The sequence below is a fragment of the Urtica dioica genome, chromosome 3 (genome assembly GCF_054948205.1).
Source record: "Urtica dioica subsp. dioica isolate 48M chromosome 3, U.dioica_male_clone48M_v1_H2, whole genome shotgun sequence".
Lineage (NCBI taxonomy): Eukaryota > Viridiplantae > Streptophyta > Magnoliopsida > Rosales > Urticaceae > Urtica > Urtica dioica.
The window spans coordinates 4685735-4757336 of NC_142758.1; the positions used below are offsets into that span (position 1 = coordinate 4685735).

General features: G+C 41.2%; 5 protein-coding genes across 5 annotated transcripts in view; 3 read left to right on the plus strand and 2 right to left on the minus strand.

Annotated features, from left to right (window-relative positions):
• The window catches only part of LOC149402170 (D-3-phosphoglycerate dehydrogenase 2, chloroplastic-like), a 7891-nt gene extending 3517 nt beyond the window's left edge, over positions 1 to 4374 (minus strand). Inside the window, exon 1 of the mRNA XM_089609016.1 lies at positions 3654 to 4374. Within this exon, the coding sequence (XP_089465142.1) occupies positions 3654 to 4284 (631 nt within the window). The 5' untranslated portion in view covers positions 4285 to 4374. The remainder of the gene's footprint in view (positions 1 to 3653) is intronic.
• Positions 4375 to 16077: 11703 nt separating this feature from the next.
• Positions 16078 to 17195, plus strand: LOC149402171 (uncharacterized). The gene is made up of 2 exons (XM_089608254.1): positions 16078 to 16790; positions 16988 to 17195. Exons 1-2 carry the CDS (start codon positions 16078 to 16080, stop codon positions 17193 to 17195), a joined length of 921 nt encoding a protein of 306 aa, XP_089464380.1.
• Positions 17196 to 17230: 35 nt separating this feature from the next.
• On the plus strand, positions 17231 to 29617 carry LOC149402172 (uncharacterized). Its single transcript, XM_089608255.1, has 3 exons — positions 17231 to 17758; positions 25709 to 26466; positions 28810 to 29617. The coding sequence occupies exons 1-3, from the start codon at positions 17231 to 17233 to the stop codon at positions 29615 to 29617; spliced, it is 2094 nt and encodes a 697-aa protein (XP_089464381.1).
• A 9891-nt stretch (positions 29618 to 39508) lies between these two features.
• LOC149402173 (RNA-binding (RRM/RBD/RNP motifs) family protein) lies at positions 39509 to 43441 on the minus strand. The gene is made up of 9 exons (XM_089609886.1): positions 43128 to 43441; positions 42849 to 43028; positions 42647 to 42722; positions 42029 to 42155; positions 41743 to 41857; positions 40840 to 40931; positions 40672 to 40741; positions 40477 to 40563; positions 39509 to 40112 (listed from the first exon to the last, which is right to left on the minus strand). The coding sequence occupies exons 1-9, from the start codon at positions 43260 to 43262 to the stop codon at positions 40017 to 40019; spliced, it is 978 nt and encodes a 325-aa protein (XP_089466012.1). The 5' UTR covers positions 43263 to 43441; the 3' UTR covers positions 39509 to 40016.
• Positions 43442 to 68585: 25144 nt separating this feature from the next.
• The window catches only part of LOC149402174 (glutamine synthetase nodule isozyme-like), a 5983-nt gene continuing 2966 nt past the window's right edge, over positions 68586 to 71602 (plus strand). Inside the window, exons 1-5 of the mRNA XM_089609303.1 lie at positions 68586 to 68795; positions 68901 to 68940; positions 69050 to 69153; positions 69290 to 69338; positions 70323 to 70429. Coding sequence (XP_089465429.1) covers positions 68722 to 68795; positions 68901 to 68940; positions 69050 to 69153; positions 69290 to 69338; positions 70323 to 70429 — 374 coding nt within the window. The 5' untranslated portion in view covers positions 68586 to 68721. The remainder of the gene's footprint in view (positions 68796 to 68900; positions 68941 to 69049; positions 69154 to 69289; positions 69339 to 70322; positions 70430 to 71602) is intronic.

Below are 71602 nucleotides of genomic sequence, written 5' to 3' on the forward strand. Positions count from 1 at the left end.
GAAAAATGAGGTTATTTATTTGTAGTTTACTAAAACATACAAATAGCCGAACAAAAAATATGCTAAATAATTTTTTTAAGTAATCGATAATTATTTTTAAGGAGATTATTTATTATGATATTCCTTAATTATTAAAATAATATGTTTACTACTGTGTAAACATATAACTAGTTGCTAATAATTTAATACATAAAATAAGTACGGATTTCTTAGTGTAACTCCTCTGACATATAAAACTTCTAAATGTTATTTGTTGCAACAATTGTTCAAAAATTATTGATGTAATAAATTTGACTGAGAAAGACGCAATAACCACTTGGATCCCAACTCCTAAGAAATGACATAACTTGACCAATAGTTGGACAAAGATTGACAACAATCTGCAACAGGCCAGAATTTTAACATTTGGTACCAATCCAAAGTACAAACCTCTATTTAGTGGCACTCGCATTATATGTTATGGCGTCATTTAGCAGTCATAACTTTGTTGACGAAAGAAACAAATGTCACTCATAAATTGAGAATGACCTACAGAAAACGATAATTTAAGTTTGTTTAACAAACATAACATAATTATTATTATTCCCTCTTTCCGCCACACATGTGCCACCCAAAAAAATAAATAGAATAACCCCTCAATTATTTTCGTTCATTAGTTTCTAGTTTTTGCCAAAAACACGTTTGCCTTAGTAGATTCAGATTTCAGATTCATTCTCTCTCCAATAATACAAGCGAGAAGCCTCTGGTGAAAAGAAAACAGGATCCACAAAGTGGCCCTCCCTCACCCAACCCAAGTTTGAATGTCATTATTAGAGCCTATAGATTTTCAAAAGCCTAACTAATGTTGCAATAAAGATCAAGCTAATAGCTAATTTGGTTTCGTGATAATCTCAATTGAGAAGCCTTGAGGTCTAATATAACGAGTTGCAAAAATGCATGTTTTATTATGATTTATCCTAAATTGTATAATCTTATATCAATAATATCACATGTGTTTACACTGCTAATATATCATATAATTTTGACCAATAATGTCACTTTTAAAAAAAATAGATTAAAGTCTCAAGTATGATACGTATATAGTTCGATCTAAATTCAACATAAATAGAGGAGTTGCTTAAGATTACATTCAATTGATTCTACCAAATTATTATAAAGAATAATTATTTTCTTATCTTTTCACGTTAATTTAAATTAATTTGGTCCATATTTTATTGTGGAATTTGCTGTTGAAGTCACAACAACAGCACATTATTTCGTTTGTATCACAAATAAGTCTAAATTGCATTCGTATCTTTTTTGTTTTTTTGCATATTTGTCACCTATACAATGTCTTAATTACCCTTATATTTTATATCCAACAAGAATTCATATCCACACTCAAACTCTAATCTCTCATCAAATCCCTCCCAAACCCTAATCTCTCTAGCTTAAGCTCCAACTACCGCGTCGATCGCCGCTCCGACGAGGCCACCGCCGCCGTAACCCTCGCCGGAGCTCTCGCCGGAATCACAGATTCGATCGGCCTTCTAGTCTACTATTGTTTTGTAAATACTTAACTGTGGTTCTACTTTCTTCTTCTAGTCTACTTTTGTTTTGTAAATATTTAACTATTGTTCTACTTTAAGGGTATTTTGGTATAATAATAAATAAGAGTGACTTACTTGCAACACGTTTTTTGGTGATGACGTAGATGCAATTTTGTTCATAAGAACTGACTTTGGTGCAAATCTCTCTATTTTATTTTCCTAATCAGGTCGGGCCCAACCTTAAAAGGAGATATATCCTTTTGCTTTAAGCATCATTCTAAAGAAATGCTCATTCTTTACAATATTTATATATATAATAAAATATTAAAAATTGCATGAAAACATCCCTCTATTTAAGCTAGAAGCTCAGCACACCAACCAAACCCATATGTCCCCTACCCCTTTATATTATAAACAAGCAGTATGCCATGCGCGTTGCTACAGAATAATTAATATATTTTAGGTTGGAAAAAAATAAAATATATATATATATATATAGAGAGAGAGAGAGAGAGAGAGAGAGAGAGACATGTTCATAAATATTTAGGTTTGAAAAAAATGTATTTAAAGTTTTTTTGGAGATATTTTTATCTTTCCGATAAAAAATCGATATGAATGAACACTACTTGTGTTTAGAGTCCAATCTCTTATTTTTTCTTAAATATATAAATTAATAAAATATTATTCATTGAACAATGTTATGTAAGTAGAAGCCATTCTTATACTATACTGTTTCTTCAATTCCCTTTATTTTAAGGCATCAACACCCTAAATAACATTTCCATTTTTTTTTTTACTGTAAATTGGCGTTAGTAAATGTGCTCATATTTAAATAATAAAAAATTAGCAAAATAGCCAACTTAAACGTTTGGGTTTAGCAAAATAGCCAACGTTTCGTAAATTTTAGGTAAATAACCACTACATTTTATTTACAAGTGAATTTTTACAAAAATACCCATGAATAAGTTCAATTTTTTTTTTTATTTGTGGGTATTTTTATAAATATACACTTGTAAATAAACGTAAATAAGTAGTGATTATTTACCTAAGATTTACGAAACATTGACTATTTTAAAAAAATAAACGTTTAAATTGGTTATATAACTAATGGACCATATTTAAATTAATGTCAAATATGTTGGGGCTAGGCTTTTCGGTCTACCTAATCCCAAAGATCTCGCATCCCACGGCTTATCAGTTTGAATCAAAACTAACAATTTTTTCTCTTCTTGATATTCAGCCTTAGTTGGATTGGCTTGATTGTTTCGTTAAACACCTCCGCAATCATAGAATTAAGGCTAAACTGATTAACGAGAGCCGTCCCTCGGTGCCCAAGCCCCATAAAAGGTAGTGGGAGCTTAGTCGTTGAAATACTAGCCTGATGGTAGTGCTTAAGTTAATTTTACAAATTGGGTTGTATTGACGAAATTTTTTCCAACCATTGCACTATGAAAATGACAATTCAAATACTTAAATGATCATACCTACTAATAAAGCAGAAAACTCTACTTCAGGAAGGCCTCCACATATACGAACGACCCCACAGGCAATGTAAAGAGCGCATTCTACAAATATTGATTACTTGTATACCATATATTTGACAAAACACATTATTTACCCCTCTTTTTTTAAAAATCTTTAGCAATAATTGTGTTCTGCCATGCCAAGAAGACCACGTTCTGATGCTGGATTTTAGCTAAATCAAATACTAGATTCAGTTTAAGGAAAATTAGTTTTTATTTCCCATGTTTTTTTTTTAATTTATTTATGAAAGAAAAACTCAATGCTTCTATTTAATGAAAGACAAATTTCGTTGCATAAAATTAGTATCGTACGCGCTGACGTCTTCTGAAATCTTTCTATCCAGCGGATCACTAGTTAAGTAAAGTAAATAAATAATAAAAACGTGCTCAGAGTGTAGTAAATAGTAATAATAAGAATTATAATGCTTTTTCCCTCTCTAATTTCTATTACTATTCTCATCGCGTTCTTAACCATCCAAAATGAGATAATTTATAATCTGTTGTCTTCATGTGATAATTTAAGAATTAGTCTTTTTTTTTATTTTTTTCAATTTTAATGCTTTACTTAATCAAGCATGAGATTACGGTTCATCACACTGACCGGCTTTGACGGAGGCGTGGGCCTGAGCGACGTTCCTGGCCATGGCGGCCATGAGCGCGACGGCGTGCTCGGCGGCGGCGACGGTGTTGGCGGTGGGAGCGTTGACGACGAGGCAGCCGTGCTCGGTGGCGGCGGCGAGATCCACGTTGTCGATCCCGACTCCGGCGCGGCCCACCACCCTCAGCCTGCCGTGCGAGGCCTCGAACACGGCCCGGCCCACCGTCGTCCCGCTGCGCACGATCAGGGCGTCGCTCTCCGCCGCCCTCGCGACCAGATCGCCCTCCGACAGCCCGTACGCCAACTCCACCTCCCCGAACGCCCTCAGCACCGCCACCCCGCTCTCCCCCAGCTTCTCCGCCACCAGGATCCTCGCCCGCCGCGCCTCCGACGCCGACGTGCCTCCTCGCGGCGTTTCCTCCTCCCTTTTCGTCGTCGTTTCCACGGCGGTTTTCGCCGGACGGTTTCCTGGTGATGATGAGACGGACAGCCCTTTGAATGATGGGATTTTGGGGTTTGGTGCGTTCCTGGGGAAAGATAGGGAAGAGGCTTTGCTGTTTGATGGTTTGGGATGTGGGCGTGGATGGATCGGAGCGGAGGAGGAGATCTTGGCTCTGCTTGCAACGGAAGCCATGGGAAACGGTAATAATGATTCAGAGGTGTTATTCCGTTATTAGCCAATCAGATTATGGTGTATGTGCGTGTGTGTAATTTGATATGTACATATATATATATATATATATATATATATATATATATATATATATATATATATATATATATATATATATATATATATATATATATATATATATATATATATAGAGAGAGAGAGAGAGAGAGAGAGCGACATAGACACCAATATTAGTAAGTGATAATTGGATGCCATTTATCAATAATCAACATAAAATGAAAAATTGACGGATTTATTATCAAAATGAGGCGACATAATTTTTTTCTTACAAAATTACCCTTAACAACAAATCTTTTTTCTTTTTCGTTTTTTGCTCTGTTCCATTTTCTTTTTCCTCCCTCAGTTCTCATTCCCGATTTTTGAGGGCCTCAAAATTCCAATTGCCAAGCTCGCCCAAAGAACCCTAGAAGCCCGCCAGAATCTCACCACTCAACACCACTGTCTCTTTCTCCTAAAGCACCTTATACATCCGCCACCGCTACTTCTGCGCATTGAGCCTCGTCAGACTCGATTTCCCGATTTATGTCGATCGTGAGCACGTCAATGTTGTGATGATCCTCCGATGAGGGACGTTGTTTCGCTTAGCACACGTTTATTGCTGGAGAGCTTGCGTTATTCTGGGATAACGCCGTGACGAGGACGCGCTCGGCATAGAGCATTTGCGTTCCTCCGGGTTAACGTCTGCGTTCGGCGGAGGCACCGTAGATGATTTGGTTGAGAGCGCCGATAAGCTTGAGCGGCTTGTTAATGCCTGAAAATGGATCAACACTAAAACCGGTCCGCGGTTCGCTCTAGGGCCGGACCCTATGACCGCGCGGTGGACGAACGGAGAAGTTGTCCCAACACTTGTACCTCCGTCGTGCCGGAAAAAGATTTCCGACGACTCGTCACCTGAAAAAAGAGAGAAGAATGAGCTAAAGGACCGCGGAGGGGTTTACTCCGGCAAGCACTCCGACGCTCAACATTAGTCTAGGTGTCGTGGTTCAAGTTCTAGAGAGAGAAGCTCTGATGAGAGGGAAGCAGAGGTTTTGTAAGTGTGAGCCAACTTACCTCCAAATGAGAAAATTGGAGGTATTTATAGATGTGATAATGAGTCGGGGTAAAACCTTCATTTGCTCGGGCTCCCCCTTCAGACATGGGGTAGAGGTCGCTCCTGGTCACCATGAGGGTGGAGGTCGACTTTGACATCCGAGGCTGACGAGGTTAGAGGTCGAGCCTGACTGCTATGGGGGTGGAGGTCGACCCTGACCTCCGAGGCTGACGAGGGTAGAGGTCGAGCCTGACTAGAGGTTGAGCCTGACTAAAGGTCGACCCTGACCTCCGAGGCTGACGAAGTTAGAGGTCGAGCCTGACTGTTATGAGGGTGGAGGTCGACCCTGACCTCCGAGGCTGACGAGGGTAGAGGTCGAGCCTGACTGGAGGTCGACCCTGACCTCCGAGGCTGACGAGGGTAGAGGTCGAGCCTGACTGGAGGTCGAGCCTGACTGGAGGTCGACCCTGACCTCCGAGGCTGGCGAGGTTAGGGGTCGAGCCTGACTGCTATGAGGGTGGAGGTCGACCCTGACCTCCGAGGCTGACGAGGGTAGAGGTCGAGCCTGACTGGAGGTCGACCCTGACCTCCGAGGCTGACGAGGGTAGATGTCGAGCCTGACTGGAGGTCGACCCTGACCTCCGAAGCTGGCGTTCTCAGGTGACGAGTCGTCGGAAATCCTTTTCCGGCACGGCGGAGGTACAGGTGTTGGGACAACTTCTCCGTTCGACCACCGCGCGGTCATAGGGTCCGGCCCTAGACCGAACCGCGGACCGGTTTTCGTGTTGATCCATTTTTAGGCATTAACACGGCTCATGCTCGCTAGGCTCAATTTCGTCAAATCACATGCCTTTGAGTTTCAATGTTGTCGCTTCAGATAATTTATACTCTTAAATATATTCACTGCGGTTTTTGTTGTTGAAAATTTGCTCATTTTTTCAAATCAAAATCTGCTCATTGTGTGCACTCGCTTTTTGAATGATTTTTTCTTTGTTTATTTTATGTGTGTTTATTTTGGGAATTTGTTGTTGCTACAGCTTTTCGTGATGATTTTTGTATGTATGTTTCGTGTTAAGTTTTTTTCTTCTTTTATACGTTGTGTTCTTAGAGAGAATAAAACTGCCATGAACACTAGTATTGATACAAATATTCATTAAAATGTAAGGTTTGATTTTAAATTTGATGTTTTTAGTATTTTCAATATAGAAATCGCAAGTTATAGGACTCTAGAGGCTGGTTCTATTTTATAGATTTTTTTTAGTGGTCGATCTCTATATAATTTAAACCGTTTAGGTTGGTTCTATTTCGAAGATGGAGATACTGACCTAAGAGAGCAAAGTACAAGATTTCAGTCAAAGACTGTGGTCTAATTAAAGTGAATTCAGAGTTATTCCTTTTTTGTTTGTAGTGTAGGTCATAACACAACCATTCTATTCCACTCCAATCGTCAAGCTGGCCAGAATCTCGCCAGGACCTTGTCGGCCTCCAACCATGGACGCCAAGCTCGAGTCATTCCAGACCGGTATAGCTTCGCGGAGAAGCGCAACCACCCTCCGTCGATGGGCAGAGGCTCATCGCGCCTCGTCCCGGTGGAAGAGTACGATGAGGAGTCACAGACTCGCTGAGGATCCGATCTTGATTCCAGGAAGATCGTTGCCCATCTTCACCGTTATCGTTGCAGTGGCGATCATCCAGATCGGGTGGTGGTACTAATGCTTGACCACAGATAGGATGTGCTCTTCATCAGCGGCGATTTCGTCTTCGGCGTTGGAGCTTCGCGTTCAAGTGCTGAGGCCGAGGCAGAAGAAGAGCTACCGATCTCTCTGATTGAGAAACGAAGGAGGAGAAATCCATGGGTGCACAACTGGGAAGAGCTTTTGAACTGATTTTTTTTTTAATTGCTTTGGTGATGATTTGATCTAATTTTTATAGTTTATGCTGTGGAACAGTTGGTGGAAGTTTTTACCTACGGACTTGGTTATTTAAAAGATTTTGTTGCCATATTGTCATTGTTGAACAAATATGAGAACACCACTTGTTCTCTTCTATGCATGAAACATGTCTTCTATTTTTTTGAAAATTCGTGACAGATCGGTCTCGAAATTGGTTATTTAAAAGATTTTGTTGCCATATTGTCATTGTTGAAAATATGAGAACACCACTTGTTCTCTTCTATGCATGAAACGTGTCTTTTATTTTTTTTGAAAATTCGTGACAGATCGGTCTCGAAATTGGTGTCAATATCCTATATATATATATATATATATATATATATATATATATATATATATATATATATATATATATTTGTAAAATATGTCATATCGATAATTTCTTTTAGAAAAACAAAAAGAAAAAGCAATTATCTAATTTGTTATTGATTTGAAATTTTTTGAGTTAAGGTTTTCAGATTTTTATGGATATTTTGGCCGGAAATTTGGAAGGGAAAATTGGGGGTTTTCATGTTGTGATGTTTGAATAAGTTAATTGATTATTGGGTCTCAGTAATTCAGTGATTAATTGGATAGTTACTTGTTTAATTTCAAGATTCCTTGCTTGATTGGAATTATTGACAAATTTGGTCTTGATTTTGGGGGTTTCAGATTTGTGGAGATTTGCTTGACTTTGAAGTGGGTTGAATGGATTTTTGTTCTGTTTGTGGTAGCGTAGGATCAGATTTGAATTTGTGGTGTTTTTAGACGAGTCGGAGACTCATTAAGATGTGAATAACGTAGGTTTTTTTTTTTTTTTTTTTTTTTTTTTTTATAGAAAATTTACTTGTTTTGAACTTGTCTCTGGTTGTTGTTTGTTATTGTTGCTGAGTGTGGGACGGGTTAGGATCGGGTAGTGCTCGATTTCCAAATGCCTTGTTCGGGAATTGATTTCGAATCGAGAAACTTGGGTATTCTCGGTTCAATTTTTAATCTAACCGTGCTTTCTTCTTGGTGCTGCGTGTCTCTCCGAGCTCGTACCGCAGGTACGAGGATGCAGCGAGGACGGTTCCAGCAAGTCGCGGACGAGCAGCGAGGGCTGTTCGGGTTCGGCGACGAGACAAAGAGGGGCTGTTCATTCCAGCGACAAGTCAACGGCTCGGCGAGTTGTTTTGAGGCTGCGAGAGTGCGCAGCGATGGCACAAATGCCAGCTGCGAAGCATCGGCGAGTCTAGGCGGAGTTACGCAGCGACGGCGGCGACGACGAGTCGAAAATGCACCGACTCCCGACTCTAATTATTAAGTGAATCGTTTCACTTTTAAAATCCTAACTATATGTGCAATATTATTTGTAAAATAATTATGTAAGTTATGATACTAATCACGTGAGTTAGTGAGTTGTTTCGGGATTCAAATCGAGTGCTTCGGTGAGCTTTGGTTCGTGGGTTCGAGACAAACCGAGATTGTCGTTTTTCGTGAGTTAAGAGTACCGAACGTGTGTGATTGAATCCGAAACGTTTCCGTATCGTAATGCTTTTCAAAAGTAATTTTATAACCTATAAACTTATGATCAAGCTTAAATTATTTTGGAAAAATGATATGAAATAGTCGATTCAAACTATGACTTTTGCAAAATAGTCATAGTTTCATTAGGTATAGCAAAATAGCCAATTGAGAGTACTACGACTTTTAATCCTGCCTCGATTAATTTTAATCCAGCCTTCATAAAGCTTACATTCTGTCTTTATAGTTCGTTGGGATTAAATTTAATTCAGCCTAGATTAATCTTACTTTGGCTAGTTTGCTTATAGTTGGTAAACTATGGCTATTTTGCAAAAGCTTAAGTTCTATTTGACTATATAGCCGTTTGACCCAATTATTTTTTGTTACAGCTTATAATTAAGCTAAACCATATTTTATGTATCTTATTATAAGTAATAAGTTTTGAAAAATAATTAAGGAAGTGATTTAAAAATAAAGGTTTGTATAGCCTTACTAATTAGTATTATTTCTTAATTATTATTTAAACTAAGTATTTTAATTATTTTTAATTAATTATTTTACTTATTATAATATACTTCCTTTATTAAGATTAGTATTATTTTTCAAAACCTATATCTATAGTTTTTAAACGGGTTACTTTACTAACTACGCTTATAGTCTAACCGACTGGTTATTCTAATTTCTACGATCTTAGAGGTAAGACTTTCTTTACAGTTTAAGAGTAGTGATCCTAATTTCTTGTGGATCGTAGTGGAAAGAAACAAGTCTTTCTCCCTCTCGGGTTCTTAACGTTGAGCTTCGGTTCTAGATTTTTGGCTCGGCTAAAGGGGTTTGGGTTAGTAAATGCTTTCTTAGCATAGCTAATCTCGAGTTTCATGTTTAGTCGCTACTTTTAGGACTTGTTCTCTCTCATGATCACTGTTTCATGTGGAAATCGTGTTCTTGTTTTCTCTACTTCTCTTAAGTGAGAACATGTGTTTTGCGTGTGACAGATATGAGTTCCGAGCGCTTTATTCAGTTTCTCTGTGATGAGAATTTGTATATTAGTATTTCTGCGAGTGCATAACTAATGGTGTTCAACGCTCCATTTCATTCCTTAGATATTTTCAGCTATCGCCGTAACGATTAGGCGTTAGAGAGGGAAGGAGCTAGCGAATCAGGAGTTCAGGTAAGTGGGAATTAAGTCAACTACTTACCAAGGGAATCACATGTTTATGTGCATTTTACTGTGTTAGTAAGCAAGAGTAGTTGAAAGCCCATGAATTTGACAAACTAATCAAGATTAAGGCTTCGGCTACTATTATTGAAAATGTAGCTTCGGGTTTGTCCCGTTAAGTTCAAGCATAACCCGCTAACAACCCAAGTCGTTTCTTATTTGATTAGTTAATTTTCCCTTGACTTACTAATTTTAGATTCACCCGATAAACGGGTTTACGGGAAAAGCAGGGATAGACTTTTCTCAGATTCCAGCTGAGATATCTGTTCTAGGGACTGCAAGGGTCACACCTTGATTTCTCTTTTAAAATACTATGATGAGCATATTAAACAATACTTAATCGAGTTCTACTCGAAACGATGCTCTTTCCATTGTAGTTTAGGGTTGTACTCTGATTCCATCGGGTACCAAACATTTAAAAAGAACAGATGTCGGTGGTACCAGCAAGTCTGAAGACTTGTGTTTTTGTCAGGAAAACCTGAAGGGCGCAGTGCTGTAATTGATAACTAGCCAGTGTGTCGGGCATGTCTGAGCTTTCAGGGAGCTCCTGAGCGCCCCTATGATTGAAGATGGTACCATTAGAGGTTCCTAGACGAAGTTTAATACTTGGAGTCACCCTCATGATTAAATTGCTCGGGTCTGAGGGTTGGCTACTTGTCATTCTGAGGGTTGTTGCAGTGAGTGGTTGGATGACCTGAAGATCAGAATTACAAGTTCACATATAGTAAGTGTGCACACGCTTGCATGTCATATGATAGAAATCATATGACTTTCATGCATATTTTATGTGTTATGTGCACGTCACATGTCATCTAGTCACTTTTATTACTAGATAGACTCTCACTTGCTGAGTCTTTCGACTCATAGTTTATGAACCTTGGTAATATAGGCAAAGGAAAGGCTTTACTCGGGTAGAAGGAGGAGATCTAGTCCAAGCTTGCGTCACTCGACGTGTGGCAATGAGAGTTTTTGTTTTAAATGGGGAAAAATGGTGTTCTGTTATGTAACTAGTAAACTTGTATTCTAGTTACTCGTTTTGTGTCCGTGTTTGTAAATACGTTATATGTAAGATATGCTAGAAACAAACGAGTGTGTTTTGAGCTGTATATAGTCACTATAAGACTGTGTGAAAGAAAAACGAAAAAAAAATTTCCCGAAAATTCGGTTACTTATTATATATGTCTTATAGCTATTCAATTTATTTCCGCTTACTATATACAAATGCTATGTTTATTTAAGTATTATGAAGGAAAGATATGTGAGTACGATGGCTCGCGTGCGAGCTAAAGATCGCGGGTCGTGACGGATGGGTGCCATGGACGGGATCTTCCTCGGGTTATGTTTCTTGTCTAGGAGAGTCCTCTCCTCCTCGGCCTTTGTGAAGTTTGAGGTGCGATGGATCGCGTCTTCGATGGTAGGTGGCCTGTTTATGGTCATTTCCTCCCAAAACCTGGACTCGTGCCAGAGTCCATTTTTTAGGGAGTTAGGGGCAGATTCCCCTTCGACACAGGGAATTTTTGACATAACGGTCTTAAACCGCGTCATGAAGTTCTTTAGGGTTTCGTCCTGAGTTTGTTGGGTGTTCCACAGATCCGCCAGGGTTGCTTCCTCCTTAACCAACATTGAATAGAGCTTAATGAACGCGGCTGACAGTTGCTGGAAAGAACTTATCGAGCCTTCCTCGAGACGTAAAAACCAGTCAATGGCGTTCCCTGAAAGGTTTTCGGCAAACAATTGACAATACCCAGCCTCTAGTTCATTATCTCTCAGACATGCTCGAGCCATCGCAATACGGAAGGCCGTTACATAAGTCTTCGGGTTTGAATTCCCGGAGTACTTTGGGAGTCTGAACTTCCCAGCATCCCCGATTCTAACCCTGGTTATGTTTTGGGCGAAAGGAGTTCGCCGAGTATCTGCCACCAGTCGGTTGATCTCGGGGGCCGAGCTCGTGGCATAATGCATCCTGGAATCCACAGCTCGGAATTTCGCTTCCACCACTTGGCGAAAAGCATTGACGGCGGGGTGATTGTCCCCTAGGGGCTCTATTCCGAGTTATTCTGTCCCAGCTCGGTTTTGTCCTCCCTAAGGATTATTCTCTTCCTGTCGAACTGCGGGTCCAAAATAGTTTGGCTCCTCCTGATTTTCTTCCTCCTGGGGGAGGTTGACAACCCGAGGAACATATCCAGGAGGGGGACCTCCTGGAGGAGGGGCGGCAGGTCGCCTTGGTTCGGTCGAGCTCACCAATCGTTGGCCTCGACCTGTTCGTCAAACTGTCTTGTCCCGGCCGTGTTACTAGGACCGGCGGTATTGGGGGACATCTGAATCCCGGAGGAGCTCAGTCGCCTTCCGGGCGTGGTGGCCCTGCGCCCGTTTGCGGTGACAGGCCCGACCGAGCTCAGCAAGGTAGCTCGCTAGACGTCGAGCTGCTCCTGAAGCGAAGACTGCCCAACCATCAAGCTATCGAGCAGAGATCGGGACGACCTCTGGAATTCGGAGGTAGTTTCAAAGAGTTTCAGCAACAGAGCTCGCATCTCTGGATCGACTCCAGAGATCGGATCTCGTGTTCGTTGTTGAATGACATTTTTCAGATCGGATGATCTTTATTCTTCGGTGTTAGGTTTCTGATGGTGTTTCCCACAGATGGCGCCAAATTTTTGAACCGATTTACCGTTACAACAATCTATACGAAGATTATCTAGACGGAGATTTGTATATTTATTTTTGAGAGGGAAGGGTCTCAGAATCCGATTATGAAGACTAGATCGGGATCCGAAGGAAACTAATAAACGATATAAGATATTAAAAATATATGCGAAAGAAGATTTCTTTATTGATATTCGAATGTAGGAAATACAAAATAAAAGGGAATGAGCAGAAGATCGAAACAATATTAGCAAAGCGAAATACAATTATATGCTTTTTTAAGCGAAAAATCAGTAGTCGTAAAATGAAGGTGGAGCAGACTTTTATAGCTAGGTCATCGATCTTCCTCCCTCTTTAGATCGTCTCACGTGTACGAGCAGGACCGCTCTTCAGTCCGCCAATCTCGGATTCGTCCTTATCTCTAGGCGATTTGACCGTTTCCTCGAGAAGGTGGATCGCGCAAACCACTTGGCGGGATCGTCTAGGAATATCTATGGGCATGGGTCGAACTGGGCTTCGGTCTTCAGCAAGGAATTCCTTGCTATCGTCTTGGGTCGAGTTCGCCTGCGCCTGGGATTTCTGGGTCAAACTGGATTTTGGGTCGAACTGGCCCAGCTCGTGAGGAGGGGCGAAATCCACTCCTACAATTATTATGTGTCTTGTTTCTCCAACCGTCACAATTTTTTCCTTTACGTACTCCTCAAAATGCACTTGGCACTATGATCTCTTTCATTACCAAGCTTATACAAAGTGGAAATCTCGTACGATATTTGTGCTTCATATAGTACGAAACGAGCGCATCGTTCTTCAAAACCTCATGAGCCATCGGAATAGTACCCATTCTTATGGGACTTCAAGTTTTAAGTCGAACGTGAATCCGTCTACTTCGATCGCCTCGTATCTCTTATCTACTAACTTTGTGTATGTCACTTCTTTCGAAACTTCAATACCATATGTAACGGCATTCTTGAACATCTATAAGTGTCCTTTTTTCTCCCAATTATCATTAACCAAGATATAAAGAGCAAAAAAACCCCAAATTAAGCAAAATTAGCATTGTGGGGGTCAAAATTCAATTTTCTAAAAAAAATAATAATAAAATCATTAAAGCTGGGCTTTAGCATGGCCAAAGCCCGACAATAGACCCAGCTCGACTCGCGGAGATCGGCCCAAGCCCAATAAGGAGCCCAGTTCGCCACAAGGGGAGTTGCCCGAGTTAATCCAGCAAGAAGAATCGGTCATGGTCAGATAGAAGACTTCGCCGCGACGACCGGATCTGAGATAACTTCGACTAGCAATGTGGCAGAGCCGAACTGACGAACACGTGTCCATTCCAACAAACTAGCCTCGACTATAAATAGAAGGCGACATGTCAAATTTTGCACACGCAAACTTACAACCTTATTTTCGATCTATTATCTCTATATTCTTTGAGTTCGCCCTTGCTGAGTTCGGCACTTCGCCATTTTCCAGTTTGTAATTTATTCGATTATTAATAAAAGCTTTGAGCATTTACATTCATTTTAGCCCATTTCCTTTGAATTCTTTTTGCTTCTAATACGACGTCTTCTGAAACCCATATTTATAATAAATCAAATATATAAAGTATATTATAATTTGAGATTGTTGAAATCGACATCAACAATTTGGCGCCGTCTGTAGGAAGTCCAGAAAGGCTAACCTCGAAAGGAGCAAATTTGCCAGAAGAGTGATATCAATTCTTCCACCCTAACTCATTATGAATCGGGAGAGGAAATCCCTCCGGGGATCAGGGCAATCCTGGATATGCTGAACAAGAAAATAGAAAGTCAGGAAGAAACCAACCGGAGCCTCAATGCCCGGTTAGATTCCCTCTTGATCCCTCAAAATACTCTGGGTCGACATCCGAACCCTGGTGAGGTGACCGCACAAGAGTCTGCTCGTAACGCGGTGTCAGCCGCGCAGACGAGTCGGGCTCTCCCCCCTGGAGTCCGTCTGGACTTCACCGGGATCCAAGTTTCTCAAGGCATGGACCAGCCCCCGTGCTCGAGCTCACAGCTCGGAGGGGGCACGAAAGAGGTCGCCACCGAAGCCCCAAACGATCCAAACAGACTTCCCCAGCCGCCGCCGGCGGGAGCACTTCCGGGATCCTTCCCAGCGGATTTCGGACCTCGCCCTGCGACGACCATCCCAATGTTCACCCCCCAATATTTTGGCGGACACCAGACGCAAACTAATCGGGGCGAGGTCACTACGGTCACGCCAGTGCGCACGGGACCTCGCCATTTTCAAGAGGGTGAATCCAGCACGACAGAATTTGAAAAGTTCAAAGAGTCGGTAACAACCGAACTGAAGGCTGTCCACTCAAAATTTCACAGTGCGACCGGCTTAGCCCCCGAGATAGACCGACTTGTCACCGAAACAGGAAGAACCCCATTCGCAAAGAACATCACCGACGTCTTTATTGGAGACGTCGGGAAAGTTCGACTCCCGCGATATAACGGAACCTCGAACCCGAAAGCTTATATCCTGTCTTTCAGGATTGCGATGGGACGAGCTATGCTGACATAGAGAGAACAAGAGGTGCGATACTACCAGCTGTTCGCTGAAAGCTTGTCCGGAGCCGCTTTAGAGTGGTTCTCCAGACTAGAGCCGAATGCCATCGATAGTTTCGCCAAACTATCGGCAGCTTTCCTGAAACATTATTTGATGTTTGTCGAAGACGAGCTCACAGTAGCAGACCTGTGGGGGGTTCAACAGAGGGAAGGTGAGTCCTTAAAGTATTATATGATCCGTTATAAGGACGTCCTCTCGAAAATCTCCAACGTCGATCCCGAATCTGCCATAACCTCTCTGAGGAACGGGCTGTGGCACGACTCGAGGTTCCAACTGGAGATGATTGTGAACCGGCCCCTGTCATTGGAAGACGCGATCCACAAAGCTGCAAACTACGCTAAGGCTGAGAAGGAGTTCGCCCTCTTAGCAAAACAGCTGGCGGCCGAAAAGAAACCCCACGCTAACACATAGGATCGCCCCGTAAGCACTGGGAACAATCCTCGGAGGCCCAACCCCCAAGAGGTCGGACCACAGGCTAGGAAGCAGCACACCCCTCCGGGTTTCACTTTCAACATAGGAGAAGAGAGCAAGGAGGGAGGTCCCCAGGCAAAAAAATGAACTAGGGACCCAAACGCTTTCTGCGACTTCCATCAGGCCACCGGCCACGCCACAATATATTGCGAAACTATGCGCAAAGTACTGGCCGAAAAATACGCAAAGGGGGAATTAAAAAACATTGACCTGGGTCCCCCGCCCAAAAAGAAGGTTTTTAACAACCGCGCAGAGGCAATCCTTCGCCAAAAAGATCTAGGCCCATTGAAGAAGGGGAGCCGGAGTCCCCGCCGACCGCGGCAAAACACCGAGTCGACTTCATAATGGGCGGATCGAAGTTTTGCAAAAGCTTGGTCAACTCAATAAAAGCTCACCAGCGTCAGCTGATGAATAAGACTGTCAAGATCGGAGAGGAACAAGATGTTCAAATCTCATTCTTCGAAAGAGAAGCCGCCGGAGCAGCAGACCAGCACGACGACGCGCTCGTAATAACAATCGACGTGTCCAACTGCGAAGTCGCCCGAGTCCTAATCAATGGAGGGAGCTCCGTAGATCTAATTTTCAAAGATACCCTTAAAAGAATGGGAATCGAAAAATCTGAGATTGAGAAGGAGCAAACCCAATTAACAGGCTTCAACGGGTCGACCACCCTATCGATAGGGAACATCAAGCTGCCCATAAAGATCCACGAAATAAATAAGATAGTCGAATTCCAGGTTTTGGAATGCCTCTCCCCTTACAACATTATCTTGGGGAGACCATGGATACATCGGATGAGGGGCGTCCCCTCTCCCTTCCATCAATGTATCTGTTTCCCCACGCCTGAAGGGGTAGGCGAGATAAGAGGTAACCAGGCGACCTCCCGTAGCTGCTACCTCACGCACCACAAGCAAAATATTAAAGAAACTAGTAAGAAGCAACAGCAATTAACGAACTTAGGGCCAACAGAAAATGAAGGCTCTAAACTAGAAGAATTGGACTCCCCAAGTACTGAAATGACAGTACAAATACAGCTCGATGGCCTCGACCCCTCCAAGTGTGTGGGAATCGGAGCCGAACTTAAGGGGGGCGTACGACGAGAACTGATTTGTTTCCTGAAACGAAAAAAATCTACCTTCGCTTGGACAACGGAAGATATGCTAGGTATTAGTATCGACGTTACGTCCCATCAGCTTAATGTAGACCCAAGTTTCAAGCCAATAAAGCAAAAACTGCGTAACTTGGCCCCGACAGGGCATCAATAGTTAACGACGAAGTTGAAAGACTTCTCAAAGCTAGCTCAATCCGCGAAATCAAATATCCGGACTGGTTGGCCAACACTGTCGTCGTAAAAAAGAAAAATGGAAAATGGAGGGTGTGCATCGACTTCACCGACTTGAACAAGGCATGCCCCAAAGACAACTTCCCCTTGCAAACGCTGGTGCCACCTATCAAACGTTAGTCAACGAAATGTTTAAAGAAAAAATCGGAAAAACAATGAAGGTGTACATTGATGACATGCTCGTCAAGTCCCTAAGAGATTGTGATCATGTAGGGCACTTGCAGGAGTGCTTCGAGGTATTGAATGAATACCAAATGAAGTTGAACCCTGCTAAATGCTCCTTCGGGGTATCATCTGGGAAATTCCTTGGATACCTAGTCACCCAACGTGGAATTGAAGCAAACCCAGACCAACTAAATGCCCTAAGGGAAATGCCATCGCCACGCAATAGACGAGAAGTGCAGCGACTGACAGGCCGCATTACCGCCCTCAATCGCTTCATCTCTCGATCCACTGATAAATGCCTCCCATTCTATCGACTCCTAAAAGGAAACAAGAAACTCGAATGGGAAGAAAAATGCGAGAAGGCATTCAAAGAACTAAAAGAGTACCTGGCGACACCCCCGATTTTAGCAAAACCTGTTACAGGAGAACCTATCTACCTGTATGTTGTCGTCTCTCAGGCAGCGGTCAGTGGAGTGCTCGTCAGGGAAGAGCAAGGGGACCAACGACCCATATTTTATGTAAGCAAGTCGTTAGTCGACGCCGAAACTCGATACCCTGTCATGGAAAAATTGGCATTAGCCATAGTTTCCACAGCACGAAAACTCCGGCCATATTTCCAATCCCATTCCATAATAGTAATGACGACCCAACTGTTGGAATCGATCTAGGGTTTAAGAAAATAATTAACGCTTCGGTAAGCGGCGGAATTTTAAAAATTTTCTTTTGCAAGTAAAACCATTTTTACTAACCTAGACAAAGAGCAAGTACATATAAATAAAAACTATTATGAGCTAAGAAGTTTACTAACCTTTCTTGAAGCTTGAACTTTGAGAAGCTTTCGGAAAGTTTGCAACGCTCGTCCCCCCTCGCAGCACGTCTCTCTTTCTTTCCTCGGCACCTCGAGCAACCACGAAAGTTTCTATCACTAAATCACTCGAAATAAAAGGAATCAGTGAGTGGGCACTTTTAAACACTACGACTTAAGAACGAGTCTTGAAGTCGCAGAGCTAAACACTAGGTCAAATGAGGACCTAGGTGCCAAAACAATAAAACGAAATTGACTAGAGAGAGAGAGGAGAGGGGCGGCCACAAGGTCTAGAGAGAGAGGCTCTCAATCTCTAACTTATGTGGAATGAATGAAATGAAAAGAATAAGGCTCCTATTTATAGGAGAGGCTTTACCTTCAATAAGGTAGTTTCCTCTTCTTTAGAATATCACATATTCATGAGGAAATAATCCTTATTTCCTTTTCTCATTTTGGGCGTGTAAGCCTTGCCATCTAGAAGCAAATTTGTTTCCTATTTTGCTTGCCTTGGCCGCCCATGTCATACTCTCCTAGAGGAAATTTGTTTCCTCTTTTTCTTTTGGCAAGTATCTTCATACATTAATGCACAAAATAAACTCTCTTTCACACTAAGGGCTGCACGAAATTTGGTCTCCCATTTACTTGGGTTGGACGGCCAAAAGCCTTCTAGAAAGGCTTTCTAGGTTTCTTTTAATTGTTCATGACAACATAAGAAAAGCCCATTAAGAATTTTCTAGTAAAATTCTATGAAATGAAATTAATTCACAAGGCCCAATAAACATGTTATGGCCGTGTGATATAATATGTCATCATATGACATTGTCAAAAAAAATTATTGACATTCATTTCATGCCATGTCCAAAAAGACAAAATTACCCTTTCGACAATTTTCGTTATTGTTTTGACTTAGCTTCCAGTTTAACTATTCCTAATCGATGTGATTCGTGACAATGACCTCATGGACCCAAATGAACAAAGCTTAAGCTAAACACTTGGACTCAAAAGTTCACAAACCTTTTCCAAGTTTAGCTTAATGCCAACTGACTCCACTAAAGAGTTGACACTGAAAATCTCTCGGTTCAAATGAATTTATTTTCTACTCAAGAATTCAACCTAATTATGATGAGCGGATCCACTGAATATTATCTGTGTTTACCCTTCATGAATATCATCAGCTAGTCGGGATTTACAAAATTACCATTTTACCATTCTAGCTGTTATTTCCTCAACTCCTTTGTCGCTTGTGAATAAGTTAGAAACAATGTATTGACGAGGAGCTAACAAGTCACATTGTTTCATCCAAAAGAGTCAAGACTCAATTTGGACACTGGCCAGTTCATTTATTCACACTCCAAGGAACAAAGCATTAGGTGATATACATTGCATTTCAGCAATCTTGTACATGAATTCCATATCTATGAGAACTTCACAAAGTTAATCATGACATTCTCACAACTTAGTACTTCACCAATAGGCCCTGTTCGGAATCACGTAGTGAGTCCGAACTCTGACTTTCTCAAATGAGAATACTAAGGTGTGAAATGACATGTCTCATTTCAGGATTAAGGTAAGCACGATGCAATTCATACATAGTGACTTCGAGACATAAGAGGTTAAATGGTTTGTTCTTATCTTGTCTCTAGAAGTGCACTGGTCAATTCAGTACCTTCGGAAGATACCTAGAAGAACTATAGAGTCTCCAACTCTCAATGCCTCATAACTAGACATCATAGATTCTTCTAACAATCATACTGAGGTCAATAGTCCTTTGACCCTTAGATTGCGAATATATCGGTTTAAGCAAACTACGAAGAGTTTGTTCATGGCAAATCTACATTTGTCTCTTCGTAAGTTGTTTAGTTTGTTTATGGACTAAAGACTAATGTTTTATCATAAAGCTTCAGACAAGGAAGATTGAATGAACGTTTCATCTTTTTATTAATGAATAAGCAATTACAAGCAAGAGTCTTCATGAGACTTTATTACATCAAATGTAGAATATAAAGATTACAACTCTTCTTGTGCGCACTATTGACAACAAACTCCCACTTGACTCAAAGAATATGTGTGTAGTCTTTCATGCCTTATCCCTCTCGATGTTGGTCGAAGACCTTGTTCGCTAGGGCCTTTGTGAATGGATCTGCTAGGTTGTCCACTGTTGAGATCTTCTTCACTTCCACGTCTCCGCACTGCACGATCTCTCGAATCAAATGGTATTTCCTCTCAATATGCTTAGAGCGCTTATGGCTTCGAGGTTCCTTTGAGTTAGCGACAGCCCCACTATTATCACAATAAAGGGTCATGGGCTCGTCGACGTTAGGAACAACTTCCAAATACTTAAGGAATTTTCTAAGCAATACAGCCTCTTTGGATGCTTCACAAGCAGCCACATATTTTGCTTCCATTGTGGAGTCAGCAATGCAAGATTGCTTAATACTTCTCCATACAACAGCTCCACCATTAAGGATGAACACAGATCCCGAAGTGGATTTCTTGGAATCCTTATCCGCTTGAAAATCGGAGTCGGTATATCCCGTCATAGTCAGGTCAGTACCTGAGTATGTAAGCATCAAGTTCCTAGTTCTTCGAAGATACTTAAGAACATGCTTAACAGCAATCTAGTGCTCGGGTCCAGGGTTGGATTGGAAACGGCTAACTACGCCAACGGCGAAACAGATGTCAGGTCTAGTGTAAAGCATAGCATACATGAGGCTTCCTACGGCAGAGGCGTAAGGAATTTTCCTCATGTCTTCAATCTCTTGTGCAGTCTTGGGAGACTGGTCCTTAGAGAGTGAAACTTCATGCCTAAAGGGTGTTTGACCCTTCTTGGAGTCTTGCATCGAGAAGCGATCCATCACCTTATCAATATAAGATGCTTGAGAGAGCGACAGGGTCCGGTTTTTCCTATCTCGAAAGATTTGGATCCCCAGAATGTACGCGGCTTCTCCTAGATCCTTCATATCGAATTACTGTGCCAGTCAGACCTTAACCTCAGATAACTTACCCACGTCATTACCAATGAGTAGTATATCATCGACATATAGTACCAGAAACACAACTTTGCCTTCGTGTATTAACTTGTAAACACAAGGCTCATCTATTGACTGTTCAAAGCCGAAGCTTTTCACAGTTTCATCGAATCTGATATTCCATGACCTAGATGCTTGCTTTAATCCATAAATGGACTTAAGCAACTCACAAACCTTGGTCTCTTGACCTTCTTCCACAAAACCGTCTGGTTGAGCCATGTAAATGCGCTCGTCAAGATTGCCATTCAGAAAGGCTGTCTTGACATCCATTTGCCAGATCTCATAGTCGAGAGCTGCAGCTATGGATAGGAGTATGCGATGGATTTAAGCATCGCGACTGGTGAGAAGGTTTCTTCATAGTCAATCCCTTCTTGTTGGGTATAACCCTTTGCCACGAGTCGTGCTTTGAACGTCTCGACGTTCCCATCAGGACCCCTTTTCTTCTTGTATATCCACTTACACCCTACGGGTTCAATCCCTTCAGGAAGGTCTACAAGTTTCCAGACTTTGTTGACATACATCGAGTGCATTTCAACTTTCATGGCGTCAAGCCAAAGGTTTGATTCATAACAAGCCATCGCTTGGCTATAGGAAACAAGATCATCCATGTCAGAGACGGCTACAAGAGAGTCTCCATAAGACATGTACCTGTCATGCTTTTGAGTAGCCCTCCCACTACGTCGAAGTACTACTTGACGAGATTCTGATGAGTTAGGTTGTGTTTTAGTTGGGGTAAGAACAGTTCTTACAGATGAGGTAGAAGCTTCCTCACCCAACTTTTCTTCAAGCACAATTTTGCTTCTAGGTTTTGCATCCTTCATAAAGTCCTCCTCAAGGAAACGAGCATTCGTGCTAACGAAAGTCTTATCGTCCTCGGGACTATAGAAGATGAAACCCTTGGTTTCCTTTGGATATCCCACAAACAAGCACAATTCTGACCTACTAGCCAATTTGCTAGTTTTTTGCCTTAGCACGTGTGCAGGGCAACCCCAAATTCGGATGTGGCCCAAACTTACTTTACGGCCAGTCCATCGTTCATAGGGAGTACCAGGAACCGTCTTGGACGGAACTTGGTTTAGAATATAAGCGGCTGTTTCGAGGGCATATCCCCAAAAGGAAGGAGGGAGTGATGAGTAACTCATCATTGATCTAACCATCTCCATAGGAGTTCGGTTCCTTCTCTCTGACACTCCGTTTTGTTGAGGTGTGCCAGGTGCGGTAAGCTGAGAAGCGATTCCTTCTTCTTTAAGAAAGTCATCGAACTCTCCAGACATATACTCACCACCTCGATCAGATCGAAGTGTTTTGATCATTTTGCCAGTTTGCTTTTCCACTAAAGCCTTAAAGACCTTAAATACGTTAAAGGTCTCGGATTTGTGTTTGAGCAAATAGACAAAACCATATCGCGAGTAATCATCGGTGAAGGTAACGAAGTATTCGTATCCCCCACGTGCCTGTTGGCTGAGCGGACCACATACATCAGAATGTATCAGTTCCAGCAACTCAGTGGCTATTCGACCCTTATCGGAGAAAGGTCGCTTAGTCATTTTTCCTTCTATGCAGGATTCACAAGTAGGTAGTGAACCTATTGCAGAGACTTGGAGTGGACCATTCCTCACAAGACCCTTAATCCTATTTAGACTGATATGACCAAATCTTAAGTGCCATAGGTGTGTTGATTTTGTTAGATCGGAGGATTCAGAAAGTTTGATCCTCTTTGGCTCCCTAATTAGATCATTATCTTTTTCGGTGTCTAAAAGAGAAGGTTGAGTGGGATAGATGTAGAAAAGAGCATTCTTCATACATGCATCAGTGACAAAAGAATTATCAAGAAACGAAATACGAATTCCATTCTTAATGAACTTTAAACAATAATCTTGCTCACGAAGACGAGCAACGGATATTAAGTTCTTCCCAAAGGTAGGAACAAAATAAACATTATTCAAGTTTAAAGTGCGGTCTTCAAAAGACAGCGTCACGGATCCCACAGCCTTTGCAGACACCAGACTCCCATCACCTAATTTGAAACAGAACTCGCCTTCCTCTAAGCTTTTGGTTTTCTTGAAACCATTCAAGGAACAACAAATATGGTTAGTAGCAGCGGAGTCAAGAATCCACGTTGATACATTATCAGCTACTAAGCATGCTTCGGTAACTAGTACAATACTATGTTCCTTTGCTTTGAGATAGGCGGGACAGTTCTTTTTATCGGCCTTGTAAGGTCCCTTCTCAGTTCTAGAGGCGGAGGCTTTGTGCTCAGTAGCATGTGCCTCTCCTTGATTCCTCTTTCTCTTAGCGAGACCTACAGCAGTGTGAAGTTCCTTCATTAGCTTGGTAACAGTGTACTCTAGCTTGTTTATGGAGTAGTTCATCTTGGAGGAATCAAGAGATGCGGGGAGAGTTCTAAGATCATATCTATGACACTCTTCTCATCAATCTCAGATCCTAGGATTTCCATTTTATTTAGAAAACTAATGATCAGTATCATAAAGTCTCCAACAGGAGTCCTAGCCTTCATGTGACAGTTCATAAACTGTCGGACTGCTTGTTGCCTTGTTTGATGCCCTTGCCCTTCAAACATCTCAAGGAGATTGTAGAGCATTTCGGCGGCAGTCTCGATGTTATGATGTTGCTCTTTCAGCATATTGTTCATAGATGCCAAGATAGCCAGGCCGCTAAGGCGTCATTGTCCTCTTGAGTCGAATCATCATTCGTCAGAGGAGGACACGGGGTGGTGAGTACCCATTTGTGCTTGTTAATGGCAAGGATGATGTCGAGGTTAAGTTTCGAGTCTATGTAGTTTTCGTTTTCGAGTTTGTTCGAGGAAAGAATGAAAGAGAGAGAGAGTTGGGAGACATATTGCTTATATAAGTTGAAACAAGTTAATGATTAGTCTTTGGTTTAGGATTTAAGTTTTATTTAAGACTTTGATAAAATCCAAAAGTGTTATAAACTAAACGATAATTTACTCCTTCGAGGGAAGGCCGCAAAAAATCTCCATTTATAAGTAAATGACACATCATTAATGCTTAGCCAAGATGTCAATACACCAATTTTGACCAGCCACCTTGTAAATTGGTTTGATCACTCACATCCTTTCGCAGGGCCTCGAAGGAGGATTACTAGGGATTGAGTCTAAGTGTATAACCAACCAATTAGTCCAAAAGATTGACTTTAAAAAACAATCCGCCGAGGGGAGGTCTTGTCTCATTGTCTCACTTTCGGATTTAGCTCATTGAGCAATGATAAGTGCAAAGCGCCCTTGAGTACTCTCATTTAAGAGAGGGCCACGAGGGTGACTCTTAGTCTGGCGACACTTGCACTTTTCATTAGTGTTGGAGATCGTGGGTTACAAACAACAAGTATAACCCTCCCACTTAGTTTTTTGGAGTTGGTTCATCTACTCTTATAAGTTCGGAAACCGTTTTCCTAGTTATAGAGCGATAGAGCGGACAACTAGAAGAGAATCCTAGATCATCATGTTCAGAGCAGTATTAGTGCATAAAGGCACAAGGTACATACTCGATCTTTTCCTATTTTCTATTTCGGGAAAGTGCATGAGGGAAGTGTGAACTTCAACTCACTCGAACACTTGAAAGTTTGAGATTACACATCTTTTTTATTTTTTCGGCTTGTCTACAAGGAGACCTCCAACTCAAATTTTCAAGAGCATATAGATTTTGAACATATGTGATATAGATATAGTTTTGAAAACATTTTGAAAATTTATTTGATTTGGATGACAAAATATTTTCAAGTTTGAAAGTGAAAACGGTTTTTCAAAATTCAAACTAGTTTTTGTAAAAACTCAATTTCAATTAATCTTTCAAAAATCAAAACTTTTTAATCTTACACATCATGTTTATAATCTTATAAAAAACAATTTTGCTCAGGATAATTTTCTCATTAGAGTTCTATAACTCATGGTAGTGGGGCTGAAAATCCGGAATTCTAAAAAACTGGAGTTTCGGAACAGCCGTGCACCTCGGAGTAAAATCGCCATAACTGGCGGCTCCGATGTCCTTTTGACCTGAAACCGGTGGCATTGGACAGAGGACAGACAGAGCTTTAATTTGATTCAAGAATAATTAAATTTCGATTTCTGAGCAGAGAGTTACGCCACTTTTAATGCGGGTTTACTCCAGCTCGAAGAAAAAGAAATAATTAAAGCTTGGTCCTTTTTAGGTGCGAAAAAGAATCGAGTGTAACGGAACGTTTTATGAAGGTTGTTAAAGCTTTTATTTGTGTTTTATTAGCAAGGTAATAACAAGGCATAAAAGAAATAACAACAAGCATAAAACGATTCAAGTAAAAATAAGAAACTAGTAAAACAAGAAAACTAGTCACAAAATTTTACTCGAAATTTCTCAACCTTTAAAACACGTTTTTCAATATAAAAAATTAAAAACTTTTAGAACTGATTCTAATGTGTTTTAATATCATCCCAAACTCATAGAAAATCAACATGATTTTTAATTTAAAGGCATGAGCAACAAATTAAAAAAAAATCTAAGATAACAATTCTAACTTGTCACAAAATTAGTAAACTTTCGAAAACGATTTTCAAGCTCATATTTTTAAGCTTGAACAAGGCATGACCCAAAGACAACTTCCCCTTACCACATATCGACCAGTTGGTGGAGGCAACCGCGGGACATAAGATGCTTTCATTCATGGACGCGTTTTCAGGATACAACCAAATCCTAATGCATCCGGACGATCAAGAAAAAACGGCATTCATAACTGACCGAGGCATTTATTGCTACAAGGTCATGCCATTTGGACTAAAAAACGCTGGTGCCACCTATCAAACGTTAGTCAACAAAATGTTTAAAGAAAAAATCGGAAAAACAATGAAGGTGTACATTGATGACATGCTCGTCAAGTCCCTAAGAGATTGTGATCATGTAGGGCACTTGCAGGAGTGCTTCGAGGTATTGAATGAATACCAAATGAAGTTGAACCCTGCTAAATGCTCCTTCGGGGTATCATCTGGGAAATTCCTTGGATACCTAGTCACCCAACGTGGAATTGAAGCAAACCCAGACCAACTAAATGCCCTAAGGGAAATGCCATCGCCACGCAATAGACGAGAAGTGCAGCGACTGACAGGCCGCATTACCGCCCTCAATCGCTTCATCTCTCGATCCACTGATAAATGCCTCCCATTCTATCGACTCCTAAAAGGAAACAAGAAACTCGAATGGGAAGAAAAATGCGAGAAGGCATTCAAAGAACTAAAAGAGTACCTGGCGACACCCCCGATTTTAGCAAAACCTGTTACAGGAGAACCTCTCTACCTGTATGTTGTCGTCTCTCAGGCAGCGGTCAGTGGAGTGCTCGTCAGGGAAGAGCAAGGGGACCAACGACCCCTATTTTATGTAAGCAAGTCGTTAGTCGACGCCGAAACTCGATACCCTGTCATGGAAAAATTGGCATTAGCCATAGTTTCCACAGCACGAAAACTCCGGCCATATTTCCAATCCCATTCCATAATAGTAATGACGACCCAACTGTTGGAATCGATCTAGGGTTTAAGAAAATAATTAACGCTTCGGTAAGCGGCGGAATTTTAAAAATTTTCTTTTGCAAGTAAAACCATTTTTACTAACCTAGACAAAGAGTAGGTACATATAAATAAAAACTATTATGAGCTAAGAAGTTTACTAACCTTTCTTGAAGCTTGAACTTTGAGAAGCTTACGGAGAGTTTGCAACGCTCGTCTCCCCTCGCAGCACGTCTCTCTTTCTTTCCTCGGCACCTCGAGCAACCACGAAAGTTTCTATCACTAAATCACTCGAAATAAAAGGAATCAGTGAGTGGGCACTTTTAAACACTACGACTTAAGAACGAGTCTTGAAGTCGCAGAGCTAAACACTAGGTCAAATGAGGACCTAGGTGCCAAAACAATAAAACGAAATTGACTAGAGAGAGAGAGGAGAGGGGCGGCCACAAGGTCTAGAGAGAGAGGCTCTCAATCTCTAACTTATGTGGAATGAATGAAATGAAAAGAATAAGGCTCCTATTTATAGGAGAGGCTTTACCTTCAATAAGGTAGTTTCCTCTTCTTTAGAATATCACATATTCATGAGGAAATAATCCTTATTTCCTTTTCTCATTTTGGGCGTGTAAGCCTTGCCATCTAGAAGCAAATTTGTTTCCTATTTTGCTTGCCTTGGCCGCCCATGTCATACTCTCCTAGAGGAAATTTGTTTCCTCTTTTTCTTTTGGCAAATATCTTCATACATTAATGCACAAAATAAACTCTCTTTCACACTAAGGGCTGCACGAAATTTGGTCTCCCATTTACTTGGGTTGGACGGCCAAAAGCCTTCTAGAAAGGCTTCCTAGGTTTTCTTTTAATTGTTCATGACAACATAAGAAAAGCCCATTAAGAATTTTCTAGTAAAATTCTATGAAATGAAATTAATTCACAAGGCCCAATAAACATGTTATGGCCGTGTGATATAATATGTCATCATATGACATTGTCAAAAAAAATTATTGACATTCATTTCATGCCATGTCCAAAAAGACAAAATTACCCTTTCGACAATTTTCGTTATTGTTTTGACTTAGCTTCCAGTTTAACTATTCCTAATCGATGTGATTCGTGACAGTGACCTCATGGACCCAAATGAACAAAGCTTGAGCTAAACACTTGGACTCAAAAGTTCACAAACTTTTTCCAAGTTTAGCTTAATGCCAACTGACTCCACTAAAGAGTTTACACTGAAAATCTCTCGGTTCAAATGAATTTATTTTCTACTCAAGAATTCAACCTAATTATGATGAGCGGATCCACTGAATATTATCTGTGTTTACCCTTCATGAATATCATCAGCTAGTCGGGATTTACAAAATTACCATTTTACCCTTCTAGCTGTTATTTCCTCAACTCCTTAGTCGCTTGTGAATAAGTTAGAAACAATGTATTGACGAGGAGCTAACAAGTCACATTGTTTCATCCAAAAGAGTCAAGACTCAATTTGGACACTAGCCAGTTCATTTATTCACACTCCAAGGAACAAAGCATGAGGTGATACACATTGCATTTCAGCAATCTTGTACATGAATTCCATATCTATGAGAACTTCACAAAGTTAATCATGACATTCTCACAACTTAGTACTTCACCAATAGGCCCTGTTCGGAATCACGTAGTGAGTCCGAACTCTGACTTTCTCAAATGAGAATACTAAGGTGTGAAATGACATGTCTCATTTCAGGATTAAGGTAAGCACGATGCAATTCATACATAGTGACTTCGAGACATAAGAGGTTAAATGGTTTGTTCTTATCTTGTCTCTAGAAGTGCACTGGTCAATTCAGTACCTTCGGAAGATACCTAGAAGAACTATAGAGTCTCCAACTCTCAATGCCTCATAACTAGACATCATAGATTCTTCTAACAATCATACTGAGGTCAATAGTCCTTTGACCCTTAGATTGCGAATATATCGGTTTAAGCAAACTACGAAGAGTTTGTTCATGCAAATCTACATTTGTCTCTTCGTAAGTTGTTTAGTTTGTTTATGGACTAAAGACTAATGTTTTATCATAAAGCTTCAGACAAGGAAGATTGAATGAACGTTTCATCTTTTTATTAATGAATAAGCAATTACAAGCAAGAGTCTTCATGAGACTTTATTACATCAAATGTAGAATATAAAGATTACAACTCTTCTTGTGGGCACTATTGACAACATCAACCGCTAAGAAGTTTCATACACAGCCCCAACCAGTCAGGGAGACTGACCAAATGGGCAGTAGAACTAAGCGAGTACGACATTGAGTATCGAGTTAGCACTTGCGCTAAATCTCAAGTTTTAGCGGATTTCCTCATCGAACTCCCGAGAAAGGACCCAGCTGTGACCGAGGATGATGGCACTTGGACACTGAAAGTGGATGGCGCATCATCAAAACAAGGGGCAGGGATAGGAATACACATGACATTGCCCCACGGCAAGGTCATCAAACAGTCGTTCAGACTCGACTTTGTTGCATCCAACAACGAAACCGAATATGAGGCGCTAATAGTCGGACTAAGATTGGTTGCAGCCGTGGGAGCAAAGCAAGTGCATGCTTATTGCGATTCTCAGCTTGTAGCAAACCAATATTCCGGCGAATACGAAACAAGGGATGAGCGGATGGAAGCCTATTCGAAGGTCGTGAAAGACCTTGCGGCGCAATTCAAGCAATTTTCCCTAACGCGAATTCCCAGGGGCGAAAACACTTCTGCAGACGCACTAGCCACATTGGCATCTACCTCGGACCCGGATCTCAAAAGGGTAATACCAGTCGAGACAATCAAACAACCTTCCATAGCCATCACTGTCACGGCAGTAATAGCTATAGAAGGGGGGGATTGGAGGGATGAAATCATACATTACATCACGACTGGTACGGTCCCGTCCGACAAGATGGCAAAACGAAAGCTCATACTAAGGAGCGCAAGATTCTGTGTAATAGAAGGAAGTCTGTTTAAAAGAATCTTCGCAGGACCGTACCTTAAGTGCGTCGGCGAGGACGAGTCAAAATGAATCTTGGAAGACGTACACGAGGGAGAGTGCGGAAGCCACACAGGAGGCAGAGCACTCGCCGTCAAAATAAAAAGGCAAGGCTACTTTTAGCCGACCATGCTGGCAGATTGCGAGGCACATTCGCGCCGCTGCGACCAATGCCAACGCCATGCACCCAACATAAAAAGACCCGCTGAAGAGTTTTCCTCCATCTCGTCTCCATACCCATTCATGAAATGGTCTATGGACATCGTGGGACCAATGTCGTCCGCCCCCGGTGGATTAAGGTTTTTGTTGATCTTAACAGATTATTTCTCAAAATGGGTCGAAGCAGGCGCCTTCGTCTTGATAAAAGATGTCAACGTAACCGCGTTCATCTAGAAAAATATAATCTGTCAGCACGGAACCCCACACGAGATCGTAACGGACAACGGATCGCAGTTCATATCAAAAAAATTCAAAACTTTTTGTTTCCGCAATAACATAGAGTTGAGGATGTCGATACCACGGTATCCTCAAGAAAATGGACATGAAGAAGCAACAAACAAAACTATAGTAGACTCAATAAGGAAAAGGCTCGACGCCAGGAAAGGACGATGTGCAGAAGAATTTCCCGGTGTGCTCTGGGCATACCGAACCAGTCCCCGAAGACCGACAAAAGAAACCCCGTTCTCCTTAGTTCACGGGGTCGAGTCAGTCATCCCGATCGAGCACTAGGTGCAAACCTTTAGGGTGGCACACGCACCTGGAGATGAGTTAAAAAACAACGAGTCATTATGCGACTCCTTGGATTTCGTGGAAGAAAGACGGGACGCGGCCTTGGCACGGCTATCCCTCTATAGGCAATCCATTGCCAGATTCTACATCAAGGGAGTCAACGCAAGAAGATTCGACATAGGAGACTTGGTTCTCCGAAAAGTATCCCAGAACACTGCCGAAGCAAACGCGGGAAAACTCGGTGCAAATTGGGAAGGCCCTTACAGGGTCACGAAAATAGCACATCCCGGGATCTATGAACTCGAAACACTCAGTGGCGTTCCCGTTTTGCGATCATGGAACGTGATCAACTTAAAAAAAATATTACTGCTAAAAGCAAGAATCGAACTACGACTGACTGGATCCCTGCATAAGGGTACGTAGGCAGCCCTTCTCCGCAAAGGCACGGTCCCAAATATAAAATAACTCTAGTCGCCCATTGGGCAACAATTGCAAAAGTATAACGGAAGGCTCCGAAGCCCACACCTCGTCCGAGGACCACGGTGTAAATACCTCACGACCGAGATCGAGATCCGAAGTCTCACCTCGTCATCTCACGTGACATCTGAACCAGAGGGCGTACCTCGCCAGAGAGGACCTCGCCCAGGAAAAACATAGCGAAGATTTTTAGATCTCGACGATTTAAAAGGACTATACAACGCCCGGATAAGATTCAGTTGTTTGCTCCAGCCTAAGGGAAACATTTTAGATCTTGGTTATCTAAAAGACTTAGCAACTATAAAAACATATGGCAACGCGACTCCGTTCTAAGGGAAACATTTTAGAGACTACGACAATCTAAAAGACTTAGCCACTTAGAGAATATCGCCATATGACCTCGGCCTAAAATCTTAAGGGAAACATTTTAGATCCCGGCGATCTAAAAGACTTAACAGATTTTGCAAAAATGATTAAGACTTCGGCCGGGTAACATTCTATGGAAACCCTCAGACGAAAGGGGGACCTGAATGACTCGGGCAAGATACACACATTCATACATTCTTCAAAAAATTGGCGAACTAAAAGACTTGACAAATATTTAAGAAATGTAAATTGCATTAAAATAAAGAAACAAAAATCCAAAACAGATAAGGGTACCGAAGCCCCTATAATCGTCTCAAAATAAATAAAAGTTTCGCCCAAAAAAACCGGGCCCAAAACAACCGGGCCCAAAACATCAAATAATAAAAATAAAAACGATGGGAAACAAAAACAAATAGTGAAGGAAAGGCGATGAGAACAGCTTCGAACTCAAGCTTCGGGGTGCTCAGGAGAAGGCGTGAATCGTTGAGCCTCCTCCTCGACCTCAGGAATCGAAGTCAGAGTCTCGTCCGTCACGCCCATCATCGACCCGTGTTCGTCGAAGGAAGGAGCCTCGGATTCAGGGACCTCGGCGGAGGCATCAGGCGCGGAGTCGGGCTGGACCTCGGGAGGAGAACGGTCGGCATAGGGAGTGAAGGGGATATCCTCGACCTCGGGAATGGCTATGGCAGCGAAATCCGCCTCATACTGAGCGATGTCATCCTCGGTATCTTTAAGCTCGCCCGACCAGTCGGAAATATCCCTCTTTAGAGCTTCCGATATCAACTCTCTGTTGCCCCGGCACTGCTCAAGCTTCCTCAAGACGATGATGGCCTCATCCATCTTCTCCTTCTGAGCACGATACTTCAGTATCTGCTCCCGGTATCGCAGCGAGGTCGCCTTCCGTGCCGACAGGACTGCCCGAGCCTTCTCGACATTCGCCGATCTCTTAATCTTCGCCAGTTTGCTCAGAGCGGCAGCCAAATCCCGATCCCGGTTCCTCACCTTGGCCTCGGACACTTCCAACCTCTTCTTCAGCTCGGCCGAGTGGACGCCCCACTTCTCAACCATGGCCCCCTTCTTCGTGACCTCAGCCTCCAAGCTCTTGGCCTTCGCCACCAGATCGGCCTAAGCGGCCTTGTACTTCGCCAAGAGCGCGTCTTTGGCAGCGACATCCTCCTCAAGGGAAGTCACCTTCCCGCCCACCTCCTTCAGCTCGGTTTGAAGGGACTCTGTCCTCTTCTTCACCGAGTCGAGCTCGGCAAGAGAAGCACTCGTTTTTCGAAGGCACCTCTCGTACCGGTAGACCCCCCGGTTGAACTGGGTACACAGCTGCAAAAAAGAAAAAAAAATGTATTTTAGTTCGGAGAACCATAAAAATCATAATAAAAGAAACGAAGTATAGACTTACCCCAGTGATGGTCGATGCCATGCATCGGTACCAATCCGACTCCGTCAATTCGGGAACCTTGGGCAGCCCGTGACCTTCTATGGTCATCAACCTGACGAGTCCCGCGGACGAATAGAAGTCATCGCAGAGGAGATGATACTGGTTGTAGTGGAAGTTGACGAGATGCTTCTTCTTCGGTCTCGAAGAAGAAGCACCGGGGTCACTTCCTCGCGTCCTCGCGAGACCGCCCCGAGTCCTCGCCGCGCCGCTGTTGCCAGCCGGGGTGTTCTCACCCTGCTCCGCTCCGACTTCGGGAGCATTCTCTTGTTCGACTGGGGTGACCACGGGTTCCGGGTCCCTGCCCCGGTTACCCATGTCGTTCCTCTTCTTCCTCCTCAACTCGCCCTCAGGAGGGGCATCTTCTTCTTCACTTCGACCCTCGCTCCGGCCAGCGGGAGTCTTCCTCTTCTTGGGCCGCGCACTGGCCTCGGCCGAGGCACCCGCCTGTCCAACAGGCGTAGTGGAAACAGACCCGGGCGCCAGGTCGCCCTGAGCCTCTCCGGCCCCCGCAGGGACGACCTCAGCTTCGACATCCACAATTGGGATACCGGCTTGGGAGCGCTCCCCGGTGATCTCGACCTTGGGATCTTGAGAAGGACCCGAAGACACGGCAGCCGAAGAGGATGCCACTGCGGTTTTCTTGCTACGCCTTGCATCCCGAGCACTCAGGGGGACATTCATCGCTTCCTCGGTGACTAAGTAAAAAATTAATAATAATAATAAGAATTAATTCTTTTTTTACCCCCTAGACTCGTACCTCGATTTCATTTCACCCCGTGGACTCGGGATTGTTGCAGAACTAATCTCAGAACTTAGAAACGTGTTACAACTTGCCACTTCCGTCAACATTTGGACGTTAAGTTTAACTTTTTGATGACGTGGCAATATTTTAAAGGGTATATGATATTTTCTATTATTCTAAATAATTTTAATATTTAAATATTATTATCAGATATATTAATTGTTATTAAATAATTAAATACATCCATTTATTCTTTATCTCCTCTCTCTCTCTCTTTCTCTCTTTCCTTTTTTCTTCTTTTCTTCTCTGCCTTTTTTTCTTCTTTTCTTCTCTGCCTTTTTTCTTCGCATGGGTTCTTCTAAGACCAGTTTTGAAGCCATTTTCGGAGGCGTCGAACCCGCTCTTCGTTCCAATCTGACCGTTGCGATCAACTCTCATATCTCCTCTCATCGTCGCATAGCCTGTCAGTCCATCAATTAGAAAAACGAGAGATAAATAGAGAGAGAGAGATTGGAAATCACCATTACTGTCGTCGAAGAATCCTGACGGAGAACTATTCTTCCGAACGAGATCAGAGCCGATTTCGATTCTGATTCCGAGACTGGTTCTCGATCGAACGGACTCGGAGTCATTGCAAAAGGAGATGAGGTGGTCTAGGATCGTCTCGGCTTCGTAGTTCCGGTCAACGAGGCTGGTGAGGTACGAAGTCGGAGTAGAGTTGTAGCTAGCGAGTCTAGAGCTATGGATTTGGTTATGGCCGACGAAGTTTGGATCCATGGATTTTGAGCTCTACAGCTTTTGAAAGAGAGAAGAAGAAGAAAGAGGAAAACTCGATGAGAAACTGAAATTAAGTGGATTGGCTTTTTTTTTTCTTTTTTCTTTGGATATCTTGAATTTCAATGGAATCTCTTTTTATCTTTTTTTTTTTGTTCTTTTGAAGATGTGATGTGAATGCGATGAATGAAATGAGATTCAAATAGAGGCAACAACGTCGTTGACTTGCCTCTCCAATAAAGAGAGACTTTTACCTTATCAAGGTTACAAGAAGAACCATGATAGTTGCGAACCAGGAAAGGAAAAATCTTGTAACCTTGATAGCTGCAAACCAGGAAATTCCTGGAAAAAAAGGCAGAGAAGAAAAGAAGAAAAAAGGAAAGAGAGAAAGAGAGAGAGAGGAGAGAGAGAATAAATGGATGTATTTAATTATTTAATAACAATTAATATATCTGATAATAATATTTAAATATTAAAATTATTTAGAATAATAGAAAATACTCTTATACGCTTTAAAATATTGCCACGTCATCAAAAAGTTAAACTTAACGTCCAAATGCTGACGGAAGTGGCAAGTTGTAAGACGTGTCTAAGTTTTGAGATTAGTTCTGCAACAATCTCGAGTCCAGGGGGTGAAATGAAATCGAGGTACGAGTCCAGGGGGTAAAAAAGGAATTAATTCTAATAATAATATAATAAATATTTAATGAGTGATGATTAATAGACTCCTCAAACAAGAATCACATAAGTACCGAACTTACCGTCTTCAGACGGGGGAGGCCAAAGTCCGACTGAGGTAAATCGCTTCGGAGTGAAGCTAGGCCAATCGACAACGCCTTCTCTAAGTTGATCGAGTTTAACTACGAACTCAGTGATTGAGGGAGCCTTGATTTTTCCTGTAATAACAGAAATAACGATACATGGTTAAATCACCTATAAAAAAAAAAGAAGGAAGAAAAAGGTTTAAAAGTATCTGATAACAGGTCCGCATACTCGGTGAGCTCGCCCACTTCGCCGAAAATTTATGAGCTCGGCTCCCGAGGGATTGCTCATTGACGGCGAAATAAAAATAACGTCGTCCCCAGTTCTTGTCTTTCGAAGGAAGACCAGAGATCACTCCCCGGCCCGCAGCCTTCGAAAGATAGAAACACTTGGGGTCGTGTTTCGAGTTCGCCTTGACCACGCAAAGACGGACTAAGTCCGTCAAAGCAAGCTCAACCTTTTGTTCATGGGCCACAACCAAGAGACCCATGACAAAGTTGGGGCACATCTGGGGCAAAGTTAGCCCCAGGGCCTCAACGAAGTCGAAAAGAAGGGGGTGGATCGAGAACCGAAGTCCGCACGACTCCAACCAGACCTCGTATATACAACAATACCCCTCAACCAAGGTATCCGCTGTAGCAAGGGGTGGAGGTAGAAGGAGCCCGATCTCGGGGGCTATCTGGTATTTGTGGCGGATACCCGAAAGATCTGAGCTCTTAACAGCCGAATGCATGAGGATATCCTCATTACCCAAAGGATTGGGTCCCGGCTGTGGTATCTCAGACCCAGATATCGAAGATTACGAAGGTTAAATTAAGAAAACGAAGGCGAAGTGTTTGAAGACAGGAACCTCGTCTGAGTTCGTTGATAGAACTAAGGACGAAGTGTTCAGGAAATAAAAGTTGGCTTGAGTTCGCAAGGAGAAATGAAGAAATTTGAAGCCGAAATCATGAAAAATGAAAAGCTGTTTGAGAGAGAAGAGAGAAAAGTATTTCGGAAAAGTGAAGAGAATAAGAAATTACCTTATCGCCAAAGCCGCTTGGAATATAAATGAGATGAGACGTCCTTTCGAATAACTCTTATTTATAATCTCTCATTTTAAAACCGAATTCCGAGAATATCTAATGATTGCCAATCAAACTAAATATTCTGTCAATCAAGAATAATATAAAATAATATCCGACTCTTCGACTTCGCTGACGGAGCGCAGTCGAAATTGTGCCACATGTCACAGAAGCTTTGGGTATGCGCACCACGCGCCAAAAGAAGGGAATTCCAAACTGAATCTTTGATTTCGACTGACGAAGCGCGGTTAAACTCGCGCCACGTGTCAAAATATTCCAGAAGTATGCACTGCGCGCCCAAAATCGAAAATTCGAATCTTTCCCCCCATTTTATTTCGGGATTTCGAAAATTTCGCTCAAGTATTTTCAAAAATATTTGAAATATTTTTCAAAATACTCGGGGGCTAATTGTGGGGGTCAAAATTAAATTTTCTAAAAAAATAATAATAAAATCATTAAAGTTGGGCTTTAGCATGGCCAAAGCCCGACAACAGACCCAGCTCGACTCGTGGAGATCGGCCCAAGCCCAATAAGGAGCCCAGTTAGCCACAAGGGGAGTTGCCCGAGTTGATCCTGCAAGAAGAATCGGTCATGGTCAGATAGAAGACTCCGGCGCGAAGACCGGATCTGAGATAACTTCGACTAGCGACGTGACAGAGCCGAACTGACGAACACGTGTCCATTCCAACAAACCAGCCTCGACTATAAATAGAAGGCAACATGTCAAATTTCGGACACGCAAACTTACAACCTTATTTTCGATCTATTATCTCTATATTCTTTGAGTTCGCTCTTGCTGAGTTCGGCACTTCGCCATTTTCCAGTTTGTAATTTATTCGATTATTAATAAAAGCTTTGAGCATTTACATTCATTTCGGCCCATTTCCTTTGAATTATTTTTGCTTATTATACGACGTCTTCTGAAACCCATATAATTTGAGATTGTTGAAATCGACATCAACAAGCATCCGGTATTGTATAGCATCATACAACATCATACAGTATGGTATATCATCGTACACTATCGTACCCTATCGTATACATCGTATGTTATCATATAATTTCATAATTCTTTTTTAATTTCATCGTACAAAAAAAATTCAATCTCATCATATCCTATCATATAATATCGTATTTCGTCGTATAAAATGTTAAAATCAAAATTATTCACTATGTAATTCACATCTTAACATCAATTAAAACTTATTTAAAACGACTAAGCAAGTAAACTTATTAATGATTCCACGAAATCTGGTACAGATGATTTGAGAGGTAGAGAGAATATTTGAGAGTTATAGTGAAAGAGAATAGAAAAAATAAGAGAGTGAGAGAGGATAAATAGGTCAGAAGGGTAGTTTTTTTTTTCGAAATAAGGTTCAATTTCATAAATATTTTTGAAGTAGTAGATCTAGTCTTAATATTTTGTTAACTTTGGGACCCACTTAATGAAATTTCTCTATATATATTCATATTATTTATGGCCTTATTAATGAGATATAATTCGCCAGGATGACAAGGTTATTGGTTAGTACAAGGTTTTATATTTCGGGGAATTACGGGGAAATTGCGTTGTTTGGTGAAGATCGACGTGTTTCGTACGTGTTGGCCGTTTTGCCGCACGATGTTGCCAAAATTCCGTCGTTTATGTGTGGAATACGCAATTTCATTGCGTTTGTGTGTATCGTTCGATGAAGACTATGAAAGAACATAAAACGCGTGATTTTCTCATAAAATCACTGAACTAAACCCTAGAATTTTCGTTCCAGATCGCCGACCTAAATCGCGCATTTATAGCGCAATATCGCTCTGACCATTCAAAAGCCGACGCATCTTGTGCATATCCAACAATGTTTCGATGAGTTCGACGCCACTACGGTCGAGCCAAACTTTCTTCCCTTTTTTGTGTGAAAAAATCATTTTTTTTAATTTGAACTCGTAGCCATGTTTGAATTTTAAAGGTTTGTATATGTGTCAAAATGCATGAGAATGGTGAAGAAGAAGAAGAAGAAGAAGAAGAAGAAGAAGAAGAAGAAGAAGAAGAAGAATGTGGCTTGACTTTTTAATCAATGTATTATAATTTGACAATGGACATAATATATATGAGAGAGAGGGTTGAAAGAAAATTTTGAAATAAATATGTATATTATTTGAAAGTGTACATGAATGGAAAAAAAACGTGAGTCTCATCTATTATAAACCAAAAGTCCAAATAATGGTGGATGATGCACGTGCAAATTTTCAAATAAATATGTATATTATTTGAAAGTGTACATGAATGGAAAAACGTGAATCTCATCTATTATCAACCAAAAGTCCAAATAATGGTGGATGATGCAAGTGGTAGTTAGCTTGATCTAGCGGTAATCACACACACTCATCGACGGAGAGGTCATGGGTTTAAGCCCCCATGGGATGCAGAAATGCATACCCTCTAGGATTTATTCTAATAAGTATGTAATTTTGGCCAGTAGTGTCACCTACTATGTAATCTTGGCCGATAGTACCACATGCGCTTTGCACTGCTAATATATCATGTAATCCTGGCCGATGGTGCTCTACTAAAAAAAATGATGGATGATGCAAATAATCAAATATGTATTTATATGCAACATACACTAATTAATTGATGTATTCAATTGCCTTTTTTTTAATTATCTAAAATTGTATTCTAATAAAATAAAATTGAAAGAAATAACAAACTGATGTATATGTATATGTATATGTATATATATATTTAAAAAATTATTTTCGCCGCAATTACTGTATTTTATTAAAATTTTCATCTTCCACCCGATACAATTGTTTCAAATTTTCACATTATTTCCATCGACCACCGCAATTTCCGATTATCGGGACCATTAGGCCGATTTACATTTCAATCCTTGGTTTTGTATATGAAAGATTTTTCTTTCCCATTTCAGTATATGTTTTTTAAACACTGCAACAGCAATTTAAATATTTTAAACACGTAGAGATAAATAAATAGATAAACCAAATAGGTATTTTTCGATTGTGTACAATTTATTCTTTCTATTTCTCTTTTTCTTGTGCAATATTACTTTCCACCATAATTTATTTCATTTTCTATTGCTTGCAAGGTGTCAGACTGTCAGTGACATTTATAACCATTTATAATAACTGTACTATTGTTCTAATGAGAAATAAGACACATTTCCTCATTTGCCCACTTATCAGAGGTAGCAGTAACACAGAACACAAGCAGACTCCCAAACGTATTACAACCACAAAATTGGGAAAGTAAAAATGAATAAAATTATGCTCCCATAAACTCCAAATCATTTGTTCTAGGAGTACGAATATATTAATCAAGCATAATTACTTTCGAAATGCGAGTTGTTAACAGCTGTAAATTAAATACCTGAAAGAAAGATCTGCTGTACGCCTGCCTCCTCAAATGTCTTTCTGTACGGAAACCCTGTATATAGATCACACACCCTATAATATATAACTTTTCGGTCTCTTAAGTAAACCCTATCCCAATATTTTCAACATGATGCTGAAACAATAACTAGTCCTTTTGCAGCTTCGCCTAAGCGATGATGTGAAAAACCCTCAAATTATAACATGTCGGCTCTATTGTATGGAGTGCCATTTTTTTTACTGTGAAGGTCAAACATGATGAATGGGAGTTATGGAAAAGTTTTTGCATGTCCTAATACACCCGCGCTGGTAATAAACAAAATTAACTCAGTATGAGATGAAACACAAGACAATGATAAACAAAGCCTATTGATAATGCACACCAAGTCAGATGTGAGAAACTCAAGCTCCCAAAGGCATCAGATCTCTCCAAACCCCTACCACCATTCTTCCTATAAATTATCAGAACACTATTGCAGTAATGGAAAAGAAAATGCATGTCTAGCAAAGAAGTTAGTTTAACAATGTCAAATAGTGTGTTGTTGAAGATGCCACTACATAACGCTTTCATTTGCATGAGCAGATATATTATATGGTGTTTGATGACTTGATATGAATGGATGCATGAATCAGCCCCCAAGATGCATCCTATAATGCAGTTGTATATGATCAGAGTACATCCCCTTCAAGCTACTGATGATATGGCATAGCCGGTGAAGCTCCATTGCCACCGGGGATTGAGCCTTGGTACCCACCGTCCTTCCTTTTCCCAAATGGGTTTTTGGAATATGTATGAACAAAATTAAGGAGAACCACAAATGTCAAAAGAAATAGATAAAATTAAGTGATTGTCACAAAATCAAAGATAGTGAAGTATACGGGGCTGATGCAAAAGAATAAGTTCAATTTTGGCCCTATAAAGAAATTTAGGAGTCCATATCTAACATAGAAGATTGTTGATTGGTTTTGGTAGTAGCACTATAGTTTAGGTTTAAAAGATGTGACGTAATTATCGCGAATTTTGTGAGGCCAAACCAAACCTTTGACCACCTACCACACATATAAACACAGATTATAGAATATACAGAGATATATTACGGATTCTAGCAGACAAAATTATCGGGCTTAACCATGGTAAAATGGGTAAAGGATATTGTATTCTCATCCCTACAGCGCCCGAACTAGGAATTACTGCACCCTGCAAATTACGGTGTACATTGGTAGCGCTGTTCACATCCTGTTATGAAGAAAAAATGCATGGTTCAGGCACTTGATAAAGACAAAATTATCAATCTTATACATCAACTTTAAGAATCAAGCATAGAATCTGTCAATTGATAATTACCTCAAACTCAATGAAACAAACAGTGTGCCTCTCTTGTCTCAATATCTTCATTTGCTTAAAACCCGGTTGTCTGAATGACCAAATGTTATGAAACAAAGCTAAACGTCATGCATTGATTCCAGAAAGATATGAACAAATGAAATAGTGGATATAAAAGGGTGTTCGTACACGCTGATCAAGCCTCTCAGTTCTTCCTCGTGAATGTTCTCTCCCAGATTTCCAATAAATAGAGTATTGCAAGGTGGATTATCTTTAGTGTTCTGAGAGGGGAAAAAATGACGATAAATTTTCACATCCAAAACAATAATGATACATTATTTTCAAGACTTTTATTTGGAATCGTGTGCGCCACGTTGGTTCAGCTCTTCGGATTTGAACCTGTGACCTTTGCCTATGTCAAACTTACAGGCTCTATTCCTTAGCACTACACCAATTCTCATTAAACGAACAGATTATTTACAAAAAAAAAAAATAATAATAAATAAAGTTGCAAAAAAGAGTTTTCCATAACTTTTCACACACACACACACAAAAAAAAAAAAAAAAAAAAAAAAAAAAAAAAAAAAAAAAACTTTATAAGAGTTTTCCATAACTTTCCAGAAATAAAAGTCTTAAAGTTAAAAAGTTCTTGGTTCATACCACACTGTTTTTATTAGATATCTGATTACATAAACCTGGGCAGTAGAGAATACTTAGACGTTTCAAAATTAATTAAATACGTGTAACATGACAATATGAGTGGTGGTTGGACTGAATAACAAAGCTAGGACATGAGTATACTAAGCCCGTTTCAACATTAAAAATTTTGAACCCATATAAATGGACTTCGCAAGAATAGTCTCGAAAATCAGCAATACTAGACACATATACCCATGGACCTATATAAATAAAATTTAGAAAGCCCCAGCCATGGCTCTTCAAAATACAAAAAAAAAAAACAAATGGGAGCGTCTATGCCAACAGTTTGGCTGTCTTTTGAGAAATTCACAACCTAGTACTGCCGCACGAAACGTGATTGAATACCAAAAGTTGCAACACAAAAGAAAATTGAACAGAGCCTTGAAATATAACCTGAATAGGTAAGTAGCTGCTTGGTGCTTGAACGGGAGAGGGAGCGGGAATTGGCACTGTGGGAACTGGATAACCCATGTATGGATCGTAAGGAGGTGGTGGTGGAGTCATAAAGCTGTACCAGACAAGCATTGCAGTGAACGTAAAGCTTTTATCCAAAAGAAGGAATGCAAATGTTTTAAATGATACCAAACTTATCACTTGGTCGGAAATCAGAAAGAGAAAGAGAGAATCCTAGTTTATTATCCTTATACTTTGTGACAGTGTAAAAGACTGGAACTTTTACCCATGATGTGCCCAAACAGGTGGTGGAGGGGGGTGAAATGGAGACGGACTTGTATAGCCAGGATGCGAGTAGTCACCGGTTCGCAATCTCTTGCTCTGATCATAAGCATTTGAATCGGCAACTATACCTACGGATCAGTGAGTCAGCTCATAATCTTAATTAAGAAAAAGAAAAGAAAAGTAAAAAAAAAAAAAAAAAAAAAAAAAAAAAAAAAAACAAGTACTCACTGCCCCTCTCCAAAATTCCCATTTTTAAAATAATGTGCGGAGTGAAGTAAAAGTGAGGGGACATGCCATGGTCTTTAGGGGGTAAAACAATTTGTGTCTGGATAGACAACGAGATGAGCGAAGCATTAGCGGGAAATTAAATTGAAGAATCTCTTTTAGGTATTTACGAGACATTGATCATGATAAATTTAGCCCTCCTAAAAGCTCTAACAATTCACGACAGAAAATAATGCACACGCATCAAATAAACATATGCCAAATTCATCATATTACATAAGGATTTCTAAATGAGCATTGCAAACTGATTTCAAAATCTAAAATGCCAATTCCATAACACCTAAGATTTTAGACCAGAACAGTACAACGAATAATTTACAGCATTCTTACTAACCTCTTTTAATAAAAAGATTTTTCTTAGCCATCTCCGTATGCAAAACTGACTGCGAGTCTGTATCGAACACCATGTTCTGAACAAAATGTGTAAAACTTCAGTTTCAAGAAATAAAAAATAAAAAAATATCCAGCAATTAGTCCAAAAAAAGAACACGGCGTGGAAAAAAAGTGAAAAATGAAAATCAAAAGCAGAAGCAAACCTGAAGAGTATCTTTGGCATGGAGAGCCTGATGAGAAGAAGCGAAAAGTGCGAAACCCATAGGTTTTTCACCTTTTAAGTTAACTTGAGAAGCCTCATAACCTGGAAGCCATCGAAGCAGATTCTGAAGCTCTCGCTCCTTCACGTCATCAGGCAATCCAGTTATGAATATCGTCCGTACCTAAATCATCACAACGAACCGAAGAAAACCTTTAGATCAGCCGACCAATTTTGAAACACACATTTTGAAGAAATGCGAATCCTGGATCTCGAATTCGACCTCGTCAGTGGCGGAGCGGTTAGGGTTGTCGAGAAGGATGGGAGTCGGAGGAGCAACGCCTGCAGCCGGAGAAGGTTGCGGCGGAGGTGCCGGAGTCCATTGCTGGTGGTAGGGATGGATTCCGGCACCGGCCATCAGAGAAATATATAATTTAATTGGTGCTTAGATTTCCGATTTTGTGTTTAGAGACTTTAAATTGGACTATGATTGAGAAAACCCTCGAAAGCTGCCTTTCGTTTCGTTCTGTTGAGTTGAGACAGTATATTGCTATTTCTCTACAGTGGATTAAAATAAGGATATATTTGCTCATTTATAAATATTCATCCATGATCGAAATATACAATATACACGGTACTAGAAAGTGGTTTTTTTTTTTTTTTTTTTTTTTTTTTTTTTTTTTTTTTTTTTTTTTTTTACAGCAAAGGGGATCAACTAGAGTGGCTCGAGGTGCGTCGCATGGACGGCTTTGATTGTGTCGCTTGAACGGTTCAGAGTGTGGCTCGAGGGCGGCTTAGATGGGTTGTGTGGACGGCTTAGAGTGCACCTTGTGTGGGGCTTAGATGCGTTGCATGGACGTCTTTGATTGCTTCGCTTGGACGGCTTAGAGTGCGAGCGTCGTGAGCGACTTAAGGTGCACCTTGCTTGCAGCTTAGGTGCGTCGCGTGGACCGCTAATGTGTTCCACATGGGTGTCTTAGAGTGCGCCTAGGTGACTTTAGGTGCACCACGTGGGCTGCTATAAGACTATTTTAAAGAGACAATAAACTTGATTGACTTTTTGATTTCATGTTTGAATGTTTAAGACAAAGTCTTTATGTCGGGAAAAGCATCGATAATTTTCGCGACATGGAATTTTAAAAGCATAAATAAAAGAGAGAGATATTTTGAAGCCTTCCTGACGACATTCATGGGCCTGAATTTACTTGTCGATCCATGGTGACTATCGCGCAGTCGATGTCTGCATCCTAGCTTGTCGAAGCCTCATTACTGTTGACCATTTGTAGGAAGAACTATTTCAGTGTTCCTTCCTGAACGAGATTCTCGATTCCATTTTTTAGATGTCTGCACTTGAAGGTCGTGTGTCCACAATTCTTGTGGAATGCACAGTATTGTGCTTGGTCACGCCTAGAGTCAGCCTTCATAGGTGCAGGGTCGGAAAACTTGTCGCGCCTTAATTCGAGGATTGTTTCAGGCCGCGAGCCATCGGCGTGAAGTAGAGTACTTCCTAAATTCGTCTGAAAATTGCGGCTTCTGGTTCATCAGTGATTGGCCATCGGCCAGGCCCCCCTTTCCTTTCCTCTTTCGAGAGTTGGTGTATTCGTCCTCGTGATCATCTTGGTATTGGGAACTTTGAGTGTAGTCCTTTTACCTTCGAGGCAATGCTCAACTCCAATATAAGACTTGGCTTGCACCATTAGTTTGGTCATACTCTCGGGGACGCGCCCCACTATGAACTTGAGAAAGTCGCTAGTCCCGATCCCTCGATAATAACTGTAATGGCGTCGTTGTCGTTGAATCAGACGGCTTTATTCAACTTTTCGGTGAAGCGGGCGAGGTATTGCCTCAAAGACTATCCACTTCCTTGACAGGCTGGCTAGAGATACATCTTTGATTTATTTTTCATCATGAAGGTTATAAATCGAGTCAGGAACGCCTCTTTGAGAACCTTGAATGAATGGATACTTCCAAGCCTCAAGCTCCTAAACCACTCGAATCTGAATCCAGAGAGTGTTAAGCAAAAAGCTTGGCAGAGCGTGGTGTCGGGCTGGCCATGCATTGTAAGCAAGGTCTCGTAGTGTTGGATCTGGAATGGCAACTTGAAGTTTCCCACACATGGTTGCGCGAAGATATGCGCAAAGAACAGTGAGGATGTCTTCTTAATGATGTCGTACGCTCTTTGAGCCCCAGTACCAGATTCGCGTATCTCTATGATTTGGTTCTGTAAATTTTGGATCATAGTGACCATGTCCAGACCGTTGGTCGGAGTGATCGTCTGTGCCAAGGGCGTGACTTGTCATCGCTCATTGGACGCTTAGTTCATTATGTTTGTCGAGGGATTCCTAAGGGTCGTAGCTATTAGCGCCTCCCTTCGAGAGCTCAGCATTTTTCTTAGGTCTCCTCCTCGGGGATATCTTTGAGCGTTCAAGTGCTCCATCAAGTCTCTACTCATTGTCTGGTGTAGATTGACGTTTCTCGAGCGCGCTCTTCTGTGAATGTCACAAGTATCGACGATGTACTCCTCCAGGCTGAATGAGCCTTCTGGGTACATCCTCTAGTCTATGGTCGAGACTCGGTCGGTCCATGGCCGAATGGCCGGGAGCCAAGTGGCCAACTAGTCTCTAGCTGAGAGCCGAGTGGCCGAGAGGCTGTGGACGAGAGGCCGGCTAGCTGACTGGCTAACGTCTGTGACCTAGTCAGCCAATAGGTCAGTGGGCGTGCCCTAGGTGCCCGGGAGGCCAATGGACGATTGTCGAGTCATTGCCAAGTGTTTTTTTTTAACATTTTGACCCATGAATGCGACCAATTCTGATAAGGCTCCGAGGCGTGCACGTATTTTTGCTTCTTGAAATAGCTGATAACAATAGCCACCCACGCCGTTGGAGGAACTGGCCAACGTTGTCGAGTTGTAGGACACGAACCCGCTGGTTCTACATTTGAAATCGCCTCGCCGAAATCTTTAATGAAACTCAACACTCATTCCACCTTCTTCACCGAATCAGCTTTCCGCCTTTGAAACACAACCTCATTCCGAAGATTTTAACACTGCCAAACCAAAATCAAGAACCACTCAAGCTCCACAGAGTTCGGAGCATTTAAATCCTTAAATTTTTGTTTTGTCTAAATTATTCTATCTCCATCTATCTAGGCTTTTCGATTACTTTCTAGGCCTGGACCAAATTAATCTAATTTGGCTCCAATCGTTATGCATTAATGGAGGACGAAGTCCAATATCAATAGTCAGTCCCCCTTGTTTAATGTAACTATAAAAATGCAATAAACTAGCAGTGTAAGCATTAGTAAGCATAATGTAACATGCATATATATGATCCTAAATCCTATATTTATAGCTATCGGTGGGTATGGGTTAGCTTCGGTTTTTCAGGGCAACGTCAAGTGTCAGAAGCGGTCTTGATTGCTCATTTGATGGCCATGTTGCTCCTTTGACCTGGTTATGAGGGGACGGTGTAGTAGCTCGTACGTAGATTGTTGTACGTTGTGCAAGTCTTCAGGGAGACCGTTGAAGGAACATGTCGTTGAGCAAGCTGGCCTGCGTGAGGGTGAGCTCGCCGAACATCGACGGGAGCTACCACGAGGGTGAGCTCGGCCAGGTAAAACTTTGTGATACCGAGCTGGTCCTAAATCAAGGTCTAACTTGATAACATTTGTGGGCTTCTATCTGGGCTTTTAGATTACTTTCTAGGCCTGGACCAAATTAATCTAATTTGGCTCTAATCGTTATGCATTAATGGAGGACGAAGTCCAATATCAATAGTCAGTCCCCCCTGTTTATTCAGTAAAAAGTACTGGATGAACTAGAAGAAAATGTGTTGTGCCCGGTCTCAAGGATTCCCAATGAGCTGAAATCCTCGAGCTCAGACTCATTCATTTTTGAGCTTATATGAAACCACTTTGCACGATGATCCCAATTATTCATAAGAAAAGTTGTCAGTTTGATGATCTTGTCGAAATATTGTATTTACTAATTTTTTTTTATTTTAACTTTCGTTCTTTGTGAATAAGGGATCGGATTGTGGACAATGTGCAATCAAATATATTGAGTTTGATTCAGCTTATGGACAATGTGGAATCAAATATATCGAGTTTGATTCGGCTGGAGTAGACTTTGAAGATCTAAACGATGTTCAAATTAATTCTTTAAGAAGAAGATGAGTGCTGATATTTTTGAAGGCTATTTGAACCCTTAACTTCTATTTATGTACTAGTTTAGTTTGTTGCGATTTCTTATTATGGATACATATTATAAGCAACCACTTTGGAGAACTATTATTTAAATACTTAAGGATTTCAGTAAATTTGTGTTTTATGAAGAGTTGATATAATAGTTGGAGAGCAAAATAATTTATAGTTCTACTGAGGGGTAGAAATGATCTACAGGTTGGTAGAACAAACTAACTCATGGCTTTATTGAGAAATATGGCTGGTATATTTAGAAATAAAACAAAATTACTCAAGGTTCTACCGAATAATAGAGTTGATCTTCAAACCGGCAAATCAAATTTACTTGTGGCTCTACTGAGCTGTAGATATGATCTACTAGTCGGTAGATTAATAGTACTCGTGATTCTACTGAGCAATATAATTGATCAATTGTCACTAGAGCTGCAGCATATATCTTGATATGAACAATTTGATTAGATACATATCATTATACACACCCATATTTAAAATTAGTGAATTCATCTATAATAATATAGTCTAACAAACGATTTATTTAGTTCGATACATCTTGATTTTTCTATCTTTACACAAGAAAATGAAGATTATGTGTACTTAAGTAAGATAATTTAATTGAAAATATATCATTAACACGCTCGTATTTAGAAAAATGAGTTTATACTATAATAATAAAGTCAAAAGAATAGCTTGATTATGTAAGATAAACATTACACACGTTGTCTTATCATTTGTCTTAGTTTATAAAGCAGAAACTTGAATTTTGATTTATTATATGTATATTTATTTTCATATTCTATAATGATATGATGTAAATAGTTCAAGTTAAAAATTAACAATTAAAATTTCAAAATTTGTGCGGTATTATTACATGTTAGATTTTTGAGTTGCAAGTAATATTAAATTGTACTATCAAATAGTATTTATAATCTATTAATCGGTAGAGCAACAAAGCTCTGCGTCGCATTAGAGAAACTCTACTATTTGGTAAAGTTATACAGTAATTTTTGTTACGTAATTATTTTATAACTACCAATTAATTTGTTTTAATCAAGGAAAAACAACAAATTTACATTTCACGGGTTATTTATTTTAGTAAATATTAAATGACTCTAATGGAGAGTTGATTTGATCTATTGGTAATTAGAGTTGAATATAAATTACTCTACCGCCCATTAAAGTTTCTCCACTAATCAGTATAGTTGCGTAACATATATTTTGTTATCTTTTACTCAATTATTAAGTTAAAATATATTAAAAAAATTACATTTCAAATTAAGTTATATCTCAGTCAGCATTATGCTTATACTAAAGAGTAGATATGACCATTATAAATGAGTATATATAGCTCTATAGATCATTAGAGTAGTAGCACTACTACTTTGTAGAGCTATATCAGTCAAGCACTCGAACTACTTTACTTCTTGGTATAACAAAACAAAACGCAATATAATGCTATTGATTACAAAAAATGAAACTATTATTTGGTAAATAAATAATGGACATGCGGTAAGTCATTTGAAAGTAGTAAAATCATTTTTTTTTTCTTTCTTCCTACATTTTTTTGTTTGCGTCGAGCGAGCTTATGGTCCATATTTAACAGTCATGCAAATGAGAAATTGACTAATTTGTCACCAAATTCCACCAAAATACTAATTTTTCCCAAAATGTCACCTCTACGTCAACAATGTTGACATCTAATAGTGAAGGGCAAACGTAGATGTCAACATTGTGGACATAGATGGTGGTATTTTGGGAAAAATTAATATTTTGGTGGAAAATGAGAAAACGTTATGAAATTGGCGACAAATTAGACAATTTCTCCATGCAAATATGTTATGTCCATACTGATCGCAATTTGAACATATATTCTTCGGCATCTTCTCTTTGTAATAAATAGTTATTGTGGTCTCGTCATTGTCCTTCAAAATAAAAGTAAGCATACTAATCATCAATGAAAAAAATATAATTTTATATCAATTCAATATGTAAAACAAGTTTTTAAAGTTATAACGATATAGTGTATTTTTTTAAATATCTACTGCTAACTCTACTAATCTACTGCCAATTACACCAAAGGTAGAGTTTTAATACGTAAATCAACGAGAAATTTCCTTACATGTGCAACTGCGCCTTTATATATGTGGTTTATAAGCCCTGTTAGTTCGGCTCGAGAGATAGCTGTCCATATACTGATAAGGGATGTATGAATTCTCGAGAAGAGAGGAGCCATGGTGGTCCCTCTCGAACCGTCCGGGTCCCACTTTACGTTCATCTTCAACATTTTAAAATAATTTAAAACCAAAGTTTTATGAAGTAATATACATTATTTTCTGTTTCTAATCTAACACATCATTAAGAACTATCTTACTCTAAAATCTAACTGAGAGACAAATCCAATTGCTTTTGATGAGTTGTTTAATTAAACACAAATTTTAGAAATATTATGTAAATAATATTTATTTTCGGAAAATAAACGATAACTTTGATATTAGAATAAATAAAATACAACACAACAATATTATGAACGAGAAGAAGTAAAGGAAAAACAAGACGGAAAACCAAAGGCCGATGACCGTTCGACGGTCTCCTTAAAGTAATATTGCCCTCCCACGGGTGTCGGAATCGACTAGCAATTTACCTCGCATGATACAACGGCGGAGGACAAGAAGAACGCTACACCAAACGAACTTCTCCGGCGAACTAAACACTGCAACAGAACTAATCACCGACTACCAAAATAAAATAAAGCAATTTCAGAGGAGAGAAGGAAAAGAGAGAATTTGTGTGTATTGGTGTGTTTCGAATGAGAGGTAGAGGCCTCTATTTATAGGCCAAGGTCTCAGAGATTACAATATCTAGCCTCACACAAACCATCCGGCCATTATGGCAATTAAACACCATTAACACTCACTAATGATACGGTTACAAACATTAATACCCACTAATGACATGGTTACAAACGTTTGCTAAACTCAAAACCGCTTAACATCAATGCATGCATTCATGTACGGTACAAAGTTAATTCCCATCATAGCAACACAAGTTATTTGTGGAATTAACAAATTTATAAAGTGAAAATTTCAATAAAAAGATAGAATTGGCCCAAGGCCCGAGACCGAGACATTCTCGAAACCTGAAACCCGAACCCGAGCCCGAGCCCGAGCACGAGCCCGGCCCAGCTCGGCTCGGCGGCGAAGCGTGAGGGGTTAAGAGTTAACCCACCCATACTCTCCTCTCTTGTACTTGTTTATCCACTAAAGAAAGATGATAGTATATATATACTACACACCACACTTACCCTACCCATGTGGGACTCTTGAACTTCACTTCATTTACATATAACAAATGTGTTCTTTAAGCATACTTTGAGCATCAATTTCTCATTCATTATAGCTCAGATTTTGGCAAACTTATAATCGATATTATACCCCATTCCGCAAAGAAGAATAATACGAAGGAATTATCAAATTCCGTTGAGTGGAACCCACTCAAATCTTTGCCTAAAGTCAGTAACTCATTAGATAATAAATACTCTTCATTATTCGCAACAACTCTCTAATGTTCCAAAAACAGTGACCTCATTGGTTTGGCGTTTGGGTTTCTCCTTTGTTAAGCTCCGGTCATCGTCGAGCAAAATATATGACCGTCGTATTCCTACCAGCTCCCATCATCGTCAAAAGAACGTGGGCTTGTCGTCGGAAAGTGTAAGGGAAGGTAATATTTATTAGATGAAAAGTATACACTTAAAATGAAATTTTATGGAGTAATGAGTCTCAAATTTGGAGGTAGTTTGCTAAATAACAAATTATTAAACAAGTGTGAAGTTGGAGGTGATGATCTTATATAAAAAAAAAAAGTTAGAGGTAAATATCCCTATTGTATACCATAAATAAGCAGTATGTCATGCGTGTTGCTGTGAAATAATTAATATATTTTAATATGAAGGAAGAAATATATAGAGACATGTCAAAAAATATGTAGGTTTGAAAAAATGAATTTAAATTTTTTTAGAGATACTTTTTTCTTTGTGATTTAAAAAATCTATTGTAGCATGAACAGAAATCAAACTCTTAGGGCTAAGCTCTTCTATATAATAATAATAATAATAATAATAATAATAATAATAATAATAATAATAATAATAATAATAATAATAATAATTGTTGATGTCGAGATCTCAACAATCACAAATACTATTTAAGATGTATTTATTTTATTTATTTAGTAGGTCTCAGAATGTCTTCGTATAAGAAAAAAACAATATTTAATTTAAAGAAATATTAACACGAAATATATCAAAGAAGTAATTTTTTATTGAAATCAGTTGTTTACAGGAGCGGCGAAATATCGAACTCTAATGGATGAGCTCAACAAATGACTGAGAGAATTGTAATAAATACGAATTATAGAACGAAAGCTTGTGTGTGAAGAATGAACACAACGATTATTATTTATAGACGAAGAAACGATCTTGGAGGATGTCCTCAACGACGAGGAACGTGTACTAGGGTGTATGTGTGACTCGTTCAGATCATGGACTACGCAAAAATAAAAATGAATTAAGTATAAGTAATGAGAAATAGTGGTCTCTAGGACACATGTTGATCATCTCGTCTTCGCCACGTCGCAGGTAATCAAGTCTTAGATCCGGTCTTCTCGGCGACATTGCGGCTTGACTACGACTTCGCTGCTTGACTGGATCAACATGGGGGAGCTGGATCACTTCTTTGCGGACTGGACTTGACCGGACTGGATCATTTATTAGGCCTTTGGTCGAAATGAAGCCCAATAAATAATAAAAATTATTTTTTTATACCCCCACAATCAGCCCCAAAAATATTTCCAAAATATTTCAAATATTTCGTGCGAAGAATCCGAACTGTCTCGAAAATATGGAGGGAATTTGGTAAATCTTTTCGACACGTGGATTCGTGTGGTGGCGCGTTCTTCATCAATGATTGATGCGTGGCGTGCTCTGGTCATATTTGAAAATTCGGAGTCGAAGGGTTGCAGGTACCTGTTGATATTCTCGTGGATATCAAATATATTTGATTTGATTTTACTAGGTAATCATGAGAGACTTTTTCGGAATATGGTTAAATATAATTGCATTTAAATATGTGCAATGAAAAGACTCTTTCTCTCATTTATATTCTCAGGATCTGAAGTAAAAAAGGTAATTCCTCTCTCTCCCTCATTCTCTCTTACTTATTTCGAACTCTCATTTTCTCTCTGAGTTCTTAGTTCGATAGACTTCGGCTAGATATTGTCTTCAGTTTGACCAGTGAACTCATCCAAGTTCATATTTTTAGTTACTTCGTCCCTTATACCCTTAAGTCTAGATGTCGAACTCAGGAGTTCGCCCGTCAAGGTCTAATCTTTTAGGGAACGAGGGTATTCTTATGCCTTTGGCTGTTACTTCTTGAGATTTAAACCCTTCTTCCCCCTCCCGGAGCTAGAGCCGATACAATCATTGATGGCTATCGCTGCATTTACGAGGTTTGGTTAGAGTCGTGCGGGTTAAGGTTTCAGATTCATCCTCTGTTGTTCGAATTCGTCGAGGTCCTAGAGTTAACCCTACCTCAGATGTGCCCGAACTTTGTTAGGATAGTACTGAGTATGATATTTGTGGCCCAAGAAAAAAAATCGAACTCATACTGATGGATTTAGTCCGTCTTTGTGTCGTTAAGGCAAATTCAAAACACGATCTGAAGTGTTTCTATCTTTCGAAGGACGCGAGAAATGGAGTGATCTCGGGTATTCCTTTGAAAGAAAAATACTGGGGGAAGGTGATATTTTTACTTCGCCGTCAAGGAGCACTCTCTCGGGAACCGAGCTCGTTCTTTCTAGTTGAAGTGGGCGAGCTCGTCGAGTATGCAAAGACTTATTATTAATTTATATTGTCTTTTAAATAGTTGAAAAATATGTTAAAAATTTCGTTTTTTTTTGTTTTGTTTTTCAGGAAAGATCAAGACACCCTCTCACGGATACGAGTTCGCCGAGAAACTTTTAAAGTTGCAAGGGGGTTGCGGTGAGTGGCCGAGCTTCACCTCGTATAGATTTACCTCGGCAAACTTTGGCCACATCCTCCAACTGTCTTAGAAGATCTTGAAGAAAGTTAGTTCGACAGAAATCAAGTTCTTCTTTTTCTTTTCTTTTTTTCATATTTTTTACTGAGACTTTTTAAACGTAGAGGACAATATGAACACTCCGGTGAATGCTTGCGAAAGGAAGGAAAAGAAAGAAGGGAGGTGCGGCCTTTACCTCGACTCTGGCGCCGACGGCGCCTATTGGGGACTACGGCCTCAACCTCGACTCTGGCGCCGACAGTGCCTACTTGGGACTTCGACGTTGAAGTGACGGGAGTCAGGTTGGTGTCTTCGGTCCCGATCGTCCCGGTGGATTCGAGCGAAGTTCCTAAAGTAGTGGAGATCGAAGAGAATGTCGTGTCGAGGGTGAACCCCTCGAGTCTGCTGACCCTGCGACCAAGGGACAGCGCCCCACTGAGGGCACGGCGGTCGCGGAGGCATCGAAGAAGAGAAAGGCACCGATGGATCAGGTTCTGGAGGGTGAAGTGGTCGATGAAGGAGAGAAGAAGAAGAAGAAGAAGAAGAAGAAGAAGAAGAAGAAGAAGAAGAAGAAGAAGAAGAAGGACCAAGTCTCAAAGATTGGCGAGGAGGCCGAAAAAGAGCCTGCCGCCAAAGTCCCCACGGCTGTAGCGGTTCGAGCCGAGAAGGGAAAAAGGATTGCCGATGGGAGTAGAGCGTCGTCGAAGTCACGGAGTGGCGGCCGAGCCAACTCCGTCCCGACTTCATCTCGGAAGAAGAAACATGCCGTCAACTTCCACTATGCGTAGGACCATATGTTGTGCGACGACATATATTCTTCGGTGGGGTTCCTCCGTTAGCTGACCTGCTACGACATGGAGCTCTCGAAAGTACACGAGATCGCCGAGTCGGACTGGTACATAATGATTGTTTCGGCCATCACCGAGGTAAGCGTCTTATTGTAGTATTTCTTTTAGTAGTCGAGCTATTAAACTTTGAAAAATTTTGGTTAGGAAATTTCTCAAGAAGTCGAGCTGAATACTTAGTTAAAATTTTTTATGTTGTCGAACTCTTATACTTGGCGATTTATTTTAGTAGACGAGCTGACCAAATATTTTTTTATTTCACATGTTGACCAAACTGAACCGATGTGTGTTTCGTTATGAGAAACACATCCTCGATGCTAAGGTCGAGCGGGATCAGCTGGCCGAGGTTCAAAAAGGGACGGAGTCCTTCCAAGCCGAGATCAAGGCGATGAACGAGAAGTTCGCCTTTGTTCAGGATGATCTCTTCACCAAGGATGCCCTTCTAGAGAAGAGAAACAAAGAGCTTTACAGCAAGGCTCACTTCCTGTATGTGGACCTCGACGACAAGAAGGCAAAGATCAAGAAGTGTTGTGCCTTCGTGAACGGCTTGAAGAGGGAGAAAGAGAGGCTTGAGGTCGATCTGGCTGCTCGGGACAAAAAGCTTAAAGATGCTCACGAGGAGCTCTCCAGAACAAAGAGGACGGCGAATGCGGATCGGGTTCGAGATGTGCAGCAGCAAAGAAGGCGACTTTGCTGCGATATCAGGAGCATATTCTAAAGTAGCGAGCTTAAAAGGAGAAAACGGATGGGGCTATCTTTATCCCTAAAAAAACTTAAGAAGTGCAGGGGAAACATGGAACTGACTCGGAGGCTCTCTAAGGCGAGATCTTGGACTGAGAAATGAAGGATACTGAGGATGACATTGCTCAGTACAAGGCCGACTACACGGCCATCACCATCCCCGAAGGTGAGGAAGTTCCCTTCACTCCTTACTTGGACCGATCTCCCGCCAACCTCTCCGTGACCGAAGTCGAGCAGCTGTCATTTTCCTCAACTCAATTCCAAAGGGGAATGAAAACGCGGCGGCATTCACTACGACTCCTGAGCGAGAAAACGTCGTCGAGCCTCCAATTCAAACCTAGAATCCGTCTACTTCGTCATTCATAATTTTATCATCATTATTATTTTTGGTTATGAAATTTGATTATTTGGGGCCCGTATGTTTTGGGTGAAACAATTTTTGTTTTGTGTTATTTTGGGGGCTTCGGTAGCCCTATTTTATTTCTATTTAAATTTTTGTTTATCCATGCTTTCGAATTATTTCTGCATTTTGCTAAATCTTTTAGATCGCCTATCCTTTATGTATGCATGTGTTGTTGCACGAAAATGAACAACGATTTAAAGCTTCAGGCGGTTCAACCCAAGGCCGGACCAAGTGGCCGCACTCGAAAGTCTCGAGTTGAGGTTTCCTCCAGTCGGAGGTATTCTCTGAGTATAGAAGTGGGTGAATGGGAGGTGTTACTGTGCTTCTTGTGAGTTGCCTACATACTCGCATTGTGAGATCAAGTCAGAACGTAGTTCAAGACGTATGTAACACTGTATGAGGCACGGAGCCTGAAGGGTGTGCTCGACAGAGGAGACGGAGTGCAGAGGAGTCCTCGGCGACGTCTCAGAACTCTAGGATCGAGTGATCCAAGAGAGAATGTGTTTTTTCTCTCTTTGGAGACGTAGGAGATTCTTAGTGGTGAATTCCAGGCGCGTTGGACACGTAGGGGATTTTCAGTAGAAAATCGTGGACGTTGTTGGTGCATTGGACGCATAGGGGCTTTTAAGTGGAAAATCATGGATGCGGCTTGGGTGTTAGACGCGTAGGGGATTTTCAATGGAAAATCCTAGGAGCGGTTTGCGTTTTAGATCAAGCGCTCAATAAGAAGAAATTGTGCTCAGAAAGTCTCTAGCAGCGTTTCAAAATTCCGAGACTGAGTAATCTTGGAGAAGAATGAATATGTCTCTCCCTCTCAAAGAGAATGTGTATTTATAATGAATGAGGAGGCCCAGGACGCCCTAGAGTCGCACCTCATGGAGCGAGGAGCAAGTCCCGGGCACACACTCCTTGAAAAGGAGCGCCCACGTGGCTTCAAGGAGCACAGCGCGGGTGCACCTGGGCGCGGCGCGCGGCCTGCCCGGCGCAGCGCGCCATGCACTGTGTGTGCCGCGTGCGCGCTCTCTTTCAAGGAGCGCGCTCGTGCGCTCCTTTTGAAGGGCGCACCCAGCGCGTGCTCCTTTCGGGGAGCGCGTGACGACCACTCCATGCTCCATGTGGGAGCATGGTCTTGTACTTTTTGAGCCGTTTGTATGGGCCTTAGCCGTTGTGGGCCTCAACGGTCTTCAGCGACCCGGCCTGTTGGGCTTTCAGAGTTTGGGATTTCGCACAAGTCGCACGAAATGGGAGAGACTCTACTCGAGGAATTAGGGTCAACACGAGTACTCGTCAGTCGACTCGTGGACGCAAAATTTAATTCGAGGAGCAAACTCGACTCGAGGAGAAAGACTCGACTCAAGGAGTTGTAAGTTTCGACACGAGGACTTGTTTGTCGATTTCTGGAAGAAGGTCGCCACTCTTCAAGACCTCTGGCCTGACCATCAGCACCTTGAGCGGCGTGTCTTCTCGATGTTTCGGGTTTTCCGAAAACGACCGACAACATTAACCCCCCAAGTTCGTTGCTAGGAAGGCCCCGGGCGATGAACTTTAGTTGTTTTAGCCGGGTGTTTGAGGAAAATTTATTTCCAAGAGATTCGCTGTCGTGAATTTTTTTTTTTTCGCGTGCAGAATTTTTGCGCAGTGCGCGCACAGAATTGTCTGCCTGTGTGGTAGTTGCAGCCCAAAGAGGAAATTTTCCTCTTTTCCTTGCCTCCTTTTCCCTTGTTGGACTAGGATTAGGATTCCTACTTTTGGAGTCCAAGTTTTCCACCCCTTTGTGCCTATAAATAAGGGCATAACTCTACATATTTTTCACACCTACTTTTTTCTCACTTATTATTTTTTTTCTCTCTCTCTACACTAGTGCATAATGGAAATTCCATTCCCCTTCTCAACCGAAGATCCCGAGGTAGATTTTTCTCTCTTGCTTTGGGATCCTTAGCACATAGAGAGCGATCTTTTTTTAGGATTGGAGAAGATTCTCGTGCACGTGGAGGAGGAACCAAGTGAAGTAGAGAAATGGCTTGAAGTGGGCGAGGAGGGCGCGACTGCGCCCCTCACTCAGCTCATGGAGCGGGAGGAGGTGCGCGCGCCGACTAGGCGTGGCACGGACGAAGGAGCCAGTCAGCGTGGTGTGCCGGTGGGAGCTGAGCTACGCCTCGTGATCAACTTGGTTGATGGGGAGGGGGGCGACACGCCAAAATCTGGCGCGCTGTGTCGTGTGTCTTTCTCGGATGCTCCGGGCATGCTGGAGGAAGGCGTTGATGCTGCTTTGCTGGCTCTACCAGAGTTGATTCTCGATTAGATCGACTGCGTGGATGTCTTTGGATGTACAGGGGGCGGGAGTTCCGCCGTGGAGCACCCGGGGAAGGTGATGGCGACTGCCTCAGCCGTTTTGAGGAGTGAAGGCTCTCATACGGAGCCAAGGTGCGCCAGGTCCGAGGTCTCGGACGTGGAGTCAAATGTATCAACTAAGTCTTTGGAGAGGATGGAGTGGTATCCCGTGGAAGGCTTTGCTGCTCCGGAGAGCTTCGACTGCTCAGGGGTCGATGCTTCGAGCTCGATCACCTACTAAGCATACGTCGGTCTCAGGGAGGCGTACGTCATTTCGACGTTCGTGGTGCTTCTCCGTCCTTTGGCGGATGATCGCCTGTTCTTCCCACAGCGTGAGTTTTCCGCGGTGATTGTAGCCGATCTCCAGTGTGCGTTGCGACTACCTTTTCAACCCATTGTCCAGCAGCTTCTCGCGCGGTTGGGGGTGCATGCCTATCAGATAAGTCCGGCGTTGTGTCACATGCAGTGGTATTGCCTAACCGAGCGGGTAATGATCGTGGACGACTTCCGCAACCTTGCCGCGGTCTTCCAAGCATCGAGGAAACCCAGATTTAACATGGCCCGTGATCGCCATAACACCAAGCTGATCATGAACATCGAGATGCCCAACAGGAAGGTGTGGGTGTGGGTCTCGATCGAGGCCTTTGGAGTAGCGCTGCTCCGATTTGGTCCTCTAGCTGACTTTTCTGTCGATGCGGGGGCAGATAGTCTCGAGTTTGTGAAGGAGATCCGAAGCATGCCGGAGGCTCGGAAAGTCGGCGAGCGATTCCGTTCACCCGAGTTGATGGCGTCGACTGGGTGGTTTCCGTCTTTCCCTCCGATCGCGAGGACATTTAGCAAGCTAGGAAGTCGCTCGTGCTGCGTCGTCTCCCTTGAGCGCCGGTCTTCCAGGTACTTTTTCCTTTGGTCTTGTAGCTTTAGTCTGTTTTAGTCAGAGTTCTGACCTTTGTTGTTTTTGCAGGTTCCTCGGCCGGGGCGAGGGCTCGTGCGTTTTTGGCGAGATCTTCACGAGACTCGAAGTCATTGGCAGTGACTTGTTCTCGGATTGCAGCGCGAAACGACAAGGAGAAGTCTGATGTCGATTGCTCGGTGGAGAGCAGTTCCCGCGCTTCTTTGAAGCGACCCTCTTCCTTGGCACTTTTGGATGCGCCTTGGGACTCGAAGCGCGCAAACTCGATGATCGAGGCGGAGGCTGTGGAGGTCAGGGCAAGTTTCTCAAGGGCTCAAGAAGTCTCCATTGAAGATGTGAAAAGGTATCATGTGGCGACGTGGAGTTCTTCCCTAATGGCATTTCTGACGCCCAGACCGTAAGTTTCCCTCTGCTTATCTTGTCACTCTATTTTGCGGCAACCTCACTTTTGCTGACTTGCTCTTCTAATTGCTTCAGGTGCTCGCACGTGCGACCCAAGGCGTGAAGATTCTACATGATTTCATTCGGCGCAATGGACTTATCCAGGAGGAGCTTGCTCAAGCGAAGTCTCAACTAGCTCGGGTCGAGCGAGGTTCTCAGTCAAGGACAGAGTTCGCGAGTCTTCGCGAGTAGCTTCAAGAGACTCGCGTGGAATTGAGAGTCGTCCAAGGCAAGTGTGATCGTGCCCAGTTAGCAGTGGAGAAGATGGCTAGAGAGTTGACTATGGAGCGTCAAGCTTTAGAGGTGGCGACTCGGTCAACGGAAGTTTTCCAGAGCGAGGTGCATGACCATCAACGCCAGTTGGACACGCGGACAGATGAGGTGAACATCATACAGGGCCTACTTTCCTCAAGCGAGGCTGCCTGCGTCTGGGCGGAGGGCGAGCGCGACTCTTTGGCGGAGGAAGTAGCTCGACTTACTGCAGAGAAGGCCGCAGCGAAGCAACTTGTGTCAGACTTGCATGACGACTTTGATGTTGGGGTTGAGAAGGTGAGGCGCGCTGTGGCGGTGGAGTGACGGGAAGCTATCGCTGCCGAGAATTGTTGGAATTGATTTAGGGTTAAGAAAAGATTTAACGCTTCGAGCAAGCGGCGGAATTTAAAATTTTCTTTTAAACAAGTAAAACAATTTTACTAACCTAGACAAAGAGCAAGCACATGTTTATATTTAAATTAAAACTATTAAAAAGAATTACTCGTTTACTAAACTCTGTGAAACTTGAACGTTGAGAAGCCTTAGGAAGGTTGAAACGTTCGTCTCCCCATGCAGCTCGTCTTTCTTCGTTCTTCGGGAAACTCGAGTAACCACGAAAGTTTCTATCACATGAATCACTCGAGAAAGAAAGGAATTAGTGTGTGGGCACTTTTAAACACGATGACTCAAGAACAAGTCTAAGAGTCGAAGAGCTAAAACAAAATGCTAGGTCAAATGTGGACCTAGGTGCCAAAATAAAAAACGAAAAGAAGTGGAGAGAGAGAGGGAGAGGGGGCGGCCACAAGGTCTAGAGAGAGAAGCTCTCAATCTCTATTTATAGGAGAGGGATTACCTTCATAAATGTAGTTTCTTCTTCTATAGAATATCACATATTCATGATGCGGTCGTCCTGGCTATCAGGAGATGGAGATGCTGAGCAGGTCGAGCTCTCTTCAGGGAGCGACTCTTCATCACCATGCATTCGGGAGCGCAAGAAATCTTTTTTTGTCCCAGTAGCATTATCGGGGGTTGTTAACGCCCTTGGAATGTGTGGGTGATTGATTACACATCTTTTCTCAAGTCCGAGAAAATGGAGTTTTCAGAAGGAAAGAAGAAGATGAATAGAAGGGATTTCGGGCTGAATAAGTCGGGAAGTCCCCTCCTTCTAGCACCAAAATATTGTCTCACGAAAATGAACAACGATTTAAAGCTTCGGGCGGTTCGACCCAATGTCAGACCAAGTGGCCGCACCCGAGCCAAGGTGTGAACTCAAAAGTCTCGAGTTGAGGTTTCCTCCAGTCGAAGGTGTTCTCTGAGTAGAGAAGAGGATGAATGAGGGGTATGACTATACTTATTGCGAGCTGTCTACGTATCCACGTTGCCGGATCAAGTCAGAACGTAGTTCAAGGCGTATGTAACGATGTTTGAGGCGCGGAGCTTGGAGGGTGTGCTCAACAGAGGAGTCCTCGGCGACGTCTCAGAATTCTAGAATCGAGTGACCCGAGAGAGAATGTGTGTTTTCTCTCTTTGGAGACGTAGGAGATTGCCGATTGGGAATTCCTAGCGCATTGGACGCATAGTAGATTTTCAGTAGAAAATCGTGGACGTGGTTGGTGCGTTGGACGTGTAGGCGATTTTCAGTTGAAAATCGTGGACGTGTCTTGTGTGTTAGATGCGTAGGGGATTTTCAATGGAAAATCCTAGGAGCGGCTTGCGCTCTAGATCAAGTGCTCAATAAGAAGAAAATGTGCTCAGAAAGTCTCTGGTAGCGTTTCAAAACTCTGAGAGCGAGTAATCTTTGAGAAGAATGAATGTGTCTCTCCCCTCAATGAGAAAAGGTATTTATAGGGCCGTACCTTATGGAGCGGGGAGCAGGTCCCGGGCGCCCGCTCCTTGAAAAAGAGCGCGCGTATGGCTTCAAGGAGTGCAGCGCGGTGCACTATGCGATGTGTGCACCGTGCGCGCGCTCTCTTTCAAGGAGCGCGCTCATGAGCTCCTTTTAAAGGGTGCACCGAGCATGTGCTCCTTTCGGGGAACGCGCGACGGCTACTCCATGCTGCATGTGGGAGCATGGACTTGGACTTTTTGGGCTGTTTGTATAGGCCTTAGCCGTTGTGGGTCTCAGCGGTCTTTGACGACCCAGCCTGTTGGGCTTTTGGAGTTCGGGATTTTGTGTAAGTCGCATGAAATGGGAAAGACTCTACTCAACGAATTAGGGTCGACACGAGGACTCGTCTCTCGACTTGTGGATGCAGAATTTGACTCTAGGAGCAAACTCGACTTGAGGAGAAAGACTCGACTCAATGAGCAAACTCGACTCGAGGAGATGTAAGTTTTGACACGAGGACTTGTCAGCCGACTTCTGGAAGAAGGTCGCCACTCTTCAGGACCTTCGGCCTAACCATCGGCCTCTTGAGTGACGTGTCTTCTCGATGTTCTGGGTTTTCCGAAAACGACCGACAACAGCATGAATTTTTTTTGTAGATTTTGACTAAGTCATTCAGATCACCCATTCGATATGAAAATATTTCACTTAGTATTATTAAGTCGAAGTCTTAACAACTTGAACTTGTAAAATCTGCTAAGTCTTTTAGATGCCGAGATTCAAAAAGTGTCCCTTAAGATTTTAGGCCGAAGTCATATAGAGATGTTTTTCAATGAAATTTGCTAAGTCTTTTAGATCGTCGGAGATCTAAAATGTTTCCCCTAGGTCGAAGTCATTGAATGGCGTACTTTAAAAAAAAACAAATCTAACAAGTCTTTTCAGATCGTCCGATGATTTGAAACGTTTCCCTTAAGATTTTAAGCCTAAATCAACAAATGAATTTTACCAAGATTTTGTTAAGTCTTTTAGATCGTCGGTGGTCTAAAACGTTTCCCTTAAGGTCCTTGGGCGAGGTCGAGCTTGACGAAGGGCGACCTCTAACTCAAATGTTTTCTAGAAATGACGATGTGACATGTCAGATCTCACCATGGACGTCGCGAGGTATTTGCACTACCGACCTAGTCCGATCTCGAGACTGTTGGTCAAAGTGCGAGCTCCAAAGCCCTGATGATACGTGGTATTTGACGTTCTATGTCAAGGGGAAGTTATCATTTTGGTGAAAAAGGGGATTCTGCCTTTGAAAGAAAGGATGCATATGTACCTTTATGTAGGGATCAAGTCAGACGTAATTCGATTCTTACTGGGCTAGCAGTAGTATTTCTTTAGATTAATCACGTTCCATGATCTTAAAACACGGGATGTACAACCTTGGTGACCCTGTAAGGGCCTTCCCAATTCGCACCAAGTTTTCCGACGTTAGCTTCAGTGGTGTTTTGAAAGGCTTTTCGGAGGCTAAGTATCCTATTTCAAACTTTCTTGGATTGATGTTCTTATTATAGAACCTGGCGATATACTGTTGTATTGGGATAGCCGTATTAATAATAATTCTTGTTTTTCGTCTTGAAATCTAAAGTGTCGTATAATGATTGATCATGCTTTTGTTCATTGTCGTGGGCGTGCATTGTCCTAAGAGTTTATACCCGGTGTCCGACTGGGATGACGGATTCAAATCCATGTATTAGAGAAAATAGGGTTTCCTCGGTCGGCCTCCGTGGGCTAGTCTGATAGGCCTAGAGCATACCTGGTAGCTTTTCCGCCGAACGTCCGTTTTTAGACGTAAGGCTTTTCTTGATGGAGTTTACGATGGTCTTGTTTGCTGCCTCAGCATGTCCGTTTCCCTAGGGGTATCGCGGTGTCGACATCCTTAGTTCAACGTTGTTGTTGTAGCAAAACTTTCTTAATCTTTTGGATATGAACTGCGAGCCATTGTCTGCCACGATTTTGTGAGGTGTCCCGTGCTGACAGATTATATTTTTCCAAATAAACGTTTCTACGTCGATGTCTTTTATCAAGACAAAGGCGCATGCCTTGATCCATTTTGAAAAATAATCTGTCAAGATCAAGAGAAATCTTAATCCGCTTGGGGCGGCTGGCATTGGTCCCACAATGTCCATAGACCATTTCATGAATGTGTATGGCGTTGAAATGGAAGACAACTCTTCTTCGGCTCTTTTTATATTAGGGGCATGTTGTTGGTACCGATCGCAGTGGCGCGAGTGCGCTTCGCAGTCGGCTAAGATTCTAGGCCAAAAGTAGTCCTGTCTTTTTATCTTAATGGCGAGTGCACTTCCGCCTGCGTGGCTTCCACATTCCCCCCTCATCTATGTCTTCGAAGATTTTCTTAGATTCAGCCAATCCGACGCATTTGAGTTATGGTCATGCGACGCTTCTTTTGAACATGCTTCCACTTATTATGCAAGATCTCGCACTTCTCAGTATGAGTTTGCATTTTGCCAATTTTTCACTCGGGACTGTACCAGTGGTGATGTAATGTATGATTTCATCTCTCCAATCCCATTTCTATAGTTATTACTGTGGTAATAGTAGTGGCCATAGAAGGTTGCTTGACTGTCTCGACTGACATAATTCTTTTCAGGTCTGGATCCGAAGTGGATGCTAAAGCGGCGAGAACGTCTGTGGAGGTATTCTCGCCCCGAGGGATTCGCGTCAGAGTGAATTATTTGAATTACGTCGTGATGTCTTTGACGACCTTTATGTAGGCTTTCATTCGCTCGCCTCGCATTTCGTACTCACCCAAATATTGATTTGCTACGAGCTACGAGTCGTAGAAAGCTTGATCTTGCTTGCTCCGACGGCTGCAACTAATTGTAGCCCGGCTATTAGTGCTTTGTATTCGGCTTCGTTGTTAGATGCAACGAAATTGAGTCTGAATGATTGTTTGATTATCTCGCCGTGGGGGAGGTTAGGTGAATTCCCCTTATTTTGATGACGCCCCATCTAGTTTTAATGTCTAGGCACCCTCGATTGCTGTCACGGCGGGATCTTCTCTAGGAAGCTCGACTAGAAAATCTGCAAAAACTTGCGATTTTGCGCATGTTCTAATTCTATACTCGATGCCGTATTCACTTATTTATATGGCTCATTTGGTTAATCTTCTTTGGGACTGTGTAGAAAACTTCTTAGCGGTTGAGTCGTAACTACTATTCTGGTATAAGATTGGAAGGAAGGTCGTAGTTTCCGTGCGGCGGAAATGACTACTAGGGCCAATTTCTCCATAATAGGGTATCATATTTTGGCGTCGACTAACGACTTACTTACGTAAATGATCGGTAGTTGGTCCCCTTGATCTTCTCTGACGAGCACTCCACTAAGCGCTACTTGGGATACGGTGACGTATAGGTAGAGTGGCTCTCCCTCTACGGGCTTGTGAGAATAAGGGGTATTGACAAGTATGTTTTCAATTCATTGAATGTTTTCTCGTATTTTTCGTCCCATTCGAGTTTTTTTTATTTCCTTTGAGGAGTCGGTAGAATGGGATGCATTTGTCCGTAGATAGAGAAATAAAGCGATTGAGAGCGGCGATTAAGCATGTCAATATTTGCACCTCGCGCCTGTTGCGAGGTGAGGGCATTTCTCGTAGGGCATGTAATTGATTCGGGTTCGCTTCGATTCCTTGTTGGGTTTAAAAGTACTCGAGGAACTTGCCGGATGACGCTCCGAATGAACATTTGGTTGGATTAAGCTTCATTTGGTACTTGTTGAGTACTTTGAAATATTCTTCCAAATGTTCGACATGATCATTCTCCCTTAGGGATTTTACCAGCATATCGTCGATATACACTTCAATGCTTTTTCCTATTTTCTCGGTGAACATATCGTTGACTAACCTTTGGCAGGTGGCGCCATCGTTTTTCAGTCCGAATGGCATGACCTTGTAGTAATATGTGTCTCGGTCTGTTATGAATGCCATTTTTTCTTGGTCATCGGGATGTATCAGGATTTGGTTATATCCTGAGAATGCATCCATGAACGATAGGATTTTGTGTCCCGTGATTGCCTCGACTAGCTGATCGATATGTGGCAAGGGGAAACAGTCTTTCGGGCATGCCTTGTTTAGGTCCGTGAAGTCGAGGCATACCCTCCATTTTTTTTTTCTTTTTGACGACGATGGTGTTAGCTAGCTAATTCGGATATTTTACTTCACGGATGGATCCGGCTCCGAGGAGCACGTCTACCTTGTCGTTGACTACTTGTGCCTTGTCAGGACCGAGCTTACGTCTTTTTTGTTTCACGGGCTTGAAACTAGCTAGGATCAATGTTAAGCTGATGGGACGTAACGTCGATACTAATCCCCGACATATCTTTTGTCGTCCACGCAAATGTGGATTTGTTCTGTTTAAGGAAACAAATCAACTTTCGCCGTACATTTCCTTTGAGCATTTGGTGGGGTCGAGGCCGTCAAGCTGTATTTGGACTATCACCTCGGTGCTTGGGGAGTCCGACTCTTCCAAATTTGGGTCTTCTTTATGAGTCAGCTCAATGTTCATTAATTGCTATTGTTTCTCAATGGGCAACTTGGTTTTTAGCTTATGGCTCGTGAGGTAACAACTGCGAGAGGTTGACTAGTTCCCTCTAATCTCCCCTATTTCTTCAGGCGTAGGAAAGCGGATACACTGATGGAAGGTTGAAGGTACCGCCCTCATCCGGTGTATCCACGGTCTTCCTAGTATGATGTTGTAAGGAGAGGGGCATTCCAGAACCTGGAACTCTACTATTTTGTTGACTCCTTCCGTCTTTACGGGTAACTTTATGGTTCTTATCGAAGGAGTGGTTACTCCGTTGAAGCCCGTGAGTTGGGTCTACTCCCTTTCTATCTGAGACTCTTCTATTCCCATTCTTGTTAGGGTGTCTTGGAAGATGAGATCCACAGAACTTCCTCCGTCGATGAGGACTCTAGCGACTTTACCGTTGGACACGTCGATTGTAATAACGAGCGCGTCGTCATGTGGTTCTATTTTTCCGGATTCCTCACTTTCTAGGAATGTGATTTAGACATCCTCTTCCGCTCCGGACTGGGTGGTCTTGTTCTTCGGCTGTCGCTGATGAGCTTTGATCGAGTTGACTGAGTTGCTACAAAATTTTGAGCCCCCCATTATGAAGTCCACTCGATGTTTTGTTTGCGTCGGTGGGGAGTCGGGTTCCCCTTCTTCAGTTGGTCTTGATCTTTTTGGCGAGGGATTACCTCTTCCTCTATTGTTGAAGACCATCTTTTTTGGCGGGGGACCTAAATCAACATTTTTTAGTTCTCCCTTTGCGTATTTTTCAGCTAAGACTTTTCGTATAGTCTCGCAATTCACCGTCGTATGACCATTACTTTGATGAAACTTGCAATACGCGTTTGAATCCCTCGTCCATTTTTTGCTTGAGGTCATCCCTCCTTACTTTCGTCACCTATGTTGAAAGAAAAACCTGAAGAAGCGTGTTGTTTCCTAGTTTGCGGTCCAACGTCATGAGGGTTTGCCCTTTTAGGGTTATTTCCCCCATTTCCAGTTCGTACCCAGGTGTTCAAGTGATGCTTCTTTTCGGCCGCATATCTATTAGCCAATGAGGTAATTTCTTCCTCGGCCTTGTCATAGTTTGCGGCCCTATGGATTGCGTCTTCAAGAGTGGAGGACGATTGACGCTTATTTCTAACCTTAATCTTGATTCATGCCATAGCCTGTTCTTGAGAGCGGTCATAGGGGATTCATGGTCGAAATTGGATACTTTGACAAGATATCTTTGAAATGGACCATAAAGTCTTTCAGGGACTCATTTTATTTTTGTTGGATTCCCCATAGGTCGGCCATCGTTAGTTCATCCTCGATGTACATAGAGTAATGACCTGCAGATCCGAAGAGGCTCTCGGCGAACAGTTGGCAATAACCTGCGTCTCGCTCTCTCTCCGTCAGCATAGCTCGTACCATAGCCATTCTAAAGGACATGATATAAGCCTTCAGGTTCGAGGTGCCATTGTAGCGTGGGAGACGAACTTACCCGGCATCACCAATGAACACATCGGTAATATTTTTTGTGAAAGGAGTCCTCCCTGTTTCGGGCGACAAGTCGATCTATTTCAGGAGTCAAACTAGTCGCACTGTGAAATTTCGAGTGGACAGCCTTCAGTTCGATCATCATAGATTCCTTGAATTTTTTGAATTCGGTCATGCTGGGATCGCTATTATGAGAATAGTGGTATCCTGTGCGCATCAGTGTGATGGTCGTGACTTCAACCGGTTCTGTTGTGGCCTGATTCAGTTCGTCTGGAATTTGGGTGATGAATGTTGGCGAGGACATCGGGGGACGATGTACAGAGTTTGCTGGAAAGGACCCGGGGGCGTTCCTGTCGACAGATGAGAGGGCAACCTGATCGGGTCGTTTTGAACTTCCCGGGCAGGCTCAGCAAAGGTTTCGCCAAACTAAAAGTTCGGGTAAGAGCTTTAATCTGCTCCTCGGGAAACCTGAATCTCGGCGAAGTCCAGCTAGATGCCCGAAGGAAGAGCTCGGCTCGTCTGTGCGGTTCTCCGAAGTGGTCATTTCGCCAGACCTAGTTTGTGGATCCGGGGTGTTCAGAGGGGTCATAAAGGAGTCCAACCGAGCATTGAGAGTTCGATTTGTCTCCTCTTGATTTTCAAATTTCTTGTTCAGCATATCCAGGATTGCCCTGATCCCCGCAGGGATTTCCTCTCTTGATTCGTAATGAGTCTGTGTTGGTCTTTCTTAATGTTTCCCATAGACGGCGCCAAATTGTTGATGTCGAGATCTCAAAATGACTTATAAGAAACAAACAATATTTAATTTAAAGAAATATTAACACGAAATATGTCAGAGAAGAAATCTTTATTGAAATCAGCTATTTACAGGAGCGGCGAAATGTCGAACTCAAATGGACGAGCTCAACAAATAACTGAGAGAATTTTTAATAAATACGAATTATAGAACGAAAGCTTGTGTGTGAAAAATGAATACAACGATTATTATTTATAGACGAAAAAACGATCATCTCTAGGACACGTGTTGATCAGCTCATCAGGGCCACGTCGCAGGTTGATCAAGTTTTAGGTCTGGTCTTTTCGACGACATTGCGTCTTGACTACGACTTCGCTTTTTGACTGGATCAACATGGGCAAGCTGGATCACTTCTCTGCGGACTGGGTTTGGGCTTTTTTTCTGAGCCAGAATAAATCATTTATTGGGCCTTTGGTCGAACTGTAGCCCAATAAATATTAAAAAATATTAATTTTTTATAACCCACGATAATACTTAGAATAATAATAATAATAATAATAATAATAATAATAATAATAATACTTGAATAGTTTTTGAAGTAATTTGATGGGCAAGTTGAAAATCTAGCCTATTTTTGGAAAGTAAAAATTTATAGCATCGTTTCCTGTATTTGGAATAAGGGATTAATGGTATGAATTCCCATATATTTTAACAATTTTAGTTGTATCTTAAAAAAAATTGTATTAATTTTTACCTGAAACTTTTTCTTTATATAAAATCTTTACCTCCAAATTTAAACTTGTTTAATTTAGTAAAAAAAATAAAAAAATTCAAACTTGTTTAATCTTTGGTATGAAACTAAATTTCAAACAAAATAATTTGTTGCAATATGTTTTAAAAAAATATATTTTTTTAATATGTTAGTTAAATAATTTATTACGATATTATACTTGTTGGCCTATATATAACACCAACTCATTCCCTACAGAACAGAGCACACACACACACATAGTAGAAGCCTCTCTTTCTTCTCCCGTTTTGGTCCCTTTTAATCTTCTCTCATCACGAAGCCATGTCTCTCCTCAACGATCTCGTCAACCTAAACCTCACAGGCACCACTGAGAAGATCATCGCCGAGTACATATGGTCTGTTTTTGTGCTTTGTTTTTATATATTTTAACCACCTCATTTTTGTTCTTTGTATTGATTTACTTGATTTTATTTTCATGTATTATGATACTTTCTTACCAGGATCGGTGGATCTGGAATGGACCTCAGAAGCAAAGCTAGGGTATTGATTTACAGAATTTCATTTAATAAGAAATCATTTTGTTATTGGTCCTACTTTTTTGTTTTTAATCAGAACAAATTAATTTCTAAAATAATAAAAATATTTTCAGACTTTGAACGGACCGGTTTCAGATCCATCAAAGCTTCCAAAATGGAACTTTGACGGTTCAAGCACAAATCAAGCTCCCGGAGATGATAGCGAAGTCATTCTATAGTACGTAACTATTCCGATCACGCGATCGACGGTCCTGATCAATTTTGGTTTTCTTTTGGTCTTATCTTAGCCGTCCGTTCATATTATTTATTTTATTTCATTTTTGTTTGCATCTGTGGTGGGATTAACAATGAAGCCCTCAAGCTGTGTTCAAGGATCCATTCAGGAGAGGAAACAACATTCTGGTAAAGAAATAGTCAAAATCTAATCCTTTTGATTGATTGTCACGTGAGGTTTCCAATGTTTTCGGTAACAATATATATATATATATATATATATATATATATATATATATATTTTTTTTTTTTTTTTTTTGAGAAATTGGTAACAATAAAGTTTGGGCAACAAACCACAACTGTGCCACCGAACAGCTGTTGAAGTCCTTAATATAGTTATCCTACTTTATTTTTGAAAAGTCTCATTTTTACTCTATAGTTTCTCTCACTTATCGTCTACAACCAAGCTTTCATTCACATCTCTAATTTTCGTTTAAAGATATTTTAGTGATTAAATTCTAGTATATATGCATACTATAGATTAATAATTAAAAAATTATTCCAAACACTTTATCTTTATAATTTTAATTTTCGGAAACATTAGTCTAATGGTTTATTTTATTTATACGGATATTTGATTTTATTCTTTTCGCATGATATATATCAAGTTTATATTATTTAACAACTTCATAGTTTTTTATGTTGACCTGACTATGCATGTCTAGATTATTATTGATATATTTGTCCGTATTAAACAAAGTATTATTCAGAATTGTCACTACTATACAATACATTAGAAAATTTTGCATAATTTTAAGTATAAATCTATCCAGATAATATTAGTACTATGCTAGTTTTGTTACCTAATTGATGTTCGTATAGTCACAAGAAAGCGTTAATTCATCCGTTCTTGTTCACAACGACGAAAGTATCCAGAACATTTTGAGATATCTATGAATAATAAAAAAAAAAGATATCTATGTTTATGTAAATCAAATTGAAGGCGAAACGTATAAACTATTATATATATATGTATATGTATATATATATATATATAAATATATAAGTGAATGTTTTAATATATCGCATTATTTACAAACAAAAGACTAGTACGGCTTTGTTTGTCTTTCTATATTGGTTTGTAAGGAATCTGAGTAGAATATAATTATATAGGTTATGTGCGATGCTTACACGCCAGCTGGCGAGCCAATTCCCACGAACAAAAGACACAATGCAGCCAAGATATTTAGTAACCCCGAAGTTGCCGCTGAGGAGCCTTGGTAAGCGAACTTATCTACAACATTTTTAAATTATACCGGAAATCTTATTGTCATTTAGAAAAATATCCATATCAATAGCATATATAAACTATTAACTGTTAATTTATATGCGACACGCTGTATAATGTAAGTGATTAATTACGTAAATTTAACAGTTAATTAGTATTTTCTACATAATAAAATTAAATTGTTATTTATTTATGCCGAAATAAGAGGATTTAGCTTAGATCCCTTTAATTAGATTCGTTGTACTTTGGTTTTGTTATGGAATCTCCTTTTACGGGTGTCATGGTCAAATAATATATAAATTCTATTAGCGCTTGACTAGTTGTCTTTTGGGCGAGGTCATCTAATCGGAAACCATCTTTAATAATGTTATAAATATAATAACGAGTTGATGTGAAATATATATTATTTGAGATGATAGATCGTGCTTTCACGGTGTAAATTGAATAAGTTTATATATATGTATATTTAAATAAAAAACCTAGTTAATAGTAATTGGTTAAAATAATAGAAACTGTTGAAAAATATCGATATGATAAATTCTATTATTAAAATATTTGGAAGTGGGATCAAAGCTATAAATTTACTTTAAAAATTGTGTTAGTAATATTATTAATTCTATATCACCTCTATTCTCTTTTATTATTTTATTCTTCTTATAAATAACAATATGTGTAATTGGATTAGGAATCTTGGATTAGTTGGTGAATGTTTTCAGTGGGTTGGTTAGACTTATTCAACACCAGTGCAATATGATTACGTGTTTGGAACTTTGGACTATTAATAGTTGGTTGTCCAGTTTATTTTGGGGTGACGTGGATCTAGAGTAACGCTGTCGCATGTCATGATTAATAGTAATATTGGCATCTTTCTTTCTATTTTTTTTTAATTTTATATTTCTTTAAACAGCGCAATATATCATGTCAAGCACTTGGTACTCTCTTACATTTAAAAATAAATATAAAATAAACTAGGTACTCTTTCCAGAAAATTACAAATCATTTTTCCAATTTCTTGATTGAATAGTTGGAGTGCAAAACATTATTGGCCCTCGAAGAAAAAAAATACTATTGCATGGGACACCCTTGTTTATATTTTGCAATTTTGTGTTGGTCTTGTCGTCTTTCTTTCCTTTTCAAAACGTAGTGTAATGATATATGCAGTCCA

Coding starts and splice junctions, on each gene's coding strand:
- LOC149402171 (XM_089608254.1), top strand. CDS start 16,078: ATGGGCGGATCGAAGTTTTGCAAAAGCTTGGTCAACTCAATAAAAGCT. Junction 16,791..16,987: donor GATGGCCTCGACCCCTCCAA/GTGTGTGGGAAT, acceptor TGGCCCCGACAG/GGCATCAATAGTTAACGACG.
- LOC149402173 (XM_089609886.1), bottom strand. CDS start 43,262: ATGGCCGGTGCCGGAATCCATCCCTACCACCAGCAATGGACTCCGGCA. Junction 42,156..42,646: donor AAATCTTTTTATTAAAAGAG/GTTAGTAAGAAT, acceptor ACTGATCCGTAG/GTATAGTTGCCGATTCAAAT. Junction 40,932..41,742: donor GCAGCTACTTACCTATTCAG/GTTATATTTCAA, acceptor TTCCCCTCTCAG/AACACTAAAGATAATCCACC.
- LOC149402172 (XM_089608255.1), top strand. CDS start 17,231: ATGAAGGTGTACATTGATGACATGCTCGTCAAGTCCCTAAGAGATTGT. Junction 17,759..25,708: donor ACCAACGACCCATATTTTAT/GTAAGCAAGTCG, acceptor CATATCGACCAG/TTGGTGGAGGCAACCGCGGG. Junction 26,467..28,809: donor CTATTTTATGTAAGCAAGTC/GTTAGTCGACGC, acceptor TTTCATACACAG/CCCCAACCAGTCAGGGAGAC.